Below are 72,089 nucleotides of genomic sequence, written 5' to 3'. Positions count from 1 at the left end.
TTGTGATGTGATGTCTTCATTGATATTTCACCAATTATCTGATCATAATTCAAATAGTCTAATATTCATTACAATCTATTCTCCTGAAACTGGTGAAAATGAATAATGTTATGTCCCCGGCTCCCTATCCAAATCGAAAATCAAACAAGGTCGGCACACATTGTCAACGAAACATCACCAACATACACTCTCAATTAGTCTCATTCTTGCAGTTGCTTGTTGCAGATCTCAGATAGATCTAGTCCAATTAAGTCTTCGCATACCCTGCCCATTATTTAATCATTTAGCCCGAGCCTTGGACCCCAAATATGACGGGTAGTTTCTCAAACGCATCCCACTGCATTTGCAATACACTTCGCTACACCATCGACACTTCAGTTCCAATTTAACACAACAGAGATGTGAAGTCCGAATAGTATGGATGTTTCCTTATGAAACAGTAAAATATCCTCTAAATTCTACAGATAAACCCCGACAATATATAACGAATCTATATCATTTAATTTTTTTTCATATTTTACACATGATGGTAAATATATCGGCCAGATTTAAGTGATTTAACCAGCCATCTTTTAATTTTCATTTACCTTCAGTACGGACTTCAACTAAAAAAGGTCGTGTAACAGATGATGCCAATTTTGCCGAATAAATTTAGTACAAATTCAAATTTGATTTTCCTCTACATAACTAATACAAAAAAGGATTTATATTTCATTTTTTCGTTTAAATAAATAATTCAAAGATTATAAAGAGAAATATTGTAGAATATAAATATTTTATATTAATATGATATTTTTACATTTCACTAATTTTGCCCAATCCCTTCCGCAAATTGGCAGCCTCCGCAGTTTCCACATTTGTACAACATCACGTCCCAATTTTGCCTCAAATAAGTCAGAAAAAATCAGTAGTTATGAGTAATGGAACAAATCAAAATGGACCTAGTCTGGACCAACAGGTATGTATAGACGTAACTGGGAAAATTAAAGTTCAAAATTGAGAAAGAAAGTGTCAAATTTATCACGAAGTGTGCGGTGCGGTGGCGTGAATGAATGATGACGGATGTGCGTGGAAAGGCACATGCCTGTGCTTTTCACACAATGCATTGTATGCTGCATGCATGAGGCTTGGGACGTGTGTATTGTCTATGCAGAGCAGAGTTGCCTGTGTGTATGGACCGAGCTGTGGCCATGAGCTGAGACTGAGTGTACATGAAAGATGATGAAGTTTGAGCTGAATGTTTCTGCTGCAAGCTGATTTTGTAGTTTGATGCGTTTTTCTTAATGGGTGATTTTACAGTTGTATGAAATTTCACAATTATGATGCATTTCTCATGTCTTTTTTTGTCAACATTCAATTCTTTTGTTTAAAAATATGATTTTTAAAATTGAGTTAAATAATATCAGTAGGGGCGCTGGTCTGAGAAAAAGGATTGTCCTCCAAAACAAGGATCATCCACATTTTTGCAGACGTTTCATATTTTTGATCGGCGCAATGGCGATGCGAAAAACGGATTCTGTGATGATTTTCTTGATGCATTTCACATTAACTTTGTACAGAGACTTTCACATTATGAGTGATAAATCCTCGGGAAGACGGACAACCCATGAAAGTAGACGGTGAACTAGGGTTATTTTCTTACGCGGAATCCATTTTTCGCATTGCCAGCGGGTTTCGGGTTACCGAACAGTCCGCTGAGCGCCGATGAAGAAACAAAATGTGCACGAAAATGCAAACGATCCTTATTTTGGGGACGCATTTTGTCCGGGTTTACGAGGAATCGAGGATATCCTCGTTTTTTGAGGACGATCCTCATTCTCGGACCAGCCCCTACTGAATATCAGCAGCCAAATATTTCTGAGTCATCAATTGACAGTTAAATTAGAGTAAAGGAGGGGGTTTACGGCCACTTAAGACAAAATCCTATTTTTTGGACCCTTTACTTTCTATTTATTATCATTTCTTGTTCACATCATGAAGCAAATATTATTATTATTATTTAAACAAAAAAAGAATCCCAGAAAAAAGTCACGAATTGCCATGACAATATTCATTTCAATTTTCACTGTTTCGGAGTCGGTTATCGGCATAGCGAACCAGTTTTCGGCCGCATGTACAAAGTCAATAGGAAGCGCGCTTGCGCCCTGTGCGTTTCCGCGCTGATCTATAGTACTAGCGGGCGGAACAGGTATCTCACGCCGGAGCTCGCCAGGCCGAAAACTAGTACTGCAGTGATCGGAAATTGGAATCTGAATTAGACAGAGATATCGTGTTGCGTTGCAGTGTCCGGCTGCATTGATTTAATACATGCGGTGAGATATTTTGAGCTCGCGACTAGCACCAAATCGGGCTCTTAATCTGAAAAATACTTAAAATAAAGCTCATTTTATGGTACCCATATTTCTTACAGACGCGGAAGATACTCGATTTTTCAGATTCGGGTAGCGGGACCGCCGATTACATCGCTAAAATGTGATATTTTAGGATATATTTTTCATTGCAAATGTGGTTCTTCAGTGAATCTGGCATGGTATGGTATGTGTGGGATATGTTATATGCTATTATGCGATCTATTTTAAAGGGATTTTACCATGCATCCAACCGATCGGCCGAAAACTGAAGCTGGTCGATTACCCCCTTCTTTACTCTAGTTGCATTTTTTCAACACATATGCGTTGCTAGCTCATTTTATAAACATCATCGAATTTCTGACCCATAAAAACTAGACCCGAGTCCTGAATTAGGTATATTGTTTCAGTTGACTAGGTCTTTAAAACTTTATCGCTCTAAAATTGAGGCTGCAAGGAGCCAAGGAAGGAATCACGCTTCACGGCACCGAGCACGTTCAGAAACGGAAGCAGGGAAAAAAATATTTTACAAATTTTGGGTGTCTACTTTTAAAGCTTGCTTGCATGAAATAACACTCATTAATTTGTTTTGCATTGAACTCTATCAATTTTGGGGGCTATTTTGGGCAATTCAAGGGCAAATATGCCTGAGCCCCCATGTATTTTTTACCCTGAATGGAAGTCAAAATATGACCCACTTAAGACTGAGCAAATTAAGATTGCAGGCCTTAGATCATGTGATACTTTCCTCTCTGCTGCATGCTGCCATCTACAGTCTACTGCGCTGCATGACAATTACGTCTCATTTCAAAAAGGAATTTGCGACCTTTGATGACCTCTTAAAAGTGAAATTCCACTTGCCTTTTTTTTTTTATAAACTATATTTCTTTTGTGTTTATCTTACAGTTTGCCGCTATGGACCTAATGCCTGGAGGTAATACATGTATTCTGTTTAATGTACTTCTGCTAAATTCCAAGCATGATATTTTTTTTAATGAAAGTTATCTTGACATTGCTTAAAACTTAGATGTACATGTACATGTATTTTATACATTTGAGATTTTGAGAGTCTGTCTGTTTAATTACAGATATCTGCCAGAAGCTTATTGGCCAAGTTTTGGGTTTCATGAATTGAAATTTGTAAGAGAGGATGGGGCTCCTTTCTACATGTACATGTACACATGTAGCATGCTTTACAATGAATTTTTGAAATGTACACTACATGTACCTGTACATTAGAAAGTTCTTGTTGCATTTAATGTAAAGTCATGTATTTGTAGAAGGAGACAATGAGAATTGTGGGAAATTCAGAGCAGTGTTTGTAGTGATTTTGATTTACATGTACAACTTGTGAATTTATAATTGATGAGCATGAATATACATGTAAGGAACGAAAGTTCATTTTCAGGATTGAAACGAGTTGTGAATGTGAGAGGGAGAGAGAGAGAGGATACTAAGATGTAATGTATTTCTATATATTTTAGGGTTGAAAGAAATTTTACAATTCCTTAGAGTTGTAATAAAATATAGCATTTCCCCCCCCCGTGGCCCAGAATCGATTGGTTTGGATCCAATTTGGACAAGGCTTGCGCAGTGTGACTTTACAATTCCCTAGAGCTGTAGCAAATCATTACTTTACAAACTGCTTCGAAATTCTCAAGCTGTTTTTTGTAATGTCTCTTCTCCAGCCAAGAAGTATGTGCCACCACACCTACGAGGCAGAAATGACGGGCCCCGTGCCCCCATGGCTGTACCACCACCAGGTGAGTGCTAGGATTTCATAAGCTTTTTAGTCTTTCTTTCTTTTCCTTTCCTTTTTCTCAGAATGTAAATTCTAACCCTCTCTCTTAGCAGGTACATGTACGTCCCAAAGCCTTAAAGAGTGAGTTTTATTTCATCTGAATTCTCAACTTCATTAAATCTTCTATTTCTATGTTATCAGGGATATCTTCTTAGATTATGGGTTTTCTACTCTTTGACTCATGTATATCTTACATTATTAATTAGCAGTATGGTCATTAAGTATGTCATGATGCATTTTGCATTTTAATAGCCTAGTCACACAGCGCAAACCTTGTCCAATTGAATCCAAACCAACCCATTCTGTGCCATCGGGGGTAATGCTATATTTTGTTCGGTCTAGTATCGTTCTCCTTGGTGTAAGTACACGTAGGGTATGAGAGATATTGAAGATGGTACGAGTACTGTATTGTTTGAATATCATCTTTGCTTGTGTAATTAGCTTTCAAGAGATTGAAGGTTAAAGGTCAACAGTAATGTTTAAGACCCAAGAAATGTAGTCAATGAGCATGGATGGCTTGTAACGGTACTGCTTCCCACTCTGTTTATGCCTCTGTACAGGCGGCTACCAGAACTTCATTGCCCCCAACGCTCAGCCAGGTTTTGGTGGCGCTCAATTCACTAGAGGCGAGTTATTATGTAACAATTCCCATGTATTGTCACAATCTCACCCACATTGTGTATGCCTATTATTTGAACTTATTATCCCCGTAGTGAATATTGTTGTCATTTAATTGTGAATGAATGCTTTGTGCATCCTGATAATATAGACTTACATAAATAAGTTGAGGAAACCTAACTCATTTATACAATCACATTAACATGCTTTATCCTGTGTTTTTAAGTACATGTAGCATTAAGAATGATTGCAATTCATATCAGGTAGTCTTTCACACGTGTAAGGGTTTATTTATCTTTTTATCTATGGTTTGATGAGGTTAGTTTATTATATCTTTATCCCTTTGATGTACTAGTACTAACAAAATTGTAGGTACTTTCGTGTTAGTACCCGAGTCGTATTTTAAATGTTTCCGGCATGTGATATTTTGTTGCATATTTTAAACAAAATATGCATGCACTCATGGCATTCATTTTCATGTTAGATGTCATCTTTTCAAATATTTCTTATAACTTAGCTAATCATAAAGAAAAACGTTTGGTTTAAGTTCTAGTTTAAGTGCAAGATTTTGGAACCCTAATTAGGTTGAAAATTTTCTATTACTACCATGGGAATGTTAATATTTCTCTGAACATTCAACAAATATGATTTCTTTGATTTCTTTAAATTTCTATTAAATTCAATGATTAATGTGTATGTTTAGTTTGAAGATTTCTTGTTCAAACCAAATTTATTTTACTTTTGTCCTGTTTTATAATATAGTAAATGAGACGTGTTAAATTGGTTCCATGTTTGTGTGTTGCATGCCCTTCTTGTGGCCTTTTTTACCAGTAGAAAAATACAAAGAAATAGTTTTATCCCTGTATAATTATAGTTTTATCCCTGTATGATTTTTTTTCTCTTCATTTTCACAAATTCAGTTCACTCTACTACTCTGCAAGCTATAATAGTTAAATTAGATAGAACTGATAGATGCATTTGAAAAATTAGAATATGAAGTAATAGATATCAACTGTTGTCTTTGTGGATTCATAATTTGACATTTTACCTTCAACTGAGTTGTAAAGTGTATTGTACTTCTTTCTTATCTCTTCAGCGCCCATGGGCTATCCAGCTCAGGCCCCTCCACCATTTGGGGCTCCACCTCCCCAGGCCCCTGGCTACAGCACCGGCTACGACGGTGGTGCCGGTGGCAACTACGGCCGCGGAGGATACAACCAAGGAGGAAGGGGTGGCTACAACAGCCGAGGAGGAGGTGGCTACAACAACAGAGATGGCGGCCGTGGTGGATACAACCGAGACCAGGGCAACAGCTACAACGGACGAGGGGGTGGCGGCGGACGCTACAATGATCAGCAACAGTCAGGTACATACCATAATAAGAATAATTACCAAGGTTAACCCCTGGTTTTATTTTGATGAACTAGACAGGAGTAAAGGTAGTTTTTAGTCTTTAAGTCTCAGTTTTCCTTTAGTTGAACATGATTTTTATGCCTCCGCCACCGAAGGTGGTGCCGGAGGCATCATGTTTTCGGGTTGTCCGTCCGTACGTCCGTACGTCTGTACGTCCGTCCGTACGTCCGTACGTCCGTCCGTACGTCCGTACGTCCGTCCCGTTTGACCGTTATCACAATATCTCAAGAACCATTTAAGATTTAAACTTAAGACTCGGGAATAGTATTTATCACCATAGGAAGACGATCTGATTAGATTTTGGAGTACGTAGGTCAAAGGTCACAGGTCACAGAGGTCAACTTATGAAATTCCTTGTATTGAGTTTGTTAGCGCGATATCTCAAGAACCATTTGAGATTTAAACTTCAAACTTAAGGATAGTATGTATCACCATAGGAAGACTATCTGATTAGATTTTGGAGCACGTATGTCAAAGGTCAAGGGTCACAGAGGTCAACTTATGAAATTCCATACATTGAGATTGTTATCATGATATCTCAAGAACCACTGGAGATTTAAACTTCAAACTTAGTGATAGTGTGTATCACTATAGGAAAACAATCTGATTACATTTTGGAGCACGTAGGTCAAAGGTCAAGGGTCGTAGAGGTCAACTTATGAAATTCCATACATTGAGATTGTTATCATGATATCTCAAGAACCACTGGAGATGTAAAAACTTCAAACTTAAGGATAGTATGTATCACCATAGGAAGACGATCTAATTAGATTTTGGAGCACGTAGGTCAAAGGTCAAGGGTCACAGAGGTCAACTTATGAAATTCCATACATTGAGATTGTTATCATAATATCTCAAGAACCACTGGAGATTTAAACTTCAAACTTAATGATAGTGTGTATCACCATAGGAAGACAATCTGATTAGATTTTGGAGCACGTAGGTCAAAGGTCAAGGGTCACAGAGGTCAACTTATGAAATTCCATACATTGAGATCGTTATCGCGATATCTCAAGAACCACTGGAGAATTTTCACTTCAAACTTAATGATAGTATGTATCACCATATCATAATATCTCAAGAACCACTGGAGATTTAAACTTCCAACTTAATGATAGTGTGTATCACCATATCATAATATCTCAAGAACCACTGGAGATTTAAACTTCAAACTTAATGATAGTGTGTATCACCATAGGAAGACAATCTGATTAGATTTTGGAGCACGTAGGTCAAAGGTCAAGGGTCACAGAGGTCAACTTATGAAATTCCATACATTGAGATTGTTATCATGATATCTCAAGAACCACTGGAGATTTAAACTCCAAACTTGTTTAAATTGCTCTATGGCGGAGGCATCATTTTCGACTGCGCGCAGTCAAAATTCCATCTAGTTAAACCTAGGTTCAGGTTAAATTGAATTAATAGAAAAAGGACCATTGATTTTCCATTTTGTGCATTTTAGAAAGTGACAGAGGTGCCCACAGAAAAAGCTATTTTTTCCCTATTTGAAAACATGTCCACCTGCGTATTATCTGTAAATGCCTTTGTCAGTTAAGCCCTATATAAATGAATAGCATTTCTAAGACTTTGATGAACATGTGTGATGAGTACATGTATGGTCATTTAAGCTATCGCACATATGACCATACCTGTTTGAGAAGGAAAACACTCACATATTCACTTATTTTGAAAGCAAAACATACTCTTAAAACAAGAATCCTTCAAGAGATAGTCTTAAATAAAAGGATACAAATTATCATGTCTCATCGCCCCGGAAAATGACATGTGGCATGACATATCATCTAGTGTAAAAGGTGAAATTCTATCCACTTCATGACCTTCACAAGCTGAGATTTTGGGTAATTATAACGTCTATTCCATTGCCCCCACATTAAAAGATTGATGGTGGCATTGGAGATGGATCACTCTGTATTGGTCCGACTCCGGGTGGTTAGAAATCCATTATGAGTCGGGCCTACTTAGTACCCAAATTTATTCAACATTTGTTGATGACTTAGGATGAAGAGAGGCTTGGTAATGATCAAGGAAATGATGATATGGGAATCTGTCATTGGGCATTTATAGAAAATGTGCGGGTAGTGTTGAAAAGGCTGTTAAGTACACGTGGGAGGGTGATAGGCTGCTCACAAGGTGATCATGGACTCGAGACGAAGGTTGTCTGACTTTTTGAACTCTGTATAGCTGAATCTTGTGAACAGGGCTGGACAAAGCAGACGACTAGTGCACATGTGCACCCAAATTCTATCCTTGAATTCCCCCAACCCCTCCCCCTTCCCTCTCCCCCACCCTCTCCCCCTTCCCCCTCCTCCTTCCCCCTCCTCCTTCCCCCTCCTACCTCCCCCTCCTACCTCCCCCTCCTACCTCCCCCTTCCACCCTCCCCCTTCCCCCTTCCCCCTTCCCCCTTCCCCCTTCCCCCTTCCCCCTTCCCCCTTCCCCCTTCCCCCTCATGCACCTCTGTTTTTGGCACTAAAACTGGCTACCCCATACGGCCAGACTTCAAGTGCTCAATCTGGATCCCCAGTTGAAAGAATGCTTGCTGTAAAACAAAGGCTGGAGAGGTTGAGAGTTTGACCCTTATTTTGTTGTTGCTGTACATGCATCATATATGTAGATATAAAGCATCTCTCTGTGTCTCTTGTCCCCTCTAACTTTTCTTACCACCCCCTCCCCCCCCCCCCCCCAAAAAAAAAAAATAAATAAATAAATAAATAAATAAACTGAATGTGCAGTATGAATCTTTAAACTCTGTTTAAATGATGATTTTTCATTGTTTTTACTACTACCATTACATGTACTTCTCATTATGCTAATATATGTGTTTTTGTTAGTATATTTAAATTTTTTTTTTTTTTTTTTGTATAGGTGGTGGACGTGGGGGTTACCAGAGCCCACAAGGCCAGGGCGGACCTGGAGGTTACCAACCCCGCGGTGGTTACAACAACCGCCTAGACTGGGGTCGCGGTCAAGGTGGCCCTGGGGGTGCCCCTCAGCAGGGCGGTGGTGATAGCTTCTGGAGCGCCCGAGGGGGCCAACAGGGCCAGCAGCAGAGCCAAGGGGATGGCTGGGGCAGGGCAGAGGACTTCCGCGGACGTGACGTGCCCAGGGTCGAGCAAGAGGAGGACTGGACAAAACCACTCCCGAGGAATTCTCGTCTGGAAAAGTAAGTCTTCTTTTTCGAGTTATATGTGAGCTAAAAGAATACACAAGAGCAGTGACCATTTTACTGCTGAAAAATTCTTAGGGATTTCAATCACCCCTTTTTTCATAGCCATTGTGCAAATTTGTCTTGACATTTAATGAGGAAATTGTCTGTAAGCCTACAGCCCTATTGCATACAAAGTGTGATGCAAGATGGCTACAAAGGAACATGTACATTACCAAATGCATTCCATTGCATCTATTCTAGTTCAAATGATATTTCCTATAGAGTTGCTTGAATAAGACCATAATATAGTTTCAAAGAAATGGTACAGAACTCATCAGGCTCTGTAATGTGATATAGGTTTAGGCATATGATATTCTGATGTGCTCTCATTCTTATATGGTTTGTTTGTGTGTTTTCAGTGAACTGTTTGAAATCTGTAACACTGGAATCAACTTTGACAAGTATGCTGACATCCCTGTGGAGGCTACTGGAACTAACTCACCTGCACCCATTGATCAGGTAAGTCAACAAAAGATTTCAAAACGGTTTGCTTCCCATGCCCTTTGTACAGAGTAGAACAGCTCCGCATTGATGCCACCAGCATCCCTATTTTTCCCAATTTTCTTACTTAAAAGGAAGGGAATGTTTTAGATGCCATCGTTTTTTCCCAAATCCTTAAAAAAAAAAATTGTACTCACTATCACCCCTGTATTTGAAATTTACCGGGAGCTCTGGTAAATTTTAGATTTTTTTATTTCTCGAAAGCAGGAGTGTTTTAGGGGCTAAATTTTCTGGGGTTACAATGCATTCACAGGGGCATCCAAATATATCAACATTTTAAAGAATTACTTTCAATCTAATTTTCAAAATTTCCCCAAACTTTGTATTACCTCTAACAATTAATGTTTCCCTTCTTCCTCCTCCTCCTCCAGTTCACTGACATTGACCTAGGTGAGATTGTGCGTAACAACACAGAGCTGTGCAACTACAAAGTCCCCACCCCTGTTCAGAAGTACGCTATCCCCATCATCAAGGAAAAGAGGGATCTTATGGCCTGCGCCCAGACTGGTGAGCTTCCATCCAAATACCCTTCTCTTCTCTTCTCTCCTCTTCCATTCCCTTCTCTTCCCTTCCCTTCCCTTCCCTTCCCTTCTCTCCTCTCCTCTTCTCTTCTCTCCTCTTTCCTTCCCTTCTCTTCTCTTCTCTTCTCCTCTCCTCTCCTCTCCTCTCCTCTCCTCTCCTCTCCTCTCCTCTCCTCTCCTCTCCTCTCCTCTCTTCTCTATCCTCTATCCTCTTATAAACGTACATACTATTATTATTGTATTTTGTATTTGATTCATTCATGCAGGTTCTGGAAAGACTGCAGCCTTCCTGCTCCCCATCCTGTCTCAGATCTTTGAGAGTGGACCTCACAAACACTCTGTGGTGAGTTCAAAGTTCATCATGTAACACAAGAACGTAGAGGTGTCTCAGTCAGTCAGTATACTCGGCCGGTATACTCGGGTGGTATCTCAAAACTGGACTGGAGACTGACTTTTCATAGATGAAAGCAGATGCCAAGTGTAATGCATGTGAAACAGAATCAATGATTCCATACAAAAGCAAACTTTATGTCGTGGTTGGTTGGTGGTGGTTATTTTACCTGACTGCTAAGTAAGCAACCAGACAGCCGACGGCTTTAGGTCCTCTCCGAGGCACCTGGTAATGAGGATTAATGCCTTACCAACTTGTGAAATATTGTATTGTAATATTATTTTCTTGATGTCAGTTTATGGACTGATTTAGGTCTATGGAAGCACTCAGTCAAATTTAAGAAATAGAATCATGGATATTGTACTTGATGCCCCAAAATCAACAGTTCATAAATTGTCATGAAGATACTATGGAAAATATGACTTTAGCATGTAAGATTTCATCTGTGTTGTGATAAGTATAATGCTAATCCATACCAAAATTCAGAATGTCCAAAAAATGTTACAAAAGGTTTACTCACCTTTCAAATTTTGTTGTTGTTGCAGAGTGGGTACCGTAAGAAGCAGTACCCTCTTGCCCTTATCCTGTCCCCTACTCGAGAGCTCACATCCCAGATCTACGACGAATCCAGGAAGGTAAAGATCATCGGTTTCAAGATGACACATTTATTCAAAATTGCTTTTGATGATTAACTAAAGCCACGGTCACAAATGCCATTACGAACTGCTACAAACGATTTTCAGACAATAGAAATTCGGGAAGACAATGGAAAAACAGAGATTTCGTACGAAATTATCGTTCGTAGGAATCTTTGTGACCGTAGCATTACTCTGTTCACATTGATATGTATTTTATATGTATTGTAATTTGTAGGTTTATTTGCACTTTTTTGTTTTGTTTAATATGTAATTGTTTATCAGTCTATTTCGTCTGTTATAGCGCTTAGAGACTTAGGTGGTAAGCGCTTTATAAGTAACGTTTTTATTATTATTAAGTCTAGTTCCTGTACGGATGGAAAGAGTTTGTGAGCTTGCACTGCAGAATGCATGATTTCTGTTTATGAAGAATAAGTCTGACACCAGTTTGAACATGAGACTTAAGATGATTGCTTACTTGTAGGATCTGCAAAGACATTGTTCTGTCGAGACTGCTACAATGAAACCTGTATTAAATATAGCTCAAGGGAGATTTAAAAAGAGTTGTCTTTATTACAAGGTTCCTTAGCACAAGTTACAATGAGAAACGCTGTTCAAGGGGGAAAGAAAAGATTGAGGTAGAGATGTAATTGCGAAAGCAGGTTTGACTTTACTTTGTAACTGTTCGTTCATCATCATATATACATCCTTTCTTCTAGTTTTCATACCGCTCTCACGTGCGCCCCTGCGTGGTGTATGGAGGAGCCGATATCAAGGGACAGATCAGTGACTTGGAGAGGGGTTGTCATCTTCTGGTCGCTACCCCAGGACGTCTGGTTGACATGCTGGAGCGAGGCAGGATCGGTCTAGAGTACATCAGGTAAGACCTGCATTCATCTTTTTCTCACAGTAATTTTCTCTTCACCTCTGACTAACCACAGTAAATGAATTGGGAAGTGTTATCATGAAAATTTAAAGATGAGTTAGCATTTCAGAACCAGACAGGAAAAAGGGTGTTTTTTCGGGTTTGGTCTATGAAAGTATGACATCTCTTTTCATGCTTTTGTAAACTCTGTACATCCATCTATCCTACAGTTAAACTCCTGTTTAAAAGACTGCTCTAGGGAGAGAAGAAAACTCATCTTATCTGTAAAGGTGGTCACTAAAGCAGGGTTAAGTAATTTGTCTTCTCTTTTTTTGCCATAGGTGGGTCGTTCTTGATGAGGCTGATCGTATGCTTGACATGGGTTTCGAGCCCCAGATCCGTCGCATTGTAGAGGAGGATGCTATGCCCAAGACTGGCGAAAGACAGACACTCATGTTCAGTGCCACCTTCCCCAAGGAAATCCAGGTAAGTTACAGTCCCACATGCTCTTTCTTGTGTCAGTTGCAGATGGTGGCTTGGGCACATTCATGCTAAGAATAGGATATATGTTCATTACATGCAGTTAATATTCTTATCAGAGCTGAGATTGGATCAAATATGAAGTGAAGTAAAACGTTTGATGTCAATTTATGTTCAGAACTTCACAGAACATGGTAATGTATCGGACACTTGGCCAAATACATTAGACAGGTCTTTTCTGGAACCTTCTTTGGTGTAAGAACAACATCCGAAATTGATCATGTGGAACCTTTTTTAATGACTTGCTCATTACTTCTTTCAAGAACATTCTTCCATAATAGAACTTTTTCTGTTATAAGAACATCCAGAATATATTTTGTGGACTTGTTTCATAATTCCAGGGGGGTGTTTCACAGAGATCCCAATTTGGACTTAAAAATTATGGAAAGCCGTTAGCATCTTTGAAAATAAAAGTTATTTTAAAAGGCTTAAAATGTTGATTCAAATAATTCATATTTTCTATTATCATGGGATATTCCATGTTCTTGATGTGGAATTTATAAAAAGTCTAAAATACTTGAATTTTTGCTTTTGAATATATTTTATTTTAAGGCTACAAATGGCTCTCCATAATTTTTAAGTTCAACTTAGAATCTTTGTGAAACACCCCCAGATTGTTACCTGTTCCTGCTTGAAATCCATGCTCCCTCCAATGGACCTTATTGTACATACCCCCTAAGAACGTCCATAATGTATCCTGCTGACTTCTCTCTTTCTCCAGGTACTGGCTCGTGACTTCTTGAAGGACTACATCTTCTTGGCCGTGGGTCGCGTTGGTAGCACCAGCAGCAACATCACCCAGAAGATAGTCTGGGTTGAAGAGCAGGACAAGAGATCCTTCCTCCTCGACCTGATCTCAGCGGCAGGTAACGATTACAGAGTCCAAAAGGCTCATTTTCATACAAAACCATTAACTGCCTCCAAAATGCCATGAATGCTAAGCTATTGAGTTTGGGCAGTGCATCCAATATGAAATTCATGTTCTATCCCATTATTTCATTTAATCATAAATATAACTTGATAAGACCATTGACTCTAAGTTCTTTCTGGTGTCACTACCATTGTATTGTCAGTATTGGTGTCGAGAGATTTACATTTTTTGAATGAATCAAATGAAGAGGGACACATTAAAAAAAACCTCTTGAAGAGAGATTCAATTTCTATTGTACAAGCAAGATTTCATCACTTTTTATATTTGGTGTATTTCATCGTTTTTACCGGAGCTCTTATTCAGTACTCAAGAGCACCTTGTAAGAGCTTGACAGCTTTATTCCTCTCAACACTATTGTATTTTCTTTTTATCAGGCCTGATAATTACCCGATTTAAATCTGTTTCCTGATTTTTTTATTTTTTTTCCTCAATTTTTTTTTCTTCCTGATTTTACCCCTATTTTCTTGATTTTCCCCTTATTTTCCCTATTTTTCCTAATTTTTTCCCAATTTTCTTACTCAAAAGTGAGGGAATGTTTTAGATGCCATTTTTTTCCCCCAGAATCCTTCTTTTTTTTTTTTTAGTTTTTTTTAGTTTTTTTTTGATTAGGTTTTAAGGCAATTCAGTCAAAATTGACTACTTATGCCTTAGTGCTTACTATCACCCTGTTTTATTGATGGAACATTTGTCTCTTTTGTACCATTGTGGTAGGTGCGGACTCACTGACCCTTGTCTTTGTGGAGACCAAGAAGGGAGCTGACTCTCTGGAGGAGTTCCTCTACCGCGAGAAGTTCCAGGCCACCAGTATCCATGGAGATCGCTCGCAACGTGAGCGTGAGGATGCCCTCAAGACCTTCCGTACCGGTCGCACTCCAATCCTCGTCGCCACAGCTGTAAGTTTAAAGATAAAGACCACTTCCGGTCATGCGATTGCATTGTGATAGAGACGTTTTGGAATCGATCAGAAAAGGTTGATCATCTAGCATATAAGTATTGGTGTGTACTGCAAGGTTCTAGAATCATCAAAATGATAAGAAATTTGGCCCAGTCTTGGTAAATTTACAAGCACTGTACACAGAAAGATCATGTTTATGGGACTATGCGACACGTGCGGGATATCTATCAGGTCCAAATAGATGTAATAATTTACCAAATATATCAATTAGCAGGCGGTTTCCCGGCAAAATTTGAGTCATCACGTATTAGTCAAAACATATTTTTTCACATGATTTGTAACAAGAGCTTCCATTTCATTTTTTGAGAGAGGGGCATTTTCAAAACTGATCTTTACCTTTAAGCTACTCCTGCATTTTAAAACGTTTGTTTTAGAGGTGTGAAAAATCATTCTGTTGTGCAAGACCCTCAAACAAACTTTGGAACTTTTAAGCCTTGCTCACACATGATATGTTAACGTAAACCCCTAAATTTTCATGACATGAAACGTTGACCGACATGCCTGAACATTTCAGGCCAATGAAGGTTTCTGATTCTACAGCAAATTGGGTATTGAGAAAGGAAATGTGGCAAAATGCAGTTTTATAAAACAGTGGTCAGTATGCATAGGGTGCTTTTGTTGAAGCAGGTACGTTTTTATGAGTAGTTGTTTGGGAATTTCTTAGTGACCAATGAGATTTGTAGTGTTAAATTTGCAGCGTTCATGTCTGAACAATTTAATTTGTTTTTGTTGTAGGTGGCTGCCCGTGGTCTTGACATCTACAACGTGAAGCACGTCATCAACTTTGATCTGCCAACAGACATCGAGGAGTACGTTCATCGAATTGGCCGTACTGGACGTGTCGGCAACGTTGGTATGTAAAGCAATGGATTGGCCATTACAACAGCATCCTTAACCAGAAGTTTTCTCTTCTCAATATATTTCTTCTACATTATTTTGCTATTGTCATCCATTTTTCATGAAGCTTACTTTGTCAGCTGATAATAATTCATGTATCTATTTACCATCTGCTATCAAATCCCTGTCCTTTGTCAAGACATCAATTTACATTTGATACACTCAACCTGGATGAGGTAATTAGATACCTGAGGGGGAGGGGGGTGTTCACAGAGATCCTAAGTTGACTTATCTCTAAGTTGAACTTAACAATTATGGAAAGCCGTTAGCATCTTTGAAAATATCGTGTTAAAGATATTTTAAAAGGCATAAAATGTTGATTGAAATCATTCATATTTTCTATTATCATGGGAGATAACATGTTCTTTATGTGGAATTTTATTTTAAGGCTACAAATGGCTCTCCATAATTTGTAAGTCCAACTTAAGTTGGACTTAGGTTCTTTGTGAAACACCCCCCATTTAGAACTATCCCATGAATCACACTGTGCCATGAGTTTTGCTGGAGGGCAATAATGCGTTGTGTGATATGCAGTATACAGGAACAGAATATCATTTTAATTTATTTAATTTTTGGCATTATTTTGGCATTATCATCCAATCCAATCCAATGCAGGATTTATAAAGCACCAATATCTAGTTGCCTAATCAAATGCGTTCTCTTCATTATTGATGATATTTACTTATTAATTCACCCTCTCTAATGCAGGTCTTGCCACATCCTTCTTCAACGAGAAGAACCGTAACATCTCTCGTGACCTTGCTGATCTGATGATTGAAGCTAAGCAGGAAGTACCAAGCTGGCTCGAGGCTCTTGCTAGCGAGTCCAAGAACAGTGGAGGATCCTCCCGCCGTGGACGCAACAGGTACAATAGGCAACCAGTGAACAAAATAATTCTTTCTCTTTGCCGGAGCTCTTAGGATTTGATGTTTTATAAGTGTGATTTACTCACATTGGTATTCAAGTATTTTTTTTACCAGGGCTAAATGGCTCACTATAACATGTATTTTTTTGTGGTGTACTATCTATCAGAAATAATTGCAACATGAACTTCGCAAAATTGCATAACTTCAGTGTTTTGGGAGCTTTGATACAATTTGCCCATGGTACAACACTTTTGTAAATCTGTACTACTCCCAAAATTTGCAAACATTTTGTGCTTATGTAGGTTTCTAGTTTTACAGGGAATCATGCATCATGGCAAAAATAGAGAAAAAGAAACCCCCTCCTGTGCTCTTCCAAAATCAGTGGCCATGTTTATTTCTGTTTCATATACATAGTCATAGATCATCGACTTAACCGATCATCAACCCTTCAACCGATTTTTCACATACAACAGGTACACTGGAGGGTTTGGCTCTCGTGATTACCGTCAAGTCAGTAACCGTGGACGTGGAGGCGGAAGCGGCGGAGTCTCTGGAGGCTTTGGCGGTCACCAGTCGTCCGGTGGACATGGCGCCCCTGGCTACCAGCCCCATTACGGAGGCAACTACGGAGGCAGCTATAACCAGTCTAGCGGCGGCGGCGGTAGTGGCCAGGACTGGTGGGGCAACTAGACGACGCCCAACAACAAGGAGGGATGTTGGAGCCTGATGCTACGGGGCAAGTATCCTTGTGATGTTGTTCTACAGAAGATGGTTCTACATGTGGAGGCTAGCTAAGGCAATCTGCACTTAGCTCGCCTTACGTTAGTATTATTTGTTGGTATATATATTATCTTGTATATTACCTTGTTTAAGATGCAGCCTTAGGCTCCTGTAGGTTAGTTGTTTCATTTCCTCATCTTGGAAACTAGAGATTCTTGTGAATTCTTTCTGCACAAATAATTTGTGGTCTTCTAATCTCCTAACTAACTGTTCATATATTGCTTAGGAATAGTATAGGAATAATTTGTGGCTGTGGCATTTATATTGATAGCTGCAGCCTATCGCTTGTACAAATGAAAATTGGAAACTGATGTGGATGAGGCTTTATTATTTCCTTGATGTTGGTCCAGACTAGGTCATGAAAAGCAAACAAATCCTTCCAGAGGCGGAGGGAGGAGGACAAACAAAAAAATTGAAAATAAACTGCATAAATGTGGAAACTGCTCAAAACATTTACCTAGTTCATATTGCACTCTGTGAGACTAATGGACAAACAGTTGCTTTGTTGTGATACTGAGGTGACCAGAGTGCACTGTGAACGGTGAGATGAGGTGTGAATCTCATCTCCAGATCAGAGGCTATATTTTAGATGGGAGGAAGTGTATTGACCTATTCTCATTATATCTAAGATAAGTATAGTTTTTGTGTTTTTGTTGTTGCATCACGTTGTTGTAGGATGCTGTAGACATTTGTTGTTTAAAATACATGATTTTTATAACTTAATACAAAGCAAAGTAACCATATCAGTCAAACATTGTAATGAGAAAAAAGGCATTAGAACAATGTTTAACTTTACATTAAGAAAAACCTAAATATGGACATTTTAACTATATACATGTATGTAAATTGCTTTGTACTGTATTTTCATGCATGCATCCATTGTATGCTGCCTGGAAATAATCAGAGGTTCCATTATGCATTAAAATGTAACATAATTTCCTTTAAAGCTGGATTCTTTTGTATAACTTGCAACAAAGGACTATTGGATCTTATTTTGGTTGTCAAGAGGTCCAGAATAACATTTATTTATAGCATCCTACTAAGGAAGTATCCATGCATATTGCTATAAGTATAACTATAGATTGCATGTGCAGCCCTTTCTTCTATTCAAGAGAGGTAACAGTGAGCCTTGAATGAAGAGTATCTGATTTTAAAAGCACTGTTTTCTATCACTTTTATTGTATTTTGGTTATGTTTTCTTTATAAAAGTTGATGACATGCAGATTGTATCATCATCGAGACTTGATTGTTAGTCGTATGTACTCTGAATATATGGATGTGTATTTTAGATGCTTAGAACTTGTTGAGATAAAAATTGTTGTGAATGCTTGGAATTTTTTTTTTTTCACTTGAAGTATGTATTTAAGCGTAGAATAGTATGAATTCTGTTGTTCCATACTTACAATTGTTCAAAAAATATTGTCGGTCAGTTCTTTTTTTATATGAAAAGAGCAGGTTATATATATAAAGAACATAGGAGAGATGGTGAACTTTTTAGAAAATAATTTGGCACTTACAGAAGAGGAACAGATGCCAGCCATGTCACAAATGTGAACAGATTAGTCTAAAGCTTCCTAAATTTATTACCCATGTTATTATGCAGCTCTATTCCTTGTTTTACTCTTGTACCTGTGGAAGTTATAATCGATGTTGCTCCTAACAGGCATTAGAAATAATAGAGTGGTATGTATTTTTCTTTATTTAAAAAAACTTGTTCCTTGAAGCGTAGCTAGCGTTCATGTATAGGATGGCATCTGTTCCCATAAAAATATAAAACGTTAAGAAGTTCACTGTTTCTTCAAGTTATAACCTGCTGTGTCAACATCTGAAGAGTGTATCAGCATACCTGTGTCTGTACTGGATGAAGTCATTTTGGAGAAGGAAAGTAATCCAAATTCTTCTTGTCTTTTTTTTCTCCATTTTTTGAGGGACATTTGAAAAACCAAAGATCCATTTTGTAAACATGAGATGAATAACGAAGAAGCATTGATCAGCGGAATTGTGATTATATTTTACCATTGTTATTATTATGCAGGGATTAAACCTAACCGATTCTCCACAATATCGTCTGCCCGGTGATCTGTTATGGTTTCTTAACTTTGTTTTCATAACTCATCAGTCTATAAGTGATTGATGAAAGAAAGCATGATGGATCATTATGTATTTGTTTCTCATATTCTGATATGTATTGGTTTTAACTGTGCAATTGGGATCTCGCATACCAGAGCCATAACGGGGGGTTCACATGTCATTGACCCCCCCCCCCCCCCCCCTATCCATTTCCATCTGATACTTTGAACTCCGTCCCAATCATCTTCATTATTTTATTCCTTTGGAAACCTCCATCCCCCGTGTGTTATGGCTCTGGATGCGTCGTTTATGAATCAGATAAATTTGTGGAGTTATTACATCATTTTTTGTGACGAGTAAAAACAGAAAGTATGTGTTGTCAGAGGAGAGTGCCAAAAACTCTCTTTTAAAGTATCATAAACGATTCTCCTGTGTTTACTACATGTATGTACTATTTCAACTGTTTGCATTGCAAACTATTGCTTTGTAAGTTATTTATACAGGTAATAGATTTTACCATCAGATTACTCATACTGACTTTGATGTGCACAGCATCATGTTCTATACATCTTTGAAAATCTGGTAGTAATTTCTATTCCTGCAATCTCAACTTTAACAATAGTTATTTTAAATATAAAAGGCATGTTTATTGACATGCTTTTGAGTATGTACCCTGCATATTCAAACATATCTTGTCGAAAAATGAAGTATTATTATGTTCATTCATAACTACGTATTATTATTTTTTGCCAGCCAAACTTGAACCGTGTTTGCTGCATGCATATAGCATGCTAGCAGAGCAGTTTCTAGTCTCCTTCATAACTGACTATATTTTTTTATGTTTGTATGTGCGTCATTAAAGAGTTTCGGTTCTCTTTGTGAACAATATTGGAAGAGATGATTGGAAATTTCTCCTTTATTTTGAGCAGGCCTCATGCCCAGTCAACAATATAACAGCGATGAGTCTCTATTATTCTAACTTTTCATGGGGAATTTTTTTTCTTCTACCCCTCATTCTAGCAGAATGCGGCAGCGCTTTGAAGAACATCACTACTATAATGCATGTAAAAAGACGAAAGATAGCGAGTGAGTTCTTGCGATATTTACAGTATTTTCTGCTCCGCGAAAATGAATAAGTCTAATGATAAGGGTTTTTTTTTTTATAATGTGTGCTATGGAGAATGAATGAAAATTGCCTTTGAGGGAAACAGTAGTTCGGCAAAGTTTTATAAAAATTCATTAAAATTATGTTTTCCCCATTTTTTATGGGAAAATGCCCTAGCCTCGGTCTAGTCTGAGTCTTAATTCTTTTTTATATAAATCATGCTGCTGCTTGCATGATATCAAAATGAAAGAAGAATACAAGCTTTCTATTTATTAAACTAGTGCCTTTTTGGAATATGGATGATTTTGGGGTCATGTGACATACAAAAAAAACATTCCACCATTATGAATATAAGCATGTATGTAGTCGACCATTTTGCCAGGGTCCTGATAAAGATGTGATGAGATGAAAAAATAGCTTGTATATTTAGAATAACTTTGTATACATAAAAGAAGCTTACATATTCTTCAGTGTGAACTTGATATTTAAAGAGAAAAACATAAACTCTTACCTTATGACAGCTTTCATGAAATGAAAACGTTTTTATTATTCTTTCAAAACTTGCTAGGTACTACTTGTGTATGCTAGATAAATGTTTCAGATAGAGTAGTTCCACAAACAATCTCATTTTTAGTTACTCTAATGACAACTGGTTTTGTTATGAATCAACTCAATTAAAAAAAAAAAACAATGTGCTTCATCATGGCTATTGGACAGACTTGAGAACAAGCATTAAACATTGTTATTACCATTGGTAGCGGCATTTGGCGGTAATATAGGAATGGGTCGGCATATGCTAGAGCCAACAGCATGCTTGTATGAAGATAGTACATTGCAGCGGTGCCAGATTGCGTTACGCAGCTTACTCGTATAAGTATGGCTGTTCGAAACGTCCAGTGCGTGCGAAACTGCGCTTGTGTCCCTTCCTCACGCACTCACTGATACAATATATTACGTAACTTGTCAACTCTTTATTTGCTTTGGTTAACTAATTGAACACAGAGTGGATTGCCACATTCTACTTTTTTTTCACAAGTACAATGTGGCAGTCTGAAGATTTTAATCCGTGGCAGATAAAAGAGTTACACAATTTGTATTTGTTACCCAAACCATCTCAATTTGTCTTTTCTTGGTTCTATTTTCCAAACAAGAAGTCTACTAACTACAAGATTTAATCTTGATTGTCTAACTTATGTCTGTGAGCTATGTTAAAGAATCATTTTCCACCAAAAAGCTATTTTTGTATCGACTATATACCGCTAGGTCTCACTTGGAAGAGGGAGAGAGGGAGTGGAATTGGAGAAGTATTATATTCAGATCAAATGCACTCATGTAAATAGTATTGAAGAGAGTGGGAGAGAGAGAAGGGAAGACATGTATTGAGGTCGGTTTCATATTGTGATCAGCTGCGTCTGAACTGAGATATATATAGTACTGCATGGAGGTTGTTGATTGTTACAAATATCAACTACTTTTCTGTATTCAAACATTCCTTCTTTTTCTGTTCTACTTCTTTAATTGTCACTTTTCTCATTTCATTACGTGAAGTTGTGAACAGCAGTTTAGAATGTAAGCTTTCTTGTACATGTATGTTAAGTTGGTTATAATGATAATAATACATGTAATAATCATTGTTTTTCTATTAGCACATAATTATGTCATTACATAACATCTCTGTGTGCTGGTAAGCTTAATTTTTCATGTTCTTCCTTCTATTGGCATATCAAGTAAGATAAGAAGTGTAATTAATACTTTATTTGACCTCAAAACAGACATTTTCATGATAGGAAATTCTTATAGAACAATGCTTTTTAGTTAATTTTAAAATGACCATTGAAGAAAATTTATGTCGGTTTTAAAAAGTGTTGGATTATTAACATCACGATAAACATACAATAATGTGTTCACACATTAAAAGGTTGTGTGAACTAACCTAATTTAGTGGGAACAAACCCGTGCATTTTGATTGTGTTTGAGTGAGTGTGTGTATTATGTTCTCTTTCTGCAGAGTGTGTGTGTGTGTGTGTGTGGTTGACAATATTAATGTGCCATTTCAGCCTTCTAACTCCTTGTGTAGCCCAAGTGCTACATTGGGCTACACTATTAATTTATGAAAACTTGGTTTGGACTTTGCTTTTGTTTTTTAATCAGGCTTGCATTCTAAAAACACTTCTTTGTAATATTTCCCTTTTGTTCTTCATAAAATGAATCCCAAGAAAAGGTATGCAGGGTTCTAACTAAATGCCAAATTGTTGATAAAGCCATTTTTGTAATCAGATTACTGCTTTTTCATTTTGTTGTGATGTTTTTGTATTTGTGTGATGATGTGCAAATGACAATAATTTGAAAGCTGCTGTTCACACAAATCGTGAATGTTGAATTCTGCCGTAGAGTTTCAACATGAACTGCTATAGCCTACTATTGCAATATGTATATGTAAGCCTATATTTACTCATTAGCTCAACAGTATTTATATATTTTGTTAAAAAGTTCAGGTATTCAGTAAATTCATCAGATACATGTAGTTTCCTGTCATGAATTTGGACACCTTGTTAACTTATAACTTGTGCAATGTGTGTCCAGATTATTATCAAGTTGAACTTGAAAGGGACTTACTGGTAGCATCTCGTCACCAAATACATGCACATTTAAAAGTATGACCTGTTTTAAGGTATTGAGAAATCATTCAATATTCTTGTAGTGTCAGACAAACAACCGACAATCTTAGAATGGCTGATATTTTTATTTAATTCTCGTTTAGGAAATAAGGGCATAGTCTCACAAAAGTACCACAAGTACAAGTTCGCCGACGTCCTACTGAAAAATACATATTTGAATGGAATGTCGCCGAACATGTACTTGTGACGGTTTCATGAAACCCTGCTCTGGGCTGGGCTGGGAATAGGAGTTTGCTTTGTAGTAAATCATGTTGAAGGCAGGCATGGATATCGTGCCTTACATTGTTTCCTGCTTCTCTGTAGCTTATTCATACTTGCCAATGGTGATGTTGTTGGGAAACCTGGGTAGGGGGTTCACTTAAGATGTCTATTTTCTTTCTATTCATAAGTACATATGTTTCGAGGTAGACTATTTCAATCTTTTAACTTATCTATGCAGAACACTTGAAAGAGTGATTACCACTTACTAATGACGCCCTTTCTCTTTATTAGAACTTGGTTGGTAAAGGTATTCAAACAAAAATATGGTATACGATATGGGGAATAGACATTTCATTGAAGGGCATTATTAAGCAATAATCATGCCATATCATTTGTTAATATTTCTTAATCTTTGTTATCGCTTAAATTAGTAATTAAAAACTGGAAACACATTTAGAAACTGTCGAGCATGCGAGTTGGAAATGATTGATGCAAATATCTTTTTTGCTTTAAAATCAAGTGTTTCATATGTTCATGAGAGAGAAAGGGAGATATTCCTCAGAGTTTATATTTTTCTATCTAATTATATATCTTTGCTACATAAAGTTGGGCAGCAGAGGGCAGCAAAATGTGTTAACAGAAAAAGATTAATCTATGGTACTATCTATATGCCTTAATCATTCAGAATTTTTTTGAATGTTCCGCAGTAATGTTCACCCGCACCTGAGGTATGCAGGGCTAGCTGATCATGTATTTGCTATGCACAGCACCAGCAACTTCAGGCGGTATGTATGGTGAACACATAACCAGCTGACTCTGCGCAGCCAAGGTGCGCAGGAACATTACTGCCAGAACTTCATGAAATCATTTTGAGTTTCATGTTAGTACTCCAAAGAAAATTGTGAAATTGAGTTGTTGAGATTGGGTTAACATTTGACTAATTTTGGAACTGGGGGGGGGGGGGGGGGGAAGGGAGTCTGGGTGGGTGGGTGGGGCGCTAGAATAAGGATAGACCTAAAACCTAGCCCGAAATGTACATCTGGCCATAACATTCTTTTTCTGGGTACATGTATATTGTAAGTTATACAAAATCATCAGGGAAAACTTGATGGGAATTTAATGTCGAACCATTTTTTTATTTATTATATCGGTGAGTGGCGTGCGTGCGTGGGGCAGTAGCGTGATGCGCGCAATAATTTTTTTAAAGGACCGAGACTTGTCGCATGAGGCCTGCGGTAAATGAGGAGAAGTCACATTGAGATTTGTATCTTGCTGTGAAAAAAAATACTGTAACCTTAAAAAAGAAGCAACTTCAACAACACTCTACCAAGAATAACCAATCTTGTTTTGTGATCAAATCTTTATTTTTTTCATGTGTTTAATGATGTATTTTATATACTTCATAGCCTTACATTATGAAATGTTTGTTTAAAACAAGTGTCATGAATAAAACTTTCAAGGATTTTTTTTTAAATTTAGGTCTGCCAGTGCTAAAGTATATGCCAGTATTTTGGGCTTATGGGAAGTTAATTATGCTGAGAGCAAGAAGGGAATTGAATACTTATAAAAAGCAATATATTAATCCCCTTCTTGCCCTCAGGAAATTAATTAATTATACTTGGAATTACCTTTAATTCTCCAAAATGGATGAAAAAGAAACTGCCATGGTAGTTTTATGTCACTTTGTCTCCATCATTGTCGATTTGAGACAACATTCAATTATGTTTTCATCAAAGTCTTTACACTTTATGTTGGCTCTGGTTCATTTAATAAAAAATCACAACTTTTTGACTTTTTAAAATTGTTTTTTTTTTTGGAGGGGGGATATATTGGAGTGAAAAATCTAAAGCATCATGATTTTTTTGAGATTTCACTCTCACACACTGAAACGAAGCATTATAAAAGTGGCCTCAACCAGTGATAATTTCTATTTTTATATTTATTGACATCTGTAACTCGTGACATTCAAGGATGAAGCAACATTGCGTGTCTTGACGGCTAGATAAGCTGATGAAAAATAATAGGAATATCTTTGAAAATAATTCCTTTTTCCTATAAATTCATTTTGTTACTCATTTGTAAAGGAAAGTAACAATAGTGTTCTGTTTTACCAGATTGTATTTTGGGTTGGCAGGGGAAGGGATTCCATGATAATATCATTTCATTGAGCCATAGTCAAGGCACGCAATGGCACAGGTGTTTGCTTCAAAACCTTTTTTTGTAAATCATTTCCTTGTCTGGTAGCCTATATTGAAAACAAGGACCGTTTTCATACACTATACATTATCAAACTGTTTTTGTAACTTATTATATTCATAACACAGGTGTGTGAAAAAGAAAAAAAACTGACGACGACGAAGAAGAAGAGGAAGAAAAAGAAGACAAACCTAAAATTGAATGATTCTTTGAACTATTCAGTGCAAGTTGTGGGACAACAGACTTATAATATGGTAGTTGAACATTTTTTGAAAATGATGAAAAAAAATGCATTGTTGACGTATGTTGCTGTTGTCGCTGGTATTTACGAGTTTTAAAAGTTAATGATTACGTCGTACCAAGCCTAATATATTGCAGTTAAAGACATAACATCAGTATTCAATCAGTGGGAGAAAGTGAAAGATTTCTGTCTATCAAACCTCTTATAATCATCTTTGATTTGATAACAAAACAAACACATGATAATGATTATATACTAAATTTTGGTTTCAATTATAACAGAGAAAAGAAATTTTGTAAAGAAATCAACAGTTGTGATACAAGAGGATTATATCTTCACGTCTTATCCAACCTTGTGAATAACTGGGCCCTGTGTATCCCATGTCAAAAAAGGAATTACATGGTGATAATCATTGCATTGGAATTAGAGGATCTTTTTCATGTTCTAATGATTGAGAAAATGTTATATAGGTTGAACCTGATTAAAGCATTTACATTTGGAAGATATCCTCGTTGTTGGCAGGAAAACCATGCAAAACCTATCCACCATTTCTTTCTAATGGTTTACGATGCGGAGGTTTGCAAAAATCCAACTTGTTCAACTTCAACATTTCTAAAGACTAATATTAAGATACCACTTTGGAAATGTGTTCTATGGAGTTGTAAAATCATGAAGATGTGTATTTTTAGGAGGAAAGTGTGATCAAAATACTGTTACAGAAGTTTATTATAGCCTTTCCCATGTTGAGGCAAATGAATACAAAGTCTTTATATTTTGATCCTTCATGTCAAATATAGAACAATTAAAAAAAAAATGAGGGAACATCAGAGTTGATGCTTGGTACGACAGGTAATTTCTGTTCTTGTTACAATAAAAGCATTAAAAAATATAGAATCGTTTGTGTATTTCTTTAATGTGTTGTTTGCACTGAACAGGATCGCAACTACTTAAAGGGAAAGACCACCCCTGAAATTAAGTTAGTTTTAATAGGAGTAGAAAAATGAGAGAAACAAGTCAGTGAAAGTTTGAGCAAATTCCGATTAAAAATAAGGAAGTTAGGATTTTTGAAGTTGTGATCAATCAAACACAAATTGGCAACTCTATGACGTATCATGCGAGCTCAACTTCCATTTGCTCAGTAATAAAAAAATCTAAAATTTTCATTTTCCCTCAAGAAAAATTTCAACCATACATGCACCCTAAATATAATAATTGCAAATATGTTTCTATACTCCCCCTGCAAGGAACAAATATATATTCCGTCATCAATAACGAAGAAAACATGATTTTATGGAATATTATGCACAAAGCAAATGAAGGAGAGCTCGTATAATAAGTCACAGAGTTGCCAATTTGTATTTGATTGATCACAACTTCAATAATTCATAACTTTCGTATTTTCATTCAGAATTTGCTCAAACTTTCACTCACCTGATTTTCTTATTATTCTGCCTCTATCGAAACAAACTTATTTTGGGGGTGGACTTTCCCTTTAAGATAAATCAACCTAAGACAATTTCAATAGCATTGTCAAGCGAACATGACAGTGACGTTTTAAGTAACCCAAACATGATTTCTATGGGATATAAACTAGGGTATTGAAATTGCCCGACTTGATTTATCAAAAGTAGTTTCGATCGTGTTTCTTGAACCTGGTACGGTTGTGTTGCATGATTTAGCCATGTACATAATTATATTTGAGTCCTATCAATAGCAGTAGAGATCTAGACCATTCATGAAATGACTTTCAAAAACAACGGGAATTGAAAGAAAGTTTAGATAGGGATGGAGGGGGGGGGGGGGGGGGGGGGGGGTAAGAGGACACTTTTTTTTTTTTTTTGGTCTCGAAATTTGGAAATTTGACATTTTGACCCGTTGGGGGGGGGGGGGTAAGGTCACCTTTTTTAGGTTGGCCATGGGAATAAATTTTTTTAATTTTTTTTTTAATAAATAATTAAAAAAAAAAAAAAAAAAAAAATCCAAAAAGGGGGGGGGGGGGGGGGGGGGGTTTACACACAAAAAATTACCAAAGGGGGGGGGGGTTTAACCCCCAAACCCCCCCCCCCCCCCTGCGTACGCGCCTGCATACAACACAATCTTAAATCTCCCACTGTGGCGAAATAGGGGGGGGGGGGTTAATAATAAGACGATGACAAGAAAGAAGAGATAAGATAAGAGGGAGAAAGAATGAAAGGGGTGTAAAGAGGAAGAGGGGTGGGTGGTGTAATTCCCAATGCGAGAAAGGGGGGTTTTGCCTTCTTACTTTGCCACCAAAATCAAGTAAACTATCTCAACATCTAGTAAGCTGCCACCATCTAGTCTTTATTAAGAGCGCTAGATTCTCTTCTCTTTACAACTGGATAATGTTGTAAAGAGATAAATACCAAACCCGCTGGATCACACAACACGATAATTAAATGGCTTAATTATTCACCAATCACAGCCTTAGTTGTTATCCCATTATTATTTTAAAAGAAATGCAATTTCTCATACTTTCGCACCTCGCTTCTAACACTGTTTAGTTCTCTTTCATCTTTCATTTTTTTCCTTTCTCCTTTAACTCACAAAACTCTCTCTTTCCCCCTTTTTTCCATCTCTTTTTTTTGTTGTTCATCTTGTGCTTTTTTTGGGGGGGGGGGGGGGGAGGGGGCTACACCCCTGGCAAGGGGAATCCCCATATTATGCACACTGCAAAATTGCGTCCCTCCCCGCCCCTTTCCCGGTAAAAAAAACACACCTTCTTATAATACCACCCCCTTTCTTTTTTTCCATTCTCATTATTCTCCTTTCCCCCTTCTCTCCTCCGTCTTTTACCCCTTTCTTCCTTTTCCGGCTCTTCTCTCCTCTCTCTTCCCCTTTCTTCCTTTCCTCCTCCTTTTTCTCCTCTCCCCTTTTCTCTCCTTTCTTTTCTTCTTCTTCTCTCTCCTCCTTTCTTTCTTTCCCCCTCCTTTTTCTTTCCCCCTCCTTTCTCTTCTATTCTCCCTTTTTCTTTTCTCCCTTTCCCCTTTCCCCTCTTTTTTACGGGGGGGTACGTGCCCCTGTGCCACCCTAAATCCGCCCCTGACTTTGAGGATGACAGAAAACTACCAGCAAACTGTAGCAGATGCATATCATCACTGTTTGACAGACAGCCAAGGTTGTTTGGATACTTTTAGATACACTTTTCAAAGGATTACGCATTAGTGATGGGTCCGAGTTGCCTACTTGCCCCCCCCCCCCCCCTGCTTCCAGAGAATCCTATATCTGCCACTAATTAAGTTTATTTTATTGATGGTCATTACTTGTCATTTATCCACTATGTCCGATATTTTAGAGTTTACAATTAAAATTGGGAGTATGATTATTATTGGCACCAAAATAATGCCCCCCCCCCCCACCCATAAAAATTCAAAGGAAAGTCCACTTCGTTTTTCATGAACATAGCTAGCTGGCATGCATGGCTGGCAGCATGCAACTGCAACAGAACGCAGCATGCCTATAAAGTCTGCCCTTGAAACCGGTACCGTACCCTGCCCGGTTTCCGCCCGATGGGCAGTTTTTCTCAGATAACTTCTCTGAAAATGAATTATACAGGCGCTAATGTATACCAATTTGTTGCCGAAATTCTAGCAAATCTAGCTATGCCATTCTTACGCCCGAAATCATAAGCGATTGTCCGTAGCGCGCCGTCTGCGTGAGGCATTTTCCTTGCCTAATTCCGCCTAGACCCGCCCTAATTCCGCCCGATGGTGGGCGCGCATCAAAAGTATAGAAAAGGAAACATCTCGGGTACACGTTAGGCCAAATCAAATTGCTTCCCAGTAGAATTCGATCTACATGTTATTTTGATAATTGATATTTCTTTCTTTATTTCTTCCCTTGCCTCTGTAGGCCTAATGCAAGTGCACTGTTATTTATCAGTTTCTGATCTGGAAAAACAATTTGTTACTGCCTTTGGAAAATCCTGCGACTTGTCTATGATGTTTTAATAATGTGTTCAGTCAAATCTTCAGTGTTCTATCGCTAATCGGGAGAGGGGAAGAAAAAAAAATCCACAATAACAACATTTGTCAAAAAAAAACTACCACTATTAAAGTAAACACTTGGAAAGAGAGTAATGGCACTTCATTTTTTTAAATTTTTTTTAAACTGCAAATTATTCTCGACATCTCTCAAATCTTGATTAAAAAATAAATTAGCGTATATTTTTAGGATATTGGTTGGAAAGGCATAGCATTTTCGTCATAGGAATTATCATCATCGCCGACATCGTCTTAATCATCATCATTACAATTTTAGGGTAGGCCTATGTGACGCAAATGTGGTTTCCTGTTTGATTATTTGTTCAAGACTTCAAGTTGTTGTGTTTTTTGTTTTCTAGTTGTTCTAAATTATGCAGTATTTTATGCATTCAATAATAATAGTTCAACTTGAAAGATAAAACTTTCCGAAATGATCTTGAAAACGAAGTCGTCGATTCACTTCCATGGGGGGGGGGGGGGGGGGGGGGGGGGGTAGTGAGCACATTTTTTTTTTTGATCCTCAAAAAAATTTCAATTTGCACCCCCCCCCCCCTTGAGCGCCAGGGGGGGGGGGGCCAACCCCAAAAAAGGTAAAAATCACGTGATTTTACATGATTTTTTTCAAGGGGGGGGGGGGGGGGGGGGCCCGGGCCCCCGGGATCCGCCACTGCCCCACCCCCCCCCCCCCCCCCCTCCACATTTTCTACATAATGCTACATGTTAAATTCATCCATTCATCTATTTATTTATTCAATATTCATTCATTTTATTGCCGAGAGATATTTATGTTATGGATAGAGATGAAAAATGTTCACCTTTTATTCGCCATAAAACTTTCGCAAAACTAACAACGTAAGAATCACCTTAGCAATTTGAAAGGCCTGACAGGCGTATGCCCTTAATGTATTATTTACACTACTCTTTCGATAGCCATTCATATAGGTTTATTTCACATGAAACAACAGACTGGGATTTTAGTTTCTACCCCTATATTTATTTTATTCACAGTCAACTGAGGGAAATTTATGGCAGCGAAAATGTCATGATTCATGTGGTCATGTTGGTATAATTAGATAACACACAAACAATTGAAAAAAAATTGAAAAATAATTATAGCCTAAAGCATAGAAGTATTAAGAAAGAAGGATATAAAATTGAAGAGGAGACTAAAAGAAAAATGGGGAAAAGGAGGGATGTAATCGAAGAAACATCCTGTATCGTATTATAAACAAGCACTCTTTCGCTACAAAGCCACGACGCTGGATTAAAAGGCGACACAACATGAATACAAACTTTTTGCAAATCTATACCAACCCTGGCAACTTTTTTAAAAGCCGGACCTATTTTTTGTCATTGGGATCACTGTCGGAAAACCGAACTTCAAGCATTTCTTAATATCAATCATGTCTAATTTTGTCACAAAATTTAACTTCATGACTAGTAGGCCCAGGCGCGGATCCACGGGCCTAATTCTTCCGGCCGGCTATGGCAACCCCTTGTGTAAAAACTAGATAAACTCAGTTTATCAGAAAAACTGTGTTTATCAATGATAAACTCAGTTTATCAACTGATGAACTGAGTTTTTCTGATAAACTGAGTTTATCAACTGATAAACTCTGTTTATCTGTGATAAACTGAGTTTATTTGAGAAAAACAGAGTTTATCTGAGAAAAACAGAGTTATCTAGTTTTTACACAAAGGGCTTGCCATAGCCGGGCCGGAAGAATTAGGCCCGTGGATCCGCGCCTGAGTAGGCTACATTAAATACAAATCAATAGACCACATCGTTACCCGAAATTGTCGGTGCTCGAACGAACGGCCAACATCATTGCAACATTCTTCGGGGGGAGGGGGGGGGGGGCTTCAATCCCGGCCTCCCACCTTATTCGCCTATCATAATAAGGACAATTACACCCCAGAAAACTACTCCAAGGATAATTACCCAAAATGACAATTACCCCTCGACGACTCAAACTACGCCCAGAAAATTACCCCGATGACGATTACCCCCATCTCTGAAACTTAACCCCTAAATAGGACATTGACCCCCCCCCCCCCCCCGGGACAACCAAGAACAATACCCCCTGTTCATTAAAGGGGAAGTCAACCCCGATAATAAGTTGGGAAATTTTTAGGGGGAGATCATTTTCAGGGTGGGGGGGGGGGGGTTAAAATTATTATCTATCCCAACATCGTATAAACGATGTTCACACAGGGAAAATTTTCTATAAACATGTTTAAAACTGTTGAGTTAAACACGTTTATACTAATCATCTCTAGATACGATGAATTTTAGCTGTGTGTGAAAAGGCTGCATGTTATTGCAATGACGACCTTCGTCATTGCCTTGTTTTCGTTCACATTCTGCACCATAAATATTCTTCTTATCTTCGTCAGAAAATCGCATTCGTTTTGCACGTAGTGCTTGTTATTCCTAGTTAGGTGCTTTTCTCATGTCCATTTCCTTTCAAATTTCGTATGGTCAAGGGTGAGTTTATGTTACCCCTGGGGGCAATATGTCTTTCTACACAGCCATTCTCAATGTTTTCAAAGTAGTAGGCGTCATGATTCTCAGTATTATGGCTGTATTCCTCTTTTGTTATGTACATAACAAAAGAGGAATACACCCTTGACCATTTTATTATTGTTTTGGTTTCGGCCAGGAATACAGACTGGTCAAATGGCCTAATCCATCAAAGTTATGAGTCATGTTTCGGGCTATACTGTAGGACTGGTAGGATTTCCCTGAATCAAGTTCGGGGGGAACATGAAAGGAAGTGGACCTGTTGACCAATGGGAATTTAATATTGTATGACCCTTCCCACTTTCTCAAACTGTTGCCCACTGGCGTACCTATGGGGGGCAGGGGGCAGAGTGCCCCCCCCCTGACGGGCTCCAGGGGGGAAAAAAGAAAAAGGGGAAAGAAAAGAAAAGAAAGGAAAGGAAAGAAAAAGAAAAAAGGAAAAGGAAGAAAAAAGGAAAGAAAGAGAAAAAAGGAAAAAAGGAAAGAAAAAAGGAAGAAGAAGAGAAAAGAAAGAAAAAGGGAAAAGAAAAGGAAACGAATAAAAATGGGGAAATTTAAAAAAAAAAGACCATGGTCGTACGCACCAGGGGGGGGGGGGGGCAGTTGACCCCAGATATTTTGAAAACGTACAGTTTTTTTCCTGAAAATGTAGTGTAGGCCTATACCAAATCCTTCAATTCTACTTTTGAAAATGCAAAAGTACCCTCTTGACCAGTTCGGTCGCTCGAACTCCCTTCACTCCTTTTGCTTTTGAGATTCTTCGAAAACTTTTAACGCATCTTTCCCCCTCCCCCACCAGAAAAATATTCCGCATACGGCCCTGAAAAATTAAAACAAATGAAAATAGGAAAATATAAGTGATATAACAAATTCGAAACTCTTCGCTGGCGCGAACTGCTTGCTAGCCTATTTTGTATTAATGTTTTCACTTGCTCGTCCCCCTGAAAAAAGAAAAGGATTAGTATTGCCTAGAATACAATTGTGCCTGCCCCGACCTGCAACCATGGCAACAATAACACACAATACAGTGCGTCCAGAAAAAGCGAAACCGAGAAGTATCGATGTTTTATCATAACTTAATCACAACCATAATGAATGAATGATACATATTTGGAAAGCTTAGAGTCTCCTCTTTCAGTTGGTGCTACTCCGATGATGCATATTTCACGCATGAGTGATTAAAAGCAATTTGAAGGAAGGAAACCAAAAAGACATTTGGCGGGCGGTATCTGAATTTCGAAGAAAAATTCACATTTCTAGAAAGTTGAGTTTCTGCCCTTTCATATGACACCTCAATCAGGAAAAATGAGCGAGGAATAACAAAGTTCTGTTGTTTAAAGTAGCCCTTACATGTTCATAATTTTAACAAACGAATTCGTTTTCACTGGGTGCTTGCCGTAGCAAAAAGCAGATTTGACAAAAGACTTAACTCCGTTTCGTTGACAATCAGCCATGCATGAAGACTCTCGTCTACGGCTGATTGTCAATGAAACGGAGTAAAGTCTTTTGTTAATTTCGTTTATTGATACGGCAGGCAGCCAGTGAAAACGAATTCGTTTAATAAAATTATGGAAATGCAAGCACTACTTTAAACACACAGAACTTTGTCATTCCTCGCTCATTTTTCCTGATTGAGGTGTCATATAAAAGGGCAGAAACTCAACTTTCTAGAAATGTGAATTTTTTCTCGAAATCTAGATACCGCCCGCCAAATGTCTTTCATATGGCTCCGTTTAGTCTCATTTCACAACGCCCCCTATCGTCAGAGCATGGTCAGATTCAGCAGCCTAACATGTTAGCCTATGGACGTTTTTTTTAAAAATCGTTAAAAATTCATTTTTGTTTAAACGAAAAGCACATCCACCCGACGTACGTTATCACTAGCTCTTTCATTGGAGCCCTCATGTCTAATTGACTTTTGAAAGTTCACCCACCGTAATTTTTCAAAATAGGTTGCAAGCTCGTCATTGCCTATAAAACACATGTGAAACAAGTCTAACTTTGGACTCAGTTTACCAAGCGATTGAAGATTATAGGTCGAGCACACGAAACATAAAAAGCATGAATTATCATAGATCACTTCTGCCTATTTCGTTTTGTCCATTTCATCCAACCCGGCCCCCACCGTAATTTTTCCATTTAGTAAAAGCAAACATTTTGCCGAGTTTAGCAAAAACATGAATATTCATGAACGGTCAGACAATACAGCCTTTTAGTACGTAACGTATAGTGAATGGGAATGTGCGATGATCCGTGTAGGAGGTAGAGGTCAGTGGTTGTGCTGGCAATGTTCACGCGAGCGAAAATGAGACAATCGGAGCAATATGTTGGTTTCCTTCCTTCAAATTGCTTTTAATCACTCATGCGTGAAATATGCATCATCTGAGTACACTAAAAAAACTGAGGTGCTAAATGTTGGGTGCTGAGTGAGATTCTGCACTTGAAGTGCCAAAATCAGCACTTGACGGGTTAACTTTACAAGGAAACCGAAACGTGCTGAATATTTGAGTGCTGAAAACGAGTGCTATAACAATATGCAGCACTTAACATCGAGTGCTGACTGCATAACCTGATCTGATTGGTCGGTTAGTATAATAGCTGTTACCTTGTGAATATTTGTTTTTGAATCAAATTCAGCTAAGAGATTCTTACATTCTTCTGGCCTCAAAAGTCTGAATAACTTTGCTCCTTAAACTGTCAACAACATCAGTATTCAAAGCTGTTGCAGCAGATAACACTCTGTTTGTCATAGCATGGGTCATGTTGGTGTTTGATAAAAGAGAACCAATGAAAAATGCAGCTGGTCTCACTATGAACATGACAGACAATGAAAGCGGACAAAATATACAGTCCTCAGGTAGACAAAGGAACATCCCTTGACTGCTATTATGTAAAATGTGTAAAACAGGTGAATATGCATGTGACACCTGTTCTACACATTTTTACATAATAGCAGTGAAGGGATGTTCCTTGGTCTACCTATGGAACTGTATATTTTGTCCGCTTTCATTGTCTGTCATATTCATAGTGTCTTGTACTGTCATTATGCATTGCTCCATCTTGTTCTTGTAGTAGGCCTATCCTATCATCATCATCATCAAATGCATCATCTGCTGCAGGATTATGCACTTCACCAACAGCAACACCCAAATCAGCATCAACTAGACCCTCCATACCCTGTACAGCTTCAGGTTCAGGTTCTTCTTGTGGATGTTGGTTTAATAAATGTTTCTGTAAGAGTTGAAAGTGGTAAATGACGAAGGACATCCACCTTGACCACATAGGCATATGTTCTGGCTTATTGCAGAACTTTGTCAAAATGTGCCTTTACTGCAACAGTGTTTTTTGGTAAACTGTTAATAAAATACCAACTATATATATAAAGTCATTTATTTGTCTTTTTTTTGGTGTGAGTGTGACAAAATTGCATAATTTCACTATATATGAAATATAACGCCGAGTGCTAAAAATATAACACAAGTAGTGCTAAACATTACAAAACTGTTGTGTTCTGCACCTAAGTTGTGCAGTTTTTTAGCACTACTAGTGCTATTCAGAGTAGATTGTGGGGTTATTTAGCACCACCTGCCCAACATTCATAGCACTTGAAGTGTTTTTTTAGCACTTTTTAGTGCTTATCTATAGCACTTAAACTAGTGCTGAACTAGCACTTGCACTTGTGCTGAAATAGCACTAGCTGTGCAGTCCCTATGCGAGCACTGAAAAGGTGCTGAATATAGCCCTCCAAGTGCTAAAAATAGCACTACATTTTTTGAGTGTAGCATCACATGAAAGAGGAGACTCTAAGCTTTCCAAATATGTATCATTCATTAATTATAGTTGTGATTAAGTTATGATAGAACATCGATACTTCTCGGTTTCGTTTTTTCTGGGACGCACTGTATATGTAAATGTTGCTAAAAGAGACTAATTCATTTTTCTAGCTCGCTACACTCGCTCGCAAATAAAATGAATAGACATTGCTTTGGAAACAATTGTGCCCACCCTTGACCTGCAACAATATCATTAAAAATGGAAGAGTTTTTTCGCCCTCTCGCCAAAAAGGAATTGAATCGCGTTAAACGCGATTGCGTCCATCCTGACCTGCCCAATAAAAACAAGTTTATTTATTAATTCTATTAAAAGAGAATTTTTTTGTTTGCTTGCTCGCTTTGCTCGCTCGCCAAAATGGAGTTGCCACCGCTAACGTGTCCGCCCAACCTGCAACAACCAGTTAATAATTATGTACCAAACGTTATTCAAAGAAGTTTTGGTGTGCTCGTGCTCGCCAAAACGGAATTAACATCACCTTAGACATGGTTGTGTAAGCCCTGCCCTGCAAAACAAAACAAAAAAACACAAAAAAAATCTGAAATTTATGAACCAATTATCATTACAAAAATTTTGCTCGCTCGCCAAAATAGAAATAACACCGCTTTTAATAATCACGTCCCTGACATGGAACAATGAACCCAAGTTTAAATACCATATTTTCCTATAAAAGAGAAGTGATTTTTTTTTGCTTGCTCGCTACGCTCGCTCGCAAAAATAGAAATAACACCGCTTTTAATAATCACGTCCCTGACATGGAACAATGAACCCAAGTTTTATGTACCATATTTTCCCTATAAAAGAGAAGTGATTTTTTTTTCGCTCGCTACGCTCGCTAGCTCGTGGAATTATGTGCCCACCACTAACCTGCTACAATATCATTAAAAAGAGAAATGTAGGGGGTTGCCTGCCCGCCAAAATGGGATTGACATTGCCTTAAACATGATTGTGCCCGCCCCCTACCTGCAACAATGAAACAAATTTTATATAGCAATTCATTGAGAGAAAGATGTATTTTCGCTCGCTAGCTAAAATGGGTATAAAATCACCCTAAACACAATATTGTTCCCGCGCACTGCATGGGACAATTGAACCAAGTTTAAGTTTGCAATTATTAAAAAAAGAAGTGATTTTTTTCTTGCTCGCTACACTCGTTTGCAAAGAAATGAAATTAACGTCGCTAACAAGTGAATGTTCCCACCCCCAACTTGCAACAATACCAGTTTATATACCAAACGTTACTTAAAGATTTTTTTTTTGCTCGCTCGCTCGCCAGAAGTGAAAATTAGCATCGCCTTTTTGTTTGTTTCGGTCGCTTGCCCCCCCCCCCCCCCCCTGACGGAGTACCCCAGGTACGCCACTGCTGTTGTCCAATAACATTTTAGGAAAGTCCTACACTGGTCCATGTATTGTAAATGTGGTATAAGTGCGTGTAAGGAGGAGAGCTCCTCAGAAGAATGATCGGCGAAGAATAATCGACGGAGAAGAGTTGACAAGAATAATTGTTAGAGTCGGGTTGAGAATCGAAATGTAGAACTCAGACTTTTAGAAGAATTGAGAAGAACTATATCAGTCAGATTGAGAATCAATACCGAGAATAGTGACAGAGCCCAGAACTAAGAACTCAGATTCCGAAGCGGAATCAGAATGGGAACATTGTGATTACTGAGCAACACTAAGACTCTAAATCAGAATACAACTACAAAGCATCGTTCTTCGCTAGTCGATATAAAGGGGTGTTGAAGGCCACAGAATGCTGAACGAAACTTCATAAGTCAATGACAGAACTTCATTGATTCAACAAGTTGCAGTGACGGTGTTCGTGGTGATTGCCTAATCATCTGAAGCATGACTGACGTAGCTAGGGAGTTGCAACTGGACATCCAGAGGACAACAACCACGATCGCACTTCGAATCGGATCCAGTTCGTTGTTGAACTTTTAGAGAGCTCTCGCGCGCACCCCCTCGCTTGATTTAAGTAGCGGTAACGTGAGTAGATTTAAAATGAGATTGATATTTTGCTGTTTGATTTGTTGTTGATGATGATGAATGTTATACTTATATATTTTTTAAAGGACCATGTATTAAGTAAATATAATTATACTTCCTATCGACCATTATTTAAAAGTCTACTTACCTCAAAATAAGACGTGAGAATGTGTGGTGGTCTATGTGAGTAAAGCCAGTCAATCCTTTGATAATTATTATTACCTGAACCCTGGCATAATAATTTAAAAGTGGTTTCCCCTGCCACTATGCCACGGGTTACATATCAATAGTCATATCTATCAATAATTCTATAAATTCAAATTATGAAGTCATTGACAGTTCCATATTATCTTTTGGATATATAGGCTTGTGCAATGCTGGATTAAGAACAATGACTAAACTTCTAGACAAGGAAACATATTTCAGTAAATACATAGGACTGCTACAAAGCTACTGAACCGCAGTGCAGTGCACAGCGCAAGTTGAGCAATGCAGATGACGTATCATGACGTCATATAATCATGTTTATTCATGTTCATACGCTACCATAGAGATATATACTTAGTATATTAGTTCAACTCCGCTTCTGCATCCGTCTAGCCATGGGGAGATTTTGGAGGGTCAAAAGTGCACTCTGCTTCCACTTTTCATGTATTAGCCTATGAAGACGACACATTTTTAGTGCACCAGCGAAATGGGGATTTTGGACTGCGCGTAGCGCGCAAAATATTTAAATTAAATTTTGAATATTCATGACTCTTTTTCACTTATTAGCATATTATCGCAATGAAAAAAAGACAATGCGCATGCGTTACTATCGACATAATCCTTAATTGGGCTAGCCTTTGGACAAGGCCTCGCGCGCTGCTTGTCTGCCGAGCAGGGTCTGAAAATAGACTAACGCAGTGTGGCTTTACAGCAGTGATCGCTGGACCGAGCCGCTTCAGCGGCTTGGCCTTTGCTAAATTGCGGAGCTCATCATTATGTGCATATGCATGAGGGTCTTACATATACAGCAGCTAGTGATGATCGTGGCCAATCCTAATTGTTTTAACCGCGCGGTGTTTAAAATGGCTTCGTCCATGAAATTGTGGGGGAATAGGTATTCAAATGTACTAAAAAAAATAAAATGATATCTAGTTCAATTTCGAATAAAATATGAATTTATCAAAAACAATATTCTACTTATTGACTAGGGTATTTATTATTTTGCTACTTTAGTAGATTTATAGTAAAATTTTGTTCCCTTGTTTTTCATTTTAACCTACGCATAGTGGTTCGCACGATCAGCTGGTCGGAATTGTTATTGTACAACACTCGAATCTGTGTACGTGTGAAAACGATGCGTTCATGGAGCTTTGAATTTGCAGGGCTAGCTGCTGAGCTAGCTGCATGCAAGTGAATTAAAATAATGAAAAGGACATCAAATTCTGGTAATTCTGCTTAGGTCTACAATGTAATAGATGTGCAAAAAAGGGTAGATATCTTCTATGCAGTACATTCTGCATGGTTCCTGTGCAAGAGTTTTCCTAGCTATTTCTTATACTGAATATATCATTTTATTGTGTGTGACAAGTTTGGTTCACATTCCTTCATTAAAGAAATAAGAGGTGAAACGATAACTTCAATGGACAGTGCAGTGCGGTGTGAGTAGTACCTCCCGGCCCCCGAACTCTGGGCAGCTTCGGGAGTAGACGCCGATGGGGATGGTGTGCTGGCAGCGACTGTGGTCGTCCGCACAAAGAAGTCCTTGCACAGTGAAATGGCTTGAAAATCGCAGATTTGCCATAACCCGTTGGAAGATTAACAAATACATCTTCCCCTTTCACTGCTGATTTTATAGCTTTTGATTGTAACTCCTTAAAAGATGATAATTTCAACCTTTCGACCGCATATATTCAAGGCTCTTTGATAAGAGATCTCCTTCGTCGTTCTGTAACCGCTCAAAAATGTATTCATGATTATACATGTTGATAATGAATATGCATGAAGTTTTCTCGAATCGTCTTCTCTGATTGGTGCGTCGGATTGGAAGGGGCGGTTTGGCCGGTTTCTGGGTAAGATACTTTGCATCTAATTATCTCCTGATTCGGGAGCGGAAATATAATACAAAACAAAAGAAATAAACTACAACAACCACTTAGGTTAGTAAAGGCCGAGCTGCTGACGCACCTCGTCCCACAGATCACAGTCGTCGCGCGATTAGTCTATGTATTCAGGCGCGTTTAGGGAAATACAGCACGAGTGCCTTGACTAAAGGCTATAATTGGGCCGGATAAATGTAGAACAAAGGTCATGCAGAGTTGTGGAGGTGTGTGTGTTGGGGGGGGGGGGAGGGGGGGGGGGGTAATAAACTTTTAAATAGTTGACTTAGTTAGGGCCACAAACTTCACTGTCACCAGGATGGAAAGTACATTTTTAAAAATTCAGTTCAGTTAAAAGGCAAAAATAATGACCCCATTTCACTGTTGTACCTCAATCATTTTTACCCCTTTTTTTTGTTTGTTTATTAACTTAAATAGTTTTTAAATCAGAAAAACTGCACTGATCATTTAGCCGACTTAACAAGTGATATATTAATATTTTAAGTGTCCAAATAATGAATCATTCTCACCTCGACTTCAATGTTCTTCATATTGTGCCCCATCCCCAATGAAATTTAAATTTTTGCATTCGTCGTCACTGATTTTGGGGAAATTTGCCCCCCCCCCCCCCAACAGTAACATTTTCAATACAGGGACCCCTTCCAATATTGACATTTCCATAGGCTCTATTAACCTCCCTCCCCCATCCACAACCCAATTACCTATATGCTTTCATCATTTTGGCATTGACTTATTCTTTATTTAACCCCCCCCCCTCATCTTTATTGTAAACCATTTTTTATACTGTATTTATACATTAGTCTTGCCCACTCTCTTGTTACATTTCCACTTTCTCTCATTAGGAAAGATGGTTAAATCTATCTCGCTGATACCAGATATTAACAAACATCAAAAGGTCGAACACACATACTCAATTCTACACAAGACTGCATCAGACCCCATCTCACCTCAGTCATACAGCATTATCATTACAGAGTGCCTACATCATCATAATCACCAGCATCATCACATATATTTCACAAAATAAGAAAATGAAAAGAACAGAATTAAGCAGTATCAACTAATTTATTAACATTTATGAACTCATTTATTTTTTTTATTTTTTTTTTGTTTCTATAAAGATCTTTTTAAATCCAACATGACATCAACAAAAGGATGGCAAATGGATGGGGGGGGGGGGGGGGCTGTCTCTTGAATTCAAATTTTTCAGTTGTAAAAGTTTACTGTAGATTTTGAAAAAAATATTCAATAATATCAACATGCTATTTTATTATGTAAAGAACAGGTATATACTGAGTTTTATGAGTACTTTATCTACATTGGACATTATTGTTGTTGTTTTTACTACTATCTGTATTATCATTATTATTACTACTATTATCATGATCATTGTCATTATTGTTACTATTAGTTGGAATATTTTTGTTTTACCCCAATTTATGGAATTATTTTATAAATAATTTAAAAATAAGATCTGAGAATGTATATTATTATCTAGATCTATTATTTTTAAATTATATTTAAAATAATTCCATAAATTAGGGTAAAACAAAAATATTCCAACTTTATGAGCGACAGTGTATAATTATATTACTACAGTATTACTATTGAACTACATAATTTTATAACCCCCCCCCCCCTTCAATTTACTATCCAGTACAGCATCCCTAATATTTTTGTCAGAACTTGACTTAAGATTAAATATCAAAAAACTATATTCCATGTACACGCATTTAAAAGAAGATATGATTACTTTCATGATCCTCGATATATCTTCTTCTTATTCTTCTGGTAATCTTCAAAAGGCGTTGTAGCCTTTCACGAAGATGAACTAATACTAAAGATTACAAGTGGTGTTGCATTTTAATTTTATTAAAAAATGATAAACTTATGTCTATCTGATAGGGCCTTTTTTGAAGAGAAGAGTAAAGGTTTAAATGAATTTCCAATTATTTTAAAAGTAATTTCCAATTTATTTTAAGTTATTATTTGCTAGACTTTTGTGAACAAAAGTTTGTTAGATATAATGTAATATTTAGGAAAAGTACCTTTGAGTACATCTTTTAATATGCTGAGAGAATAAACTGTAGCAACACCATAGTTTGTCACCTAAATAAAAAGCTAGAGAATATTTGAGAATTACAAGATATAATGCAACACAAGATGACAGTTCCCCAAATCTTTGTATATAGTCCAAGTCGAGTGTGGTGTTCGCATGGGCTTAGATTTAATACAGCCTGAATATTTTCGAACTTCATACAAACATACCTTGCCAAAGTTCAACTTAGGTCTTATGTGTCCTGTTCCTGATTAGATACATTTGTTGATCAGGTCCTGGTGCTCTTTGTTGCACTTCTGTGATCATTATCTGCTTCTTTGTTCCATAGCATCTACAATTAAAAGAAAACAGAAACTTAGTAAGGTTCCTGCTAATATCATAATGCATGCATAAGTTATCTGTTTATAACTTTGTTCATGTCCTTTAGAGAAAGAAATATCCATGTCATATGTAGGGTTGGATCCAGAATTCTCACCAACATAAAACTAAGGAGTGGCATAAAATCCTGAAAATAAACTAATTATTTCAAACAAGGCACAATGACATAACTAAGAGCGAAATCAGGGGAAGTGGGAGGTGGGGAGGGGGGGGGGGGGGGGGAGAGACACCTTTTTTGTTTTGTTTTTGTTGTCGTTGGTAGATCTAGCCTAGATCTACATTCAAACTAAGCTGAATCTGGACCTGGATCACAATAATGACACATGTGCACGACTAGTCTAGTCTAGTGAATCAAAAACGAGCCTAGACCCATGGCTTTGGAAGTCTTTGCTACAAGCTATAGATCTAGATCTAATTGCCTATTTTTAATATTATTAGTAGGTGGCTCTGGACCTAGATCTAGACCCGTCCCTATGGCTATGCCACATCTTAAAAAGGGGGCACAGAATGATTGTGCACCCCCCCCCCCCTCCATATTAAACTTCCACATTGATCCACCTAGATCTAGAGGAAATCTACATCAGGCATTTAGATCTATTTAGAATTTTTTGTTAGAGTACATTAGGCCTAGAATCTAGCCCTAGATCTAGGCCTAGATCTATACTAGATTCGGGGTTAAATGCTGTTTAGGTCTAGAATTCTATAGACTTCTAGATCTACTTAAGACAGTGCAACTGCTAGATCTAAAGTTAGGCCTGCATAGCCCGAATTTTTCTGTCTCTTTCGTTCGTTAGCCTCCGATTTGGGTAGGGTCGGCTAAAGAGAGGAGCCGACCCTACCCAAATCAGAGGCTAACGAACGAAAGAGACAGAAAATTCAGGCTAGAATATGCTATGAATACTAGTCTAGATCTAGGCTTTACTGTAACACTAACACACTGTAAAGTCATAGCCGCGCCAGCTCAGGAAACGCAGTCGCTTCTTGGTGTTTCAGCCGGCTAGCACCGGCGGATTGAAAATCACATTCTGCTCGACGAGATCTCATCGGCTTGGACTAGCAATGAGCCATTTGCGCAGTCTACAACAGATCCACATCTACGACCGATTACTATCGGTAATCAAGCTATGAACTGAACTTAAAATTATGAGATGCGCTCTAATGAAATAACCTACGGTAAAATCCTGATTGTTTCTAAAAATATTACCGTCGATGACTTAAATTAGAGTTCATTCAATCAGTTAATATTCTTTTGTCAGAAGAAAGAAAAGAGGATGGGGTAGGGGGTTAACCGGGTAATACGTTGTGACAATGCGGGGAGCCGCTCACTGCAATGACGAACACATCACAATAATTTCAGAGACCTTCAAACAAAATGGATCTTTACTTACTTTTCTTGATATCATAGGGTATCACTTCGATGTCAATGTTCGCCTGAAGATTTTCTGCTTCACTAAGATGTACTTGACAAACTTCTATTATAATAGAAATTCACTTAAAAGAAAAATGTTTCATTGTTCGTAATTGAATAACTTGAAAGTCGCAGTTCATACAACCGCCATTTTCGTGCTCAAATCGTAGGGAATTCTGGGAATGAAAAAAAATGTTTTATGCATGACCTAATACATAAAACATTTAGTCGATGGCCAATCAACGAACAGTAGTTGGCGTATTTTTTACGTCATTGCTCATGAATATTCATTGACCTCCAAAACCGTCGTTCAAATCGGACAAAACCCCAATAATTCATCCAATGCAAAACCTGTGAAATGTCAAAGGTCATGATTTTAGTTGGCCCTCTAGTCCTCCTACGAAGGACATACTGTGTATGATCCATAGAGATATATACTTAATAACACTAGAGGGCGTACTCGCTCAAATTGCTGTGTGGACCTGGAGCTGTGGCCGCCATTACTAAGGAGGGCAGAAAAACGAACGACCCAACAAGATAATGTGCACAACATACGTGGAAAAAATGGAGAAGCCAGGTTCGTGCGTTGCATTTGGATGTTCGAACCGAAGAAAGAAAGGGAACTGCATAATATTTCACAAGTAAGTTCTTCTTAATGTTATGTTGATTAATAAGGAGATTTTAGAGCTAAAAATGTAGTTTATGCAGTGACTGTAGCTGTAGTCTGTACCCGGGTTGTCTCATGACAAGCCACCGCAGCTCCTGCAGCAGCGGAGCGCGCCAGTCCACGCCCGCCGGGCTGGGGCAGGCATGGGTTAAGGTTCTGGGGATGGTGATGGGAAAATTCTGCTGCGCTGGAGTCGCTCGCAACTCTAAGAGCCAGACCCAGAGAGTCCAACTCGGAAATATAACTCCATGAGCTTGATTCTATTAAAGAAAAGTCTAGAATAAAACGATACAATTAATTTTATCTTATCTAATTTCAAGATAAAAATCAAATGTCAACTTCTTTAGATCTATATTTTAACTATAGACTAGACTCTAGATCTAAGTTAGATCTAGACTCTAGATCTAAACTCTACTCTCTAATTTCTAAAGCCCGAAAGGCAAAGCCAGGTTAGACAGATATAACCATCTGATATGGGTCATTTCTTTAATAAAACTGACATTTGTTGACATTCCCCATAATATAATCAGAGGTCTAGATCTAGTGGAGCCAGACGCAGTCTCAGTAGAACAACCGACGATATAGAGAGACTGAAGCTTTTGGTCTAAGCCAGGCTAGCCTGCCAAATTTCACATCACAGGAGTTATCCAACTAGGCTAGGCTAGCCTAAAAATCCCACCGCACACTACACTATTTCTATCAAATTTGCTTATGACTTGCTGACATCATTATTATTTTATTTATTTGGCTGGAAGCTGCTTTCAGTTTCAGTCTTAAAAATCACATGAAATAGCATGAATAGTAGAACAATTGTCATGTTATGAGAAAAAACTCATTATTGTTTCCATTTGCTTTTATTGTAATGCAGGAATACACCCAAGAGAGGAAAGGATGTTACACACCACATCTCATTCTTAGAGCTGTGCCTACTGTCTTTCCTGGACATCCTCCTATAAACAGACCCATGGCTCAAGACTCCCAGCAAAACCATGTACAACATCCAAAAGTGTTCCTGTGCCTCCAAAGAAACCCTATGACATTACAAAAGAACATGACTATTCTTTTTCTGTCTGAGTTGATTAGAAACTGAATATAACCAGACAGCAAGTGCAAGATGCCAAGAAACAGCTTAAAGTGGTGAAACAAGGTAAAAAGGAGAGATGGAAAAACCAGGACTCTCTTGCAGGAAGTCCACGAAAGCAAGCTCATTAGCCAGGATCAGCTTGACCTACTTCAACACAACTTTGGAGAGAACGCATTTTCAGGAAAAACAAAACAAAACATAGAACTTCATTCGTACAAACTACAAAGACAGATCGGTCTTTTATATTTTGCCTCTTGTCTGCATAGCTTATCTACTGGATGATTGAAATGTGAATCCGTTTAAAACTGGAGAGAGCTTTCAATAATCTTTTAAAAAAACAGAACAATCTGAGACTTTTGTTCTGTGTAATGAAATAAAATTTTTGGGACACATTGTGACAGTTGCACAACCTAACCATAATTTTCTGTTTGTTAACTTTACACAAAGGCAAACTAAAGTGGAACTTAGAAGAGTTGATTACATTAGGGGTTAAACAAAATGTACTTGAATTTTGAGTTGTTGTGAGGTACACTGTATTTGAATATTTACTCTATAAGCTTCATGATTGTACCTGCTGTATCTGATTCAGTTGCTATAATTTTTGCAAATTATTTGCACTCTACATGTGCTTTGATTCTGCAGGTACAGTATGGATAACCTGAGATAAACATGTAGACCTTTTTATAACATTGTCTGGATTGCTCTCAACCAAGTGATTTACATCATTAAAGATGAAAAGCATGAAATTCTCATCAAGTGAGCCCATTTTCAATAAACGAGAAGAATTCACAGACGTGTGGCAATTGAAAAGCTTGTGTAATGCACACCATATACACACCCATAGATCGTTTTGTACATAGATTTGAATTTTGTTCCAAAATGGAAAACTGCTTTTGAAGAGATTTGATAACAGAAAAATTATATGGAATAATGTCACTAGATGTAAACCCATAAGATTGTGCACTATTTGGCTTGTTGTATCTACTGTATACATTTGAGGGTAATCAGTTTCAAATTTATTATTATACCTGATGAATAATGATGTCAAAAGACCATGTTACTATGAGGTTTCACTGAATAGTGTAGTGCAGTATCCTGAGATGTAAGTCTCTTCAATTATAGTTCTTCATAGCAATACAGATGACTTGGAATATATATGCTCAATTACTATTTCTGGTTTGCATTTATTACTCGATGAAATGTCTTTGTATTATTAGTAAATGTGACATGCCTGCGTGCGCTTGGAGCCAAGACTAGTTAATAAAGTGTTCGTTATCGCTGACATCTTGACACATAGACATTGGCCTCCTGACATTTATGTTTTGGGAGTTATTGTGGCGGTTTTGGGATGTGTAATGCTTGTCTTAGGTGGCGAATCAATTTGTTGTGGTTGTGTTGCCTATGATCCGTGACAGTAAATTTGGGGCTAAAATCTGAGGTGTTGTTTTTGCAATGTCTGTCCTTTCAATTGTGATGTATTATTGCAGTATATATGTCCGATAAAATGTCAAAACTTAAATGCCTATGCTGTAGAATATCAACACACGTGTGCCGTGTGGTAATAAAAGGTTCATTTATTCATTTTTTTCTTCAAATTTAATTATAATTTTATTCTCTAAGACTGGTTGATGAAGAAAATAAGAAATACACTGTATCAAGGAGAATATTATTTATGGAGAAAAAAAGTGGTGTGAATAAATTATTATTACATCAATGATCAGCTGTTTTTAAATAATATTCATATATATTTATAGTGAACTGTAAAAAATTGAATTATTCTTTCAGACAAAAATAGAGATTTTATAGAGAATGGGTGAAAGACATATGGTGTGAATTTGATATAAAATGAGTGAGAGAAGAAGAAAAAGAATGTTGGGATGGATAGATGAATGATTGGATGAGTAAATAACATAATTTTTTTTTAAATAAATGTGTATAATTCTTTCCTTCCCCCTCTTCCTATCTTCAGTATCGTCCTTTATCTGCATTTTCATTATCTACCTATCCTTCTATATTATATCTATCTATCCATCTATTTATGTGTCTAGCTATCTACATACCCATCTCTATCCCAAATCTATAAGTATCAATCTGTTTATAATAGCCATAAACATAAAATGAATATATTACCTTTAAAGCGTTTTAAATCAATAAACCTTGGCTCTCATAATTAGCGCTTAGAGACTTCGGTGGTAAGCGCTTTATAAGTAACGTTTTTATTATTATTTATTATTATTATAATAACTGAATTAGAAAGACATTGGCCCCCGGCATTGGCCCTGTAGCATAAAACTTTGTTTAATATCATGACATAAATATCAAATACAAGTCCCAAATGCTTGATTCTGATTGGTTGAAAGCCAAGTAATATTTAATGTCGTAATATCGCAGTTTTATATTGAACAAGAGGATGAAAATTGAATCTTGACCTACACCAGATACCATGACTGAGGCATGAGAAGGGTTCATGCATTATGCAAAATACCACAATTATAACGTTTCATACTCGAAAACCGATAAATCAACCCGAAAAATGAAGCTTCACATTGCATATCAGTAGCACAGTTTCGAAGGGAACATCCGGGTATTTCTCGATGTTGTGCCCTCCTTAGTAATGGCGGACCGCGCTCCATGCGCGCACAGAGCTTTGAACGGGCGCGTATGACGAGTCCGCACTCTAGCCTTATTAAGTATATATCTCTATGGTATGATCGAATCTCTTTGCTTAGTAGTATGTATCTCTATGTACGCTACCGATAGAAAAGTACAAGTTCCTCGAAATGCATGCCGGACAGGCTTATGAAAGATGACGTAATGCTATCGAAATACTATGAATGAATATTCAAAGCAAATGGCGTACGAACGAAGTCTATTATGTAGAGGCTCTGTTTCCTTGTCTAGGACTGGGACTGTAGTCTGATTTCAAGAAAGGAAAACAATTTCGGGACAGTTCAAAATAATGCTTGGAAATGGAAATTCAAATGATACCGTTTTAAAAACCAGAAAGATATGGTTTGAGGACAAGAAGCAGGATGTAATTCATTGCTCGGCAATCTTGACTGTATTTAAAACAGAGCATCCAATATACCTGATATTTAATAGTACTGTACAATGTCAATTAAATAAAATAACTAAATAAACAAACAAATAATGGACCTCTTTAGCCAAGACTGTTGATTTTTATTGTTGAGCACTAAATGATTCTGCTCGGTCATACAGGCTAGGTGGGGGAATGCTTTCAATAGACTTAAATTTGAAAGGCCCTTTGTATCACTTCGTGCAAAATGACATAGGGCACTTCTAATAAATTTATACGAGAAGTAAAACCCTGTTCATCATTGTTTTCGTGTTGCAAAGTTGTTTACAGACTGAAAAAGGGATAGTACGGGACTGTAGAGAGTGAATAAAACTAGGAAATTATAATTGCAAATGTAAAACAACGTTGTAAACCTAGCAATAAGAGGCTCTTGAATGCAGTTTTTAAATGGACATGGCTTTGGGGCTACCCGCTACCGCCGCCAGGCTACGCTGTCGATTGCCAGCTAGCTGTCGATTGCCAGCTAGCTGTCGATTGCCAGCTAGCTGTCGATTGCCAGCTAGCTGTCGATTGCCAGCTAGCTGTCGATTGCCAGCTAGCTGTCGATTGCCAGCTAGCTGTCGATTGCCAGCTAGCTGTCGATTGCCAGCTAGCTGTCGATTGCCAGCTAGCTGTCGATTGCCAGCTAGCTGTCGATTGCCAGCTAGCTGTCTAGATGGGACCCCCCTGGCGATTAATGTGGGGGGGGGGGGGGTGATTTTTCAAATTTTCGAGGGCCAAACAAAAAAATAGTGCTCTCTACCCCCCCCCCCCCCCCTCCCCCTTCCCCTTCTACCACTGAGTGAAATATCGGCCGGCACGATTTTTTTTTATTTCAGCACATTAAATTTCAAATTGATTTCAAGTTTGGGCCCCCCTAAGAAATCCTGAATCCGCGCCGATACCCACCCCCCCCCCCAAATAAAAATCCCAAGGCTCCCCTGTAGTTTTTTTCTACATTGCTCCCCCCCCCCCCGCAAAAGGTCCCTATTTTCTCATTGTTTTACATCAACAACAACAACAACAATAATATTTATTATAAAACTCCAAAATTGGTTTGTTTTTATAAATAATATCTGCCCGGCAAAATATTTGAAGTAAGTATGTAGATTAAGATCATCAGACTTTATTACACTGATGAGGTGTATTGGGTTCTCTTCACTTGTCTCTTTCTGGCTCTCTTTCTCTTTCTCTCTCTCTCTCTCTCTCTCTCATTGGGACTGAAAAAGTATTGAATGTAATAATGTTTGATAAATAGATAAAACAGGATTCCTGTCCTTCTTGTACTTCGTAAATATAATACTTTACCTTGCTTACAAGTTAATTGCAAGCTCATTGTATAGATCAATTAAGAGAATAGCAATAAATATGGACTTTGAGTGAGATCAAAATGGGTTTGACATCAGTTTTTCTTTTTCAAAGATTAAAAAAAAAGCAACAGCTGGGTGTCGAACCCGATACCTTCCAGTTACCAGGCGATTGCCTACCCACTAGACTAAAGTGTCACATTGCTAATCTCCATGTTTTTTTCTTCATACTTATACTTATTGTTGTAGATGTAGCAAAAGAAAAAAACGCAACAGCTGGGGGTCGAACCCGATACCTTCCAGTTACCAGGCGATTGCCTACCCACTAAACTAAAGTGTCACATTGCTAATCTCCATGTTTTTTTTTCATACTTATACTTATTGTTGTAGATGTAGCAAAAGAAAAAAACGCAACAGCTGGGGGTCGAACCCGATACCTTCCAGTTATCAGACGATTGCCTACCCACTAGACTAAAGTGTCACATTGCTAATCTTCATGTATTCTTCATACTTACACTAATTGTTGTAGATGTAGCAAAAGATGTTTTCTGACTAATTCAGAGAGTCGCTTGTTAAAGAAAGAGTATTACATGCTATTTTTTCTTTGTTGAGGGGGGGGGTGCATGTCCCCTTTAAAAAAGAGATGACAAGTCAATATTATGGAGTGAAGAAAAAAAAATAACATGGGTTTATATAAAGGAGAAACTGAGACTCGAACCGAGTACATTGCATTGTGAAGTGATCACTTTTATCCACAAGACCATTTTGCCTCACCGTGATAACTGGTTCGCTTTTTGTTGTTAACACTTTCTGCATGCTAATGACTTTACAAAATGTGCCGATTTACTGATTTGACGCTTTCGGGATGCATTATTATCATCATTTTTGTAGTCCGATGTTGTCAAGATTGCCCGTATTTTTTTTCTTTCAGTTACTGATATTACTGATATAATAGTGAGGTTTTATGTTTATTTCATTTAATTTGCAAACTGCTGACTTAAACTTAAAGTGATATGACAAGAGGCCACTGCCCTCACATAGTATAATGAATAGAACACGGGTCTATTCAATTCAGTATATGCTACGAATTCTATAACAGGGCACCAATGAATAGGGAAGCTTGGCTATTCGATTCTGTTTTCAATAGCTTGCACCTGCAATTTTTGAATAGTTACGTAACAAACTACTCAGCTCTTTCTGACATGGCATCAATAATATTAGTGAATTGAAAACAAACCTGACCCTCCCTTCATTGAGTGACTTTTGTTTGGTCAAATGCGAGGATTACCAAAGAGGAGGTAATAATAGCATTCCTGACATTGCAACAATGACCGCGTTATTTGATGCATTGTCCCTAAACCTACCGAAGAGGCTCTTTGTCCTTGTCTGGGAGGACAAGCACTTTAGACTGGGGCTGTAGTCTGATTTCAAGAAAGGAAAACAATTTCGGGACAGTTCAAAATAATGCTTGGAAATGGAAATTCAAATGATACCGTTTTAAAAACCAGAAAGATATGGTTTGAGGACAAGAAGCAGGATGTAATTCATTGCTCGGCAATCTTGACTGTATTTAAAACAGAGCATCCAATATACCTGATATTTAATAGTACTGTACAATGTCAATTAAATAAAATAACTAAATAAACAAACAAATAATGGACCTCTTTAGCCAAGACTGTTGATTTTTATTGTTGAGCACTAAATGATTCTGCTCGGTCATACAGGCTAGGTGGGGGAATGCTTTCAATAGACTTAAATTTGAAAGGCCCTTTGTATCACTTCGTGCAAAATGACATAGGGCACTTCTAATAAATTTATACGAGAAGTAAAACCCTGTTCATCATTGTTTTCGTGTTGCAAAGTTGTTTACAGACTGAAAAAGGGATAGTACGGGACTGTAGAGAGTGAATAAAACTAGGAAATTATAATTGCAAATGTAAAACAACGTTGTAAACCTAGCAATAAGAGGCTCTTGAATGCAGTTTTTAAATGGACATGGCTTTGGGGCTACCCGCTACCGCCGCCAGGCTACGCTGTCGATTGCCAGCTAGCTGTCGATTGCCAGCTAGCTGTCGATTGCCAGCTAGCTGTCGATTGCCAGCTAGCTGTCGATTGCCAGCTAGCTGTCGATTGCCAGCTAGCTGTCGATTGCCAGCTAGCTGTCGATTGCCAGCTAGCTGTCGATTGCCAGCTAGCTGTCGATTGCCAGCTAGCTGTCGATTGCCAGCTAGCTGTCGATTGCCAGCTAGCTGTCGATTGCCAGCTAGCTGTCGATTGCCAGCTAGCTGTCGATTGCCAGCTAGCTGTCGATTGCCAGCTAGCTGTCGATTGCCAGCTAGCTGTCGATTGCCAGCTAGCTGTCGATTGCCAGCTAGCTGTCTAGATGGGACCCCCCTGGCGATTAATGTGGGGGGGGGGGGGTGATTTTTCAAATTTTCGAGGGCCAAACAAAAAAATAGTGCTCTCTACCCCCCCCCCCCCCCCCTCCCCCTTCCCCCTCTACCACTGAGTGAAATATCGGCCGGCACGATTTTTTTTTATTTCAGCACATTAAATTTCAAATTGATTTCAAGTTTGGGCCCCCCTAAGAAATCCTGAATCCGCGCCGATACCCACCCCCCCCCCCCAAATAAAAATCCCAAGGCTCCCCTGTAGTTTTTTTCTACATTGCTCCCCCCCCCCCGCAAAAGGTCCCTATTTTCTCATTGTTTTACATCAACAACAACAACAACAATAATATTTATTATAAAACTCCAAAATTGGTTTGTTTTTATAAATAATATCTGCCCGGCAAAATATTTGAAGTAAGTATGTAGATTAAGATCATCAGACTTTATTACACTGATGAGGTGTATTGGGTTCTCTTCACTTGTCTCTTTCTGGCTCTCTTTCTCTTTCTCTCTCTCTCTCTCTCTCTCTCATTGGGACTGAAAAAGTATTGAATGTAATAATGTTTGATAAATAGATAAAACAGGATTCCTGTCCTTCTTGTACTTCGTAAATATAATACTTTACCTTGCTTACAAGTTAATTGCAAGCTCATTGTATAGATCAATTAAGAGAATAGCAATAAATATGGACTTTGAGTGAGATCAAAATGGGTTTGACATCAGTTTTTCTTTTTCAAAGATTAAAAAAAAAGCAACAGCTGGGTGTCGAACCCGATACCTTCCAGTTACCAGGCGATTGCCTACCCACTAGACTAAAGTGTCACATTGCTAATCTCCATGTTTTTTTCTTCATACTTATACTTATTGTTGTAGATGTAGCAAAAGAAAAAAACGCAACAGCTGGGGGTCGAACCCGATACCTTCCAGTTACCAGGCGATTGCCTACCCACTAAACTAAAGTGTCACATTGCTAATCTCCATGTTTTTTTTTCATACTTATACTTATTGTTGTAGATGTAGCAAAAGAAAAAAACGCAACAGCTGGGGGTCGAACCCGATACCTTCCAGTTATCAGACGATTGCCTACCCACTAGACTAAAGTGTCACATTGCTAATCTTCATGTATTCTTCATACTTACACTAATTGTTGTAGATGTAGCAAAAGATGTTTTCTGACTAATTCAGAGAGTCGCTTGTTAAAGAAAGAGTATTACATGCTATTTTTTCTTTGTTGAGGGGGGGGGGGGTGCATGTCCCCTTTAAAAAAGAGATGACAAGTCAATATTATGGAGTGAAGAAAAAAAAATAACATGGGTTTATATAAAGGAGAAACTGAGACTCGAACCGAGTACATTGCATTGTGAAGTGATCACTTTTATCCACAAGACCATTTTGCCTCACCGTGATAACTGGTTCGCTTTTTGTTGTTAACACTTTCTGCATGCTAATGACTTTACAAAATGTGCCGATTTACTGATTTGACGCTTTCGGGATGCATTATTATCATCATTTTTGTAGTCCGATGTTGTCAAGATTGCCCGTATTTTTTTTCTTTCAGTTACTGATATTACTGATATAATAGTGAGGTTTTATGTTTATTTCATTTAATTTGCAAACTGCTGACTTAAACTTAAAGTGATATGACAAGAGGCCACTGCCCTCACATAGTATAATGAATAGAACACGGGTCTATTCAATTCAGTATATGCTACGAATTCTATAACAGGGCACCAATGAATAGGGAAGCTTGGCTATTCGATTCTGTTTTCAATAGCTTGCACCTGCAATTTTTGAATAGTTACGTAACAAACTACTCAGCTCTTTCTGACATGGCATCAATAATATTAGTGAATTGAAAACAAACCTGACCCTCCCTTCATTGAGTGACTTTTGTTTGGTCAAATGCGAGGATTACCAAAGAGGAGGTAATAATAGCATTCCTGACATTGCAACAATGACCGCGTTATTTTGATGCATTGTCCCTAAACCTACCGAAGAGGCTCTTTGTCCTTGTCTGGGAGGACAAGCACTTTAGACTGGGGCTGTAGTCTGATTTCAAGAAAGGAAAACAATTTCGGGACAGTTCAAAATAATGCTTGGAAATGGAAATTCAAATGATACCGTTTTAAAAACCAGAAAGATATGGTTTGAGGACAAGAAGCAGGATGTAATTCATTGCTCGGCAATCTTGACTGTATTTAAAACAGAGCATCCAATATACCTGATATTTAATAGTACTGTACAATGTCAATTAAATAAAATAACTAAATAAACAAACAAATAATGGACCTCTTTAGCCAAGACTGTGGATTTTTATTGTTGAGCACTAAATGATTCTGCTCGGTCATACAGGCTAGGTGGGGGAATGCTTTCAATAGACTTAAATTTGAAAGGCCCTTTGTATCACTTCGTGCAAAATGACATAGGGCACTTCTAATAAATTTATACGAGAAGTAAAACCCTGTTCATCATTGTTTTCGTGTTGCAAAGTTGTTTACAGACTGAAAAAGGGATAGTACGGGACTGTAGAGAGTGAATAAAACTAGGAAACTAGATTTGTAATACTTGTTTGAAACAAGTATAGGTGGGCTGGTCCAACTAAAATTTAAGACAAAATAAAGGGCACATTTGAGATAGCATATTGTCTCAGCTACAACATACTCGAAGTTCAGCGTAAACAAAGCTAAAACGACAGAGATATTGCTCGCGAAAGACGGAAATGTAGAATCCAGTTTTGAGAAAAACTCATGTCCCTTAGAGAATACACGCAAAAAGTGAAAAATTGACATGCCTCCTTTAATCGCACAAATACGTCCTGATGCCTTTGTCAAAATGAAAATTTATGGCAGCCATATTTGTAGAACATTGTCTCAGGTAGAACATATCAAAATTTGGAAGAAAATTGATCAATATTTTTAGAGATACAGTCAATTTAAAAAAAATATGCTGACATCATAATATGCAAATTGAAATTTTGAGTTCAGAGGTCATTATGATGACGTCATGAGTTAATTGAGGGTCAAATGAAACATGAAATCATATCTCCAATTTATTTTCTATCAAAATATGAAAACAAAATTGGGGTCACCTTGCAGCCTAAAGAGCTACAATGGATTTTGTATAGGCATGTTTTTGCCCATATATGCTATGTATTACAAGAGCTCGCGCGCACTGAAATTTATGTTAAACGGTCGATCATTCCGTTATTAATAGTCATTAAGAGACAAACATGGTATCAATTTGTTTGTAAAAATATGTGGAATATTATGAAAGAAAAAAAATGGCGATTCTATGTTGTGTAAAAGTTTTACGCGCGAAAACGCGCGCGCATGCGCGTGTGAGCAATTTTTTATAAAATGCTTAGAATGGCCTTAAACGTATGCAAAATGATTTTGAGACGATTTTGAGCATTTTAAAATTTTGCGCGCGCATTTACGCGCGGACGTACGCGCACGCGCGCGTTATTTGACCTGAAATTGACCGGACGGATATTGACCTTGATCATAATAAATATGAATGAGAAATACCTTTTGGTTATGAAGATATGATCATGAGTTGATTTTCGTAAAATTTTACAAAATGGCGCCTAGATGACGTCATCAGTGAAGGTCAATGTTGAAAACGTTATTGTGCTTCGTACATATGCCTATACATATGTGTGCCAAATTTCAAGGCATTTGATTGAGCCATTTTCGTGTTATTTTGTTCACAAAAAAGTGGTTAGAAATAAGAAAAATATTTAACTAGATTTGTAATACTTGTTTGGTACAAGTATAGGTGGGCTGGTCCAGCTAACATTTTAGACAAAATGAAGGGCACATTTGAGATAGCTTATTGTCTCAGCTACATCATACTCGAAGTTCAGCGTAAATGAAGCTAAAATGACGTAGATGTTGCCCGCGAAAGACGGGAATGTAGAATCGAGTTTTGAGAAAAAGTCATGTCCCATAGAGAATACACGCAAAATGTGAAAAATTGACATGCCTCCTTTAATCGCAAAAATACGCCATGATACCTTTGTCAAAACGAAGAATAGTACTGACTGCATTTGTAGAAATTTGTCTCAGCTAGAACATATTAAAATTTGGAAGAAAATCGATCAATATTTACAGAGATACAATCAATTTTCCATAAATATGCTGATGTCATAATATGCAAATTGGAATTTTGAGTTCGGAGGCCATTATGATGACGTCATGAGTTAATTGAGGGTCAAATGAGACATGAAACAATATTTCCGAATCATACTCTTTTAAAATATGAAAACAAATTGGGGTCACCTTGCATCCTAAAGAGCTACAATGGATTTTGTATAGGCGTGTTTTTGCCCATATATGCTATGTATTACAAGAGCTCGCGCGCATGGAGATTTATGTTAAACGGTCGATCATTCCGTTATTAATAGTCATAAAGAGACAAACATGGTATCAATATGTTTGTAAATATATGTGGTATATTATGAAAGAAAAAAAAAAGGCAATTCAATGTTGTGCAAAAGTTTTACGCGCGAAAACGCGCGCGCAAGCTCGTACGCGCGATTTTTTATAAAATGCTTAGAATGGCCTAAAACGTATGCAAAATGATTTTCAGACGATTTTGAGCATTTCAAAATTTTGCGCGCGCATTGACGCGCGGACGTACGCGCACGCGCGCGTTTTTTAACCTTTTATTGACCGGACGGATATTGACCTTGATCATGATAAATATGAACGAGAAATACCTTTTGGTTATGAAGATATGATCATGAGTTGATTTTCGTAAAATTTTACAAAATGGCGCCTAGATGACGTCATCAGTGAAGGTCAATGTTGAAAACGTTATTGTGCTTTGTACATATGTCTATACATATGTGTGCCAAATTTCTAGGCATTTGATTGAGCCATTTCCAAGTTATCTTGTTCACAAAAAAGTGGTTAGAAATAAGAAAAATATATAATAAAGGCAATTCTAACGAAATTATAAGGTGGTCTGTACGTTATACAGCCCACCTGATAAAGGCAATTCTAACGAAATTAAGGGTACATTTGAGATAGCTTTTTGTCTCATCTACAACATACTCGAAGTTCAGCGTAAACGAAGCTAAACGACGTAGATATTGCTCGCGAAAGACGGGAATGTAGAATAGAGTTTTGAGAAAAAGTCATATCCCATAGAGAATACACGCAAAATGTAAAAAATTTACATGCCTCCTTTAATCGCAAAAATACGCCATGCCTTTGTCAAAATGAAAAATAATAGCAATTGCCTTTGTAGGGAATTGTCTCAGCTAGAACATATCAAAATTTGGAAGAAAATCAATCAATATTTACAGAGATACAATCAATTTTCCATAAATATGCTGACGTCATAATATGCAAATTGGAATTTTGAGTTCGGAGGCCATTGTGATGACGTCATGAGTTAATTGAGGGTCGAATGAGACATGAAACAATATCTCCGAATCATACTCTATTAAAATATGAAAACAAATTGGGGTCACCTTGCATCCTAAAGAGCTACAATGGATTTTGTATAGGCATGTTTTTGCCCATATTTGCTATGTATTACAAGAGCTCGCGCGCACGGAAATTTTTGTTAAACGGTCGATCAATCCGTTATTAATAGTCATAAAGAGACAAACGTGGTATCAATTTGTTTGTAAATATATGTGGTATATTATGAAAGAAAAAAAAAGCAATTCAATGTTGTGCAAAAGTTTTACGCGCGAAAACGCGCGCGCATGCTCGTACGCGCGATTTTTTATAAAATGCTTAGAATGGCCTAAAACGTATGCAAAATGATTTTCAGACGATTTTGAGCATTTCAAAATTTTGCGCGCGCATTGACGCGCGGACGTACGCGCAGGCGCGCGTTATTTGACCTTTTATTGACCGGACGGATATTGACCTTGATCATGATAAATATGAACGAGAAATACCTTTTGGTTATGAAGATATGATCATGAGTTGATTTTCGTAAAATTTTACAAAATGGCGCCTAGATGACGTCATCAGTCAAGGTCAATGTTGAAAACGTTATTGTGCTTTGTACATATGTCTATACATATGTGTGCCAAATTTCTAGGCATTTGATTGAGCCATTTCCAAGTTATCTTGTTCACAAAAAAGTGGTTAGAAATAAGAAAAATATATAAATAAAGGCAATTCTAACGAAATTATAAGGTGGTCTGTACGTTATACAGCCCACCTGATTATAATTGCAAATGTAAAACAACGTTGTAAACCTAGCAATAAGAGGCTCTTGAATGCAGTTTTTAAATGGACATGGCTTTGGGGCTACCCGCTACCGCCGCCAGGCTACGCTGTCGATTGCCAGCTAGCTGTCGATTGCCAGCTAGCTGTCGATTGCCAGCTAGCTGTCGATTGCCAGCTAGCTGTCGATTGCCAGCTAGCTGTCGATTGCCAGCTAGCTGTCGATTGCCAGCTAGCTGTCGATTGCCAGCTAGCTGTCTAGATGGGACCCCCCTGGCGATTAATGTGGGGGGGGGGGGTGATTTTTCAAATTTTCGAGGGCCAAACAAAAAAATAGTGCTCTCTACCCCCCCCCCCCCCCCCCCCCCCCCCCCTCCCCCCCCCCCCTCTACCACTGAGTGAAATATCGGCCGGCACGATTTTTTTTTATTTCAGCACATTAAATTTCAAATTGATTTCAAGTTTGGGCCCCCCTAAGAAATCCTGAATCCGCGCCGATACCCACCCCCCCCCAAATAAAAATCCCAAGGCTCCCCTGTAGTTTTTTTCTACATTGCTCCCCCCCCCCCGCAAAAGGTCCCTATTTTCTCATTGTTTTACATCAACAACAACAACAACAATAATATTTATTATAAAACTCCAAAATTGGTTTGTTTTTATAAATAATATCTGCCCGGCAAAATATTTGAAGTAAGTATGTAGATTAAGATCATCAGACTTTATTACACTGATGAGGTGTATTGGGTTCTCTTCACTTGTCTCTTTCTGGCTCTCTTTCTCTTTCTCTCTCTCTCTCTCTCTCTCTCATTGGGACTGAAAAAGTATTGAATGTAATAATGTTTGATAAATAGATAAAACAGGATTCCTGTCTTTCTTGTACTTCGTAAATATAATACTTTACCTTGCTTACAAGTTAATTGCAAGCTCATTGTATAGATCAATTAAGAGAATAGCAATAAATATGGACTTTGAGTGAGATCAAAATGGGTTTGACATCAGTTTTTCTTTTTCAAAGATTAAAAAAAAAGCAACAGCTGGGTGTCGAACCCGATACCTTCCAGTTACCAGGCGATTGCCTACCCACTAGACTAAAGTGTCACATTGCTAATCTCCATGTTTTTTTCTTCATACTTATACTTATTGTTGTAGATGTAGCAAAAGAAAAAAACGCAACAGCTGGGGGTCGAACCCGATACCTTCCAGTTACCAGGCGATTGCCTACCCACTAGACTAAAGTGTCACATTGCTAATCTCCATGTTTTTTTTTCATACTTATACTTATTGTTGTAGATGTAGCAAAAGAAAAAAACGCAACAGCTGGGGGTCGAACCCGATACCTTCCAGTTATCAGACGATTGCCTACCCACTAGACTAAAGTGTCACATTGCTAATCTTCATGTATTCTTCATACTTACACTAATTGTTGTAGATGTAGCAAAAGATGTTTTCTGACTAATTCAGAGAGTCGCTTGTTAAAGAAAGAGTATTACATGCTATTTTTTCTTTGTTGAGGGGGGGGGGGGGGTGTCCCCTTTAAAAAAGAGATGACAAGTCAATATTATGGAGTGAAGAAAAAAAAATAACATGGGTTTATATAAAGGAGAAACTGAGACTCGAACCGAGTACATTGCATTGTGAAGTGATCACTTTTATCCACAAGACCATTTTGCCTCACCGTGATAACTGGTTCGCTTTTTGTTGTTAACACTTTCTGCATGCTACCCTGATAGCAGAGACTGGTAAATATCACGTCATATTTACGTCTTGTACTACGTCTTTAAGACGACATAACACGACGTCAAAAAGACATGATTTTGCACCCGCGCACGTCGTCACGAGGACGTCATATTTTGACGTGATTTTTACGTCTTATTAGTCAAAGAAAGACGTCTTTAAGACGTCAAGTTGTACTATAGGAAGACGTCATATGGACGTCATATTTACGTCTTTTAGTTAAAGAAAGACGTCTTTAAGACGACATAACACGACGTCAAAAAGACTTGATTTTGCACCCGCGCACGTCGTCACGAGGACGTCATATTTTGACGTGATTTTTACGTCTTATTAGTCAAAGAAAGACGTCTTTAAGACGTCAAGTTGTACTATAGGAAGACGTCATATGGACGTCATATTTACGTCTTTTAGTTAAAGAAAGACGTCTTTAAGACGACATAACACGACGTCAAAAAGACTTGATTTTGCACCCGCGCACGTCGTCACGAGGACGTCATATTTTGACGTGATTTTTACGTCTTATTAGTTAAAGAAAGACGTCTTTAAGACGTCAACTTGTGCCATAGAAAGACGTTGTATGGACGTCATATTTACGTCTTTTAGTCAAAGAAAGACGTCTGTAAGACGTCAACTTGTACCATAGGAAGACGTCGTATGGACGTCATATTTTGTCGTGATTTTAACGTCTTATTAGTCAAAGAAAGACGTCTTTAAGACGTCAACTTGTACCATATAAAGACGTTGTATGGACGTCATATTTTCTTTTTAGGTCTTATTGGTTAAATAAAGACGTCTTTAAGACGTCAACTTTCACCCAAGAAAGACCTGTATACGTTGTATGGACATCAAATTTTGACGTGATATTTACACCTTACTGGTCATTTCGATGTACCTTTTATCCTTACATGATCTTTACGTCTTTGTTGTCCTCTAAATAACATCTATACGACCACCTGATCAAGGAAGAAAGTGTAAAAGTCACTTCATGTACACATTCTGAACAATCACACAGTAAAATCAAAGCAACAAATATTGCATCACATAATATATATATACATGCCAAACAGAAAGTAATTTTCATATTTTTAATGTACACGTATATGGTATGAAAATGGATAACAAAAATATAAAATACGTATTTCTATACCTTCTTATTCTATCTAACTTTGTTTTCCATTGGTACAAAATCTTTTCATCACTATCCTGACACTTCTTCCAAAACATGCTGTATAAATACCTAGTGTATTTCTGTCAGTCTCATAATTTATTTTAAGAAAGTTAACAGGCCATCACAAAGATATCTGTTTCGTTATAAATTGTGCTACAAGAAACTATGACATATTGGCTAAACTTATAAGTCTTACGGTTGTGGGAAGCAGGTTAGCAGCATAGAGACTAGGTAAAGCTACATGTATACTGATACCCGCAGTATTCTAGTAGACAAGCAAACAGCACACTGGGGAAGTTCCTCATATTCAGCAAAACAGCATAGTGGAAAGCTAGGCATTCATCAGTGCAGCTCTACCTCGTCTCCATGCTGCAAAACCGCTCCTGACAACCCCAAGACTTTAATGCAGATAAAGACTATCACATAAAACAAAAGGTTGTTGGAAAGAATTTCTGAGCATGAAAGATCAATTCTTGTTACATACAAGGGGAATATCTAAGTTCATGGCAAGAATTCAGTATAAAGTATAAAACTATACAATCTAAATCACACACAGGAGAAAAATGGCACAAATGATAAACACATGGCTTAGCTAAGTTATTTCTTACACTCAAAAGGAACAAGTTGGCAGCAAGGGGAACAGGGAGAGCTTCACTGATACCTGCAGAGTTTTCTGATGATGGTTGCTTGCCCGTCAAAACCATGATGTTCACATTTGGCGATACAGCATATTAGAAAACTGTGCAGAAATCAGCTCAACTGTACCTATTCTCTGTGCTAGAAACCTGCTTCTTACGGGCACATGACTTAAATATAAGAAAAGGCATTAGTGGCAACATTCATCTTTATAAATATCAAAAAATTAGTTTTGTTGCAAATACAGAAGCTGAAGTTCAAGTATAAAATACAATTTATATCAGATAACATTCCCGCCAGTACGATTGGCTCAGTTGGGCAATTCCAAGGTGACGGTGGAATAATTATTCAGAAGATATTTCCCAGTTTAAGATAAAATAGCAAACATGCTGAAAAAGTTTAGCACAAAGAGATATATTCCATTGCTAATGTCACAACATTCATTTGGCAAGTCCCAGGAGTTTCACAAAAGAATTAAAATTTAACTTAAATTTTAACAGCAAATTCAATATACATGTAGGTAAGCCATATTGTGCTTTCAAAATCACAGATACAATCCAAGAATTTTATACTTTTAACTACCAATTTTTTTTCAAACCACAAGGTATTTATGGTTTTCATTGAAGGCGCTACTGTGTGTCACTCTTTAACAGTTAATTCTCCCAACAAAATTTTCAATTTTCCCCAACCGTTTTTCCATGAAAATAAGATATAAAACAGGCCTTTAAAAATCTTTCAACGCCTAAATTTGGAAAAGGTATTGGAGCTAATTCGTTGCTTTGTGATGATTTACACTCACTTCAATTTAATCAAATTATAAAAATATAGTTGGGAGAATTAAGGAATGGATTAGATCAGTTTTCCCAATTTTAATCATCAATAGTGGTCTATTTTTAACTCAAATGTTCAGATTATCTTTAAGTGTACATACAGTATAGCATTGAAGTCAATACCTTAGCATCATTTTTTCTCATATGAACAATGTTACCAAGTCCCTTTAAGGCTCGTTCAGATATGATGCTGCAAAACAAAATCTCAGAGTTTTTTTAATGTTGACATAGAGTTCAATATGCTTTACATTTCTGTATATTATTTTTTTTTAAAAGCTCACTGAATATGCGCAGTCCAAAACATACAAAGACTTGTTGCCATTCGCTTTACACATAAAACCAAACTGCATCATTTTCGAAAATTGTTGGCGGTTCACGTTCCGTATCTGAACAAGTCTTAGTTGCTTAATAATGGAATCGATTTGTATTGTATTTAACTCACTCAATTTTTCTCTATTACCAACTTATATATAATTTGCAACAGGTTTTAAGAACTGATAAGAAGCGGATGGGGGGTGGGGGTGAGCATGAGACTGAGCATATCAAGTCTACTACATTTAAGCATTATGAAACAGGTCAACCTCATAAATAGTAATTACAAATATATGCAAAATACTGGAATCTTTTACTCAAACTGTTATTATGTCAGTTCGTACACCCTGTAATTCATTAAAATTGTAAGTGACATGAATGGGAATTTCAGTTCCACAGCTTAGCCATTCAGGTTTGTGGCTACACCTCACCTCTCCCCCTCCCCCAATCTCTCTCTATAAATTATAATGAAGTGAAAAAAAACCTTTTTTCTAGCAGTTTAACTATCGGGTGAGTGTAGATCTATATGTAATTTTGGACATATTCCTCTTCAGCTTGGACTCATGGGTTAGCTTTTGGGTGGAATCTCTGGCATTATGCACTGCTTTCAGATCCAGGGAACATAGACGCAAGGAATTCTAGTGCATGAATAAAGCAAAAAGAAAGGAATACAATTTGAGACAAACTTTTATATATTTTAAAACTGGAACGTAAACAATGAATTAAATAATGAATTATGTCAGAAAAGTACTGCTTGGTAAGATTTATCAGAAATAATTTCTTATTGCTCACAAACATAAAGTCAACACACCTTTGGATTTTAAACATTTGTGGGCAATGCAAAACGTGATTCAGGATTTCGTTTGGTAAATTATCAATACAATTGTAGTTTGCTGATGAGGGCCATGACTCACCAATCGGATTAGTGGAGCCATCGATTTGGAAATATTCCTCTTCAGCTTGGACTCATGGGTTAGCTTTTGGGTGGAATCTCTGGCATTATGCTTTGCTTTCAGATCCAGAAAACATAGACGCAAGGAATTCTAGTGCATGAATAAAGCAAAAAGAAAGGAATACAATTTAAGACAAACTTTTATATATTTTAAAACTGGAACGTAAACAATGAATTAAATAATGAATTATGTCAGAAAAGTACTGCTTGGTAAGTTTTATCAGAAATAATTTCTCATTGCTCACAAACATAAAGTCAACACACCTTTGGATTTTAAACATTTGTGGGCAATGCAAAACGTGATTCAGGATTTTGTTTGGTAAATTATCAATACAATTGTAGTTTCAGGGATGCCAGTTAGAATTGATCAGAGGGCCTGAAAAATCACCTAGAATGTGCTAGCTTGTACACAAAAAACCTAAACTATGGTATGAAAATAACTCGCCAGGGCCTGAATTCAGGCTATTGCCTGAAAACTGGCATTCCTGTAGTTTGCTGATGAGGGTAGAATGAAAGCTCCTTGACCTATGCTGAAGGGTAAAAAACACTGTTTGAAACTCACATAATATTGTCGGTTATTGCAACATACCTGCAGGTTTTAGTGATCTAAAATTAATTGAATTATAAATATATTTTAAACTCATGACAAATAACTGAAATAAGCCTTTCAAATGAAATGAACCATTATGTAGTGTCTAATTGGTCAGTGTCTCAGTGATCATGCACAATATGACAAATAAATGTACAGAAATAATACAAGTACATGTACACATTTACCGATAATGGCTTCAACTGTTTCAAGAGGCTGCTGATCCTTAGGGAAGTAGGGAACATCCACAAGGTTGAGAGAGAGTAGCATTTTCTGCATGGTTTCACATCAATATACTGAGGCCACAATGTGCTTTGAATCCACTTCTTTGACGAAAGATGTTAAAAAAGGATGCCTACAAATAAATGAGAAAATGAATAAAGAACAAAATGAATGGTTGATAATGTATGCATGTGCAACACATATACTACAAACTTCTTTGAACAGCCTGTGGGGAAAGAATTTTGTTTACCATTTACAGGTCTAACCGATTATTTCCAGATAAAGATTTCTGTATACGCGGTAGCCTATAAGATAAATTTGCTGTCTAAAGACTATAGAAACGACTTGTTTAAGGTTACATGTTTGTGACACAAGTCACTGCTTTATTCCTCTACGTATCGACACGTAATGCTCAATTTCCAGACATCTGGGCCCGGGCCGGTAGTACACTTTCTCACAGGTTTCACTTTCACTGCAAACCGCTGCACATTACAAGTGCATACCGATGGTGGTTGCGGGCGGACGCACGCCTGTGTGAAGTTATCTACCGTACAATGAGGAGGTAGATCACTTCACGCAGACTTACGTGCCCCCGCAACCCTCCATCTGTATGCACTTGTATTGTGCAGCGGTTTGCCATGCAACCTGTGAGAAAGTGTATACTACTATCAATGTTTTTCCGAAAAAATACTCCCCCCAAAATAAGAAAATTGACCAGAAACAGGTTAGAAACATAACGACTTTTAAATCATGACCGGCATTATTTGAACATTTCATGAATATTTGCTTGATTTGGGGTTAGACCGAATTTTCCGTCTCTTTCGTTCGTTAGCCTCTTATTGGGGTAGGGTCGGCCGGCTCTCTCTTTAGAGACGGAAACCGTCTATACACATTCCCTTGATAACGCCACGGCCATTTCAGGTCGTAGGGTTATGCCCCCAAAATGTCATTTTACCTCGTCCATATCCAATTGTAAATTAGGCCTAGGCTATAATACATCGGTTCCACTTACTAACTTGATTGAAATAATCCGTTTAATGGTCCCTTTTTTAAGGAAATTATGGGTCAAAATCGACATCCAAGTTGAAAATCTTGCAAGCCGTGTTAAACTCTCGCTGCCGGAGTCATCTAAATCAATCTCATCCTTTCTAGTCTACGCCGAAGGCAAAATAATTATGAAGGAAAAACTGTGCGCCATCTACACGTTCGTAATGGCGTTAATTTACATCTGATTTAGAAATCAGGAAATTAGATCTAAACAAAGAAAATCGGGGAGAAAATGTCGTGGACGAAAATATGTACAAGCCACCCCCACGGTACGAGATCTCTGGGTTGCCATCTGTATTGGGGAATGACAACAAATGTCAGTTTTATTAAAGAAATGACCCAAATCAGATGGTTATTGCTGTCTAATCTAGACGAGTCTACCTAGATCTAGTGCCAAAGCTTTCATCAGTTTGCTTCTCTTATTTTTCTGCTTTCTTTTAGTTTTAGTCTTTTAGAGCAGTTGTATATTCGAGTTAGATTTCCCTTTAAAGCCATGCAGCCCATGTGTAGGCAAATGAGTAAACTGTTTTGCTTTAAATGATGCCCCATGCCATGCATACCTTCAATCAAGACCCTACATAAAAATACATATATGGGATCATACATTCCAAATCTTGTCACCAAGTGTTGAAAGTCCGAGCTCACTATCACTGACATTATAGTGACATAAGATCATACATTGAGTCTACATATCAACTTTTCAGAACAAAAAACAGTAACTATAGATTTATGTACTTTTTGTAAATAAATTAGGTAATTCTAGGACTTACCCATACTGTAAATTTGCAGGAGAAAACGAGAGTATTCAGGAGGATGATACTTGATGCAACGGCTTTTTTACTCTGAATTCAAATACATTACATACACATCGCATAGTGCATGTAGTCCTACGCCTTGCATGCCTTGAGTACTATGCATCTGTACACACACGTACACACTCCCGTTTGAACTAGATGCGAGCATGTTTAGTCTTGATCGAAATTGCAGACCTTGGTGCGTGTTAAGATGTTGCACAATCTATAATGACTAATGACATTTGAGGGGGGGGGGGGGGAGTTGTTCCCTAATTTCAATTCTGATAATTGCCCTATTTACTTTGACTTATGCTCATATTAGATGTTGTAGTCTTTACCCGATTATTATCTTGGAAATGATTAGGTTATTAGAGACGTCATAATGACGTCGTTATAACGTCGTCCTTACGACAAAAAATATCTTGGAAAAATAGTCTTTAAAAGAGGTCATAATGACGTCGTAATGACGTCGTCAATACGACAAAAAATATATTGGAAAAAACAGTCTTTTAAAGACGTCGTAATGACGTCGTCGATACGACAACAAGTATCTTGGAAAAAATAGTATTTTAAAGAGGTCATAATGACGTCGTAATGACGTCGTCAATACGACAAAAATTACATTGGAAAAAATTAGTCTTTTAAAGACGTCATAATGACGTCGTTAGCACGTCGTCAATACGACAACATTACATTGGAAAAATAAGTCCTTTAAAGTCGTCATAATGACGTCGTTAGCACGTCGTCAATACGACAACATTACATTGGAAAAATTAGTCTTTTAAAGACGTCATAATGACGTCGTCGATACGACAAAAATTAGCTTGGAAAAAATAGTCTTTTAAAGACGTCATAATGACGTCGTCGAGAAGACAAAAATTATCTTGAAAAAATTAGTCCTTTAAAGACGTCATTATGACGTCGTTATCACGTCGTTAATACGACAAAAATTAGCTTGGAAAAATAGTCTTTTAAAGACGTCAAAATGACGTCTTTATGACGTCGTTAATACGACAAAAATTATCTTGGAAAAAAGAGTCTTTTAAAGACGTCATTATGACGTCGTCGAGAAGACAAAAAATATCTTGAAAAAATTAGTCCTTTAAAGACGTCATTATGACGTCGTTATGACGTCGTCAATGCGACAAAAATTATCTTGGAAAAATAGTCTTTTGAAGACGTCATAATGACGTCATAATTACGTCGTCCATACGACGTACGACGTGTTTACCACTTTACGACCAATTTATGACGTCTTTAAGACGTCAGTCTGCTATCAGGGTAATGACTTTACAAAATGTGCCGATTTACTGATTTGACGCTTTCGGGATGCATTATTATCATCATTTTTGTAGTCCGATGTTGTCAAGATTGCCCGTATTTTTTTCTTCTTTCAGTTACTGATATTACTGATATAATAGTGAGGTTTTATGTTTATTTCATTTAATTTGCAAACTGCTGACTTAAACTTAAAGTGATATGACAAGAGGCCACTGCCCTCACATAGTATAATGAATAGAACACGGGTCTATTCAATTCAGTATATGCTACGAATTCTATAACAGGGCACCAATGAATAGGGAAGCTTGGCTATTCGATTCTGTTTTCAATAGCTTGCACCTGCAATTTTTGAATAGTTACGTAACAAACTACTCAGCTCTTTCTGACATGGCATCAATAATATTAGTGAATTGAAAACAAACCTGACCCTCCCTTCATTGAGTGACTTTTGTTTGGTCAAATGCGAGGATTACCAAAGAGGAGGTAATAATAGCATTCCTGACATTGCAACAATGACCGCGTTATTTTGATGCATTGTCCCTAAACCTACCGAAGAGGCTCTTTGTCCTTGTCTGGGAGGACAAGCACTTTAGACTGGGGCTGTAGTCTGATTTCAAGAAAGGAAAACAATTTCGGGACAGTTCAAAATAATGCTTGGAAATGGAAATTCAAATGATACCGTTTTAAAAACCAGAAAGATATGGTTTGAGGACAAGAAGCAGGATGTAATTCATTGCTCGGCAATCTTGACTGTATTTAAAACAGAGCATCCAATATACCTGATATTTAATAGTACTGTACAATGTCAATTAAATAAAATAACTAAATAAACAAACAAATAATGGACCTCTTTAGCCAAGACTGTGGATTTTTATTGTTGAGCACTAAATGATTCTGCTCGGTCATACAGGCTAGGTGGGGGAATGCTTTCAATAGACTTAAATTTGAAAGGCCCTTTGTATCACTTCGTGCAAAATGACATAGGGCACTTCTAATAAATTTATACGAGAAGTAAAACCCTGTTCATCATTGTTTTCGTGTTGCAAAGTTGTTTACAGACTGAAAAAGGGATAGTACGGGACTGTAGAGAGTGAATAAAACTAGGAAATTATAATTGCAAATGTAAAACAACGTTGTAAACCTAGCAATAAGAGGCTCTTGAATGCAGTTTTTAAATGGACATGGCTTTGGGGCTACCCGCTACCGCCGCCAGGCTACGCTGTCGATTGCCAGCTAGCTGTCGATATTGCCAGCTAGCTGTCGATATTGCCAGCTAGCTGTCGATATTGCCAGCTAGCTGTCGATATTGCCAGCTAGCTGTCGATATTGCCAGCTAGCTGTCGATATTGCCAGCTAGCTGTCGATATTGCCAGCTAGCTGTCGATATTGCCAGCTAGCTGTCGATATTGCCAGCTAGCTGTCGATATTGCCAGCTAGCTGTCGATATTGCCAGCTAGCTGTCGATATTGCCAGCTAGCTGTCTAGATGGGACCCCCCTGGCGATTAATGTGGGGGGGGGGGGGTGATTTTTCAAATTTTCGAGGGCCAAACAAAAAATAGTGCTCTCTAAACCCCCCCCCCCCCCCCCCCCCCCCCCTCCCCCTTCCCCCTCTACCACTGAGTGAAATATCGGCCGGCACGATTTTTTTTTATTTCAGCACATTAAATTTCAAATTGATTTCAAGTTTGGGCCCCCCTAAGAAATCCTGAATCCGCGCCGATACCCACCCCCCCCCCCCAAAATAAAAATCCCAAGGCTCCCCTGTAGTTTTTTTCTACATTGCTCCCCCCCCCCCCCGCAAAAGGTCCCTATTTTCTCATTGTTTTACATCAACAACAACAACAACAATAATATTTATTATAAAACTCCAAAATTGGTTTGTTTTTATAAATAATATCTGCCCGGCAAAATATTTGAAGTAAGTATGTAGATTAAGATCATCAGACTTTATTACACTGATGAGGTGTATTGGGTTCTCTTCACTTGTCTCTTTCTGGCTCTCTTTCTCTTTCTCTCTCTCTCTCTCTCTCTCTCATTGGGACTGAAAAAGTATTGAATGTAATAATGTTTGATAAATAGATAAAACAGGATTCCTGTCTTTCTTGTACTTCGTAAATATAATACTTTACCTTGCTTACAAGTTAATTGCAAGCTCATTGTATAGATCAATTAAGAGAATAGCAATAAATATGGACTTTGAGTGAGATCAAAATGGGTTTGACATCAGTTTTTCTTTTTCAAAGATTAAAAAAAAAGCAACAGCTGGGTGTCGAACCCGATACCTTCCAGTTACCAGGCGATTGCCTACCCACTAGACTAAAGTGTCACATTGCTAATCTCCATGTTTTTTTCTTCATACTTATACTTATTGTTGTAGATGTAGCAAAAGAAAAAAACGCAACAGCTGGGGGTCGAACCCGATACCTTCCAGTTACCAGGCGATTGCCTACCCACTAGACTAAAGTGTCACATTGCTAATCTCCATGTTTTTTTTTCATACTTATACTTATTGTTGTAGATGTAGCAAAAGAAAAAAACGCAACAGCTGGGGGTCGAACCCGATACCTTCCAGTTATCAGACGATTGCCTACCCACTAGACTAAAGTGTCACATTGCTAATCTTCATGTATTCTTCATACTTACACTAATTGTTGTAGATGTAGCAAAAGATGTTTTCTGACTAATTCAGAGAGTCGCTTGTTAAAGAAAGAGTATTACATGCTATTTTTTCTTTGTTGAGGGGGGGGGGTGTCCCCTTTAAAAAAGAGATGACAAGTCAATATTATGGAGTGAAGAAAAAAAAATAACATGGGTTTATATAAAGGAGAAACTGAGACTCGAACCGAGTACATTGCATTGTGAAGTGATCACTTTTATCCACAAGACCATTTTGCCTCACCGTGATAACTGGTTCGCTTTTTGTTGTTAACACTTTCTGCATGCTAATGACTTTACAAAATGTGCCGATTTACTGATTTGACGCTTTCGGGATGCATTATTATCATCATTTTTGTAGTCCGATGTTGTCAAGATTGCCCGTATTTTTTTTTTCTTTCAGTTACTGATATTACTGATATAATAGTGAGGTTTTATGTTTATTTCATTTAATTTGCAAACTGCTGACTTAAACTTATAGTGATATGACAAGAGGCCACTGCCCTCACATAGTATAATGAATAGAACACGGGTCTATTCAATTCAGTATATGCTACGAATTCTATAACAGGGCACCAATGAATAGGGAAGCTTGGCTATTCGATTCTGTTTTCAATAGCTTGCACCTGCAATTTTTGAATAGTTACGTAACAAACTACTCAGCTCTTTCTGACATGGCATCAATAATATTAGTGAATTGAAAACAAACCTGACCCTCCCTTCATTGAGTGACTTTTGTTTGGTCAAATGCGAGGATTACCAAAGAGGAGGTAATAATAGCATTCCTGACATTGCAACAATGACCGCGTTATTTTGATGCATTGTCCCTAAACCTACCGAAGAGGCTCTTTGTCCTTGTCTGGGAGGACAAGCACTTTAGACTGGGGCTGTAGTCTGATTTCAAGAAAGGAAAACAATTTCGGGACAGTTCAAAATAATGCTTGGAAATGGAAATTCAAATGATACCGTTTTAAAAACCAGAAAGATATGGTTTGAGGACAAGAAGCAGGATGTAATTCATTGCTCGGCAATCTTGACTGTATTTAAAACAGAGCATCCAATATACCTGATATTT

General features: G+C 37.7%; 2 protein-coding genes and 2 long non-coding RNA genes across 7 annotated transcripts in view; 2 read left to right on the top strand and 2 right to left on the bottom strand.

Moving 5' to 3' along the window:
* Positions 1-669, bottom strand: part of LOC591341 (60S ribosomal protein L8) — a 6,252-nt gene extending 5,583 nt beyond the window's left edge. The window contains exon 1 of the mRNA XM_790908.5: positions 588-669. The gene's annotated coding sequence lies outside the window, so the exon portion shown is untranslated. The remainder of the gene's footprint in view (positions 1-587) is intronic.
* A 148-nt stretch (positions 670-817) lies between these two features.
* On the top strand, positions 818-22,745 carry LOC753705 (putative ATP-dependent RNA helicase Pl10). 4 transcript variants are annotated; one of them, XM_030982267.1, is made up of 17 exons: positions 818-958; positions 3,255-3,282; positions 4,037-4,111; positions 4,710-4,775; positions 5,864-6,133; positions 9,068-9,365; positions 9,770-9,869; positions 10,283-10,418; positions 10,699-10,775; positions 11,369-11,458; positions 12,178-12,338; positions 12,665-12,809; positions 13,585-13,729; positions 14,506-14,687; positions 15,485-15,602; positions 16,355-16,511; positions 16,986-22,745. In XM_030982267.1, exons 1-17 carry the CDS (start codon positions 914-916, stop codon positions 17,200-17,202), a joined length of 2,310 nt encoding a protein of 769 aa, XP_030838127.1. In that variant the 5' UTR covers positions 818-913; the 3' UTR covers positions 17,203-22,745. The 4 variants fall into 4 exon arrangements, with proteins under 4 accessions (XP_030838127.1, XP_030838129.1, XP_030838128.1 ...); XM_030982269.1 differs by lacking the exon at positions 4,037-4,111; XM_030982268.1 differs by lacking the exon at positions 4,710-4,775.
* A 21,759-nt stretch (positions 22,746-44,504) lies between these two features.
* LOC115922742 lies at positions 44,505-47,418 on the top strand. The gene is made up of 2 exons (XR_004063590.1): positions 44,505-44,719; positions 45,614-47,418. It is a non-coding gene; the product is annotated as an uncharacterized LOC115922742 (long non-coding RNA).
* A 14,180-nt stretch (positions 47,419-61,598) lies between these two features.
* LOC105436658 lies at positions 61,599-67,204 on the bottom strand. The gene is made up of 4 exons (XR_970312.2): positions 67,054-67,204; positions 65,203-65,369; positions 64,388-64,516; positions 61,599-64,111 (listed from the first exon to the last, which is right to left on the bottom strand). It is a non-coding gene; the product is annotated as an uncharacterized LOC105436658 (long non-coding RNA).
* Between the last annotated feature and the right edge of the window lie 4,885 nt (positions 67,205-72,089).

Source organism: Strongylocentrotus purpuratus, unplaced genomic scaffold (assembly GCF_000002235.5).
Source record: "Strongylocentrotus purpuratus isolate Spur 01 unplaced genomic scaffold, Spur_5.0 spur5_scaffold_12, whole genome shotgun sequence".
Lineage (NCBI taxonomy): Eukaryota > Metazoa > Echinodermata > Echinoidea > Camarodonta > Strongylocentrotidae > Strongylocentrotus > Strongylocentrotus purpuratus.
This window is presented reverse-complemented; position numbering and strand designations above follow the sequence as displayed.

Excerpts from the sequence above, each read along its gene's own strand:
- LOC753705 (XM_030982267.1), top strand. The coding sequence starts at position 914 with ATGAGTAATGGAACAAATCAAAATGGACCTAGTCTGGACCAACAG. Across the intron at positions 9,366-9,769 it reads AGGAATTCTCGTCTGGAAAA|TGAACTGTTTGAAATCTGTA; the intron begins GTAAGTCTTCTT and ends GTGTGTTTTCAG. Across the intron at positions 13,730-14,505 it reads CGACCTGATCTCAGCGGCAG|GTGCGGACTCACTGACCCTT; the intron begins GTAACGATTACA and ends CCATTGTGGTAG.